At 38.3% G+C, this 72089-nt stretch overlaps 1 protein-coding gene across 1 annotated transcript; it reads left to right on the top strand.

Moving 5' to 3' along the window:
* Positions 1–54014: 54014 nt before the first annotated feature.
* LOC140515629 (E3 ubiquitin-protein ligase DTX3L-like) lies at positions 54015–71287 on the top strand. The gene is made up of 6 exons (XM_072626431.1): positions 54015–61354; positions 63379–64240; positions 64508–65167; positions 65772–65855; positions 66653–66732; positions 69279–71287. The coding sequence occupies exon 1, from the start codon at positions 56806–56808 to the stop codon at positions 59083–59085; it is 2280 nt and encodes a 759-aa protein (XP_072482532.1). The 5' UTR covers positions 54015–56805; the 3' UTR covers positions 59086–61354; positions 63379–64240; positions 64508–65167; positions 65772–65855; positions 66653–66732; positions 69279–71287.
* The last annotated feature ends 802 nt before the right edge of the window (positions 71288–72089 follow it).

Genomic DNA, 72089 nt, shown 5'->3' with positions numbered 1-72089 from the left:
GACTGATAGAGATCCAAGTGAGCAGAACCAACCAATCAATCAACAATAATTTTAATTAGGCATCTACCATAAGCCAGGAACAGAATCAAAAGCACAACTTACAAAATGATCACAATAATGCAAAGAAAATAATACAAAAAGACATGACCCACCAGACTTGGAGTCAGAAGGAAATGCTAATCCCTTCTCAGACATTTGCTAGTTGTATGACCCTGAAAAGTCACCTCATCTCCCTGGATTTTAGTTTCTTCCTCTGAAAAATGGAAAGGAGGTGATGATGATAGGGTCCCCCCAAAGTAAAAATTACAAGAAAGTATAAACATGGAAGCAAGCCTAGATAAGTAGGACAGCTTTGAAAGTTGCATGTTAAGTTTATTATGTGCCTGAAAAGAAAAACAAGTTCTACATAACAGAGATTCCTGGTTTCGTGGACAGTCCTCTCATTCTATTCCACAATGTATGGGGAAGTCCTCATTTGATTTGATGTGGATTATATCAGAAGAAAATAAAATTTAAAAAAGAGAAGAAGAGGCATTCAACTCAATAGTCTCTAGGGTGCCTTTCAGCTCTAAATCTCTAATCCTATGATTAATGCTGTATTCAGTCCTGATAAGGAAATATAACATATTAGGCACAGATTTAGGTACCCATTGGTGCACAACACGTGGCCAATATGTTGGTTTAGTTCACTTAACTATGCTTTTCGGCATAGTTCTTTTGGAGGGCCAACATTATTGTGAAGTGACAGCAATGTAAACAAATGCATCACTAAAATTTTTTTAATTATTGATTTCTTAGTTGCCAGTTTTCTACAATTACTTCTAGATTTTCTCCTCCTCCATCCCCGAGATGGCATGCAGTCTTATATGAGTTCTACACAAACACACTATTTTCTTCAGTGAGCTTTTGAATCTCCTTTTTCATTTGTCCAATACTGCTTTTTAAAGAATTCTTCTCCTCTGGGTCTTTGGAACTCTTTTGCCATTTGGGTTAGTCTATTTTTAAAGATGTTATTTTCTTTGGCATTTTTTTTATCTCCTTTAGCAAGCTGTTGACTTGCTTTTCATGATTTTCTTGCATCACTCTCTTTTCTCTTGCCAATTTTTCCTCTACCTCTCTTACTTGATTTTCAAAATCCTTTTTGAGCTCTTCCATGGCCTGAGACCATTGCATGTTTTTTTTGAGGCTTTGGATGCAGAAACCTTGACCTTGCTCTCTTTCTCTGATGTATGCTTTGTTCTTCCTCATCCAAAAGGATGGAAGAAAATACCTTTTCACCAAGAAAGTAACCTTCTATAGTGTTATTTTTCCCCTTTTGGGGGCATTTTTCCAGCCAGTTCTTGACTTTTGAGTCCTTTGTCAAGTGGATGGTATACTACCTTAGGCTTCAGTGGTTTTGTGCAGCTCTTTTCTGAGATATCTCTAGGGACCTGTAAGTTCTCATTTTCTCCAAGGTGGCACAATAAAGGGAGAGGAGTTTCCTCCTCTTCTGGCCTGTGCTGTGGTCTGTGAGCACCTTTTTTTGTACTCTTTTCTGCCCTGGAACTGTGAGTAGGATTCCCTCTCCACAGCCACCACCACCTCCACCAAGCCAACACTCCTCCTCAACCCAGGACCACCATTCAAGACTGAGTCTCAGACTGGCTGCTCGATTTCCCCCAGCATCTTTATGGCTCCAGAGGGTTCCAAAAGTTGATGCTGCTGTCTCAGTGCCTTCCACCACCCTGGGCCCAGGAATGGGGCCAGACATTGCTCCACTCTCATGCAGCTAAAAGAGCTTTCTTACTGACCTTTGAAGATGTCTTTGGCATTTGTGGGTTGAAAGATCTGGGAAGTGTAGCAGCTACCCATGATTCCACACCCTGAAGTCTGCTCCACTCCTGTTTGTATTTCACAGCCCACATTGGGCTGCACTCTGCTCCAAGTGCAGTGCAATAGACCCTTCCTGTTGGCTTTCCAGTCTATCTTGGCCTAGAAATCTGTTTTACTCTGTCATTTTGTGACTTCTGTTGTTCTAGAATTTCTTTAGAGTCATTTCTACAGGTATTTTATGGGCTATGGGGGAAGAGTTAGAGGACTTCTGTCTTTCTACTCCACCATTTGACTCCACTCTCAATGTTTGCCTTTTAATGGGAGAAGGTAGCACATAAAATTAATTTGAAAAGCTATAGATATTGAGGGGAGGGGTGACTCAAGGCCAAATTGTCATAGGGGAGAAGTTGGAGAGGATTGATCCGTGGCTGAGCTGAGTGCCTCCTTCAATGTAAGTTCTGGGAGGACCCATTCAATCTGAGGAAGAGGCCAAAGAGAGGAAGAGTACTTCCCAGGTAGGCATTCCAGGTCTGGACTGAAACTTAGGAATGTAGGGTTGAAATAAAGTAGAGGAAGTCCAGAGTTAAGAGAAGGCTGGGCAACTGATTACATATAGGGCCAGAGAGACAATGAGGTGCATTAAATATATAGATAGTCAACAATCCACAACATTCATCAAAGTACCAACTAAGTGCCATGCACTGGTTAAGTGCTTGGGATAGAAAGAAAAGTAAAAGTCCCTACTCTCAAGTACCTTACAGCCTAATTTCAGAGACAATACACAAAATACATACAAAAACTATATATGTACAAGAAAACTTGATGATAACTAAGAGAGTAAAAGGCAGTAACGTAGGTGGATCAGGAATGGTTCCTTGTAGAAGATGAGATTTTAACGGGGGCTTGAAGGAGGTCAGGAAAGCTAGGAGGTGGAGATGAGGAAGGATAGAGTTTCAGGCCTAAGGGACAGCAAGTGAAAATGCCTGGAGTTGAGAGATGGAGTGGCCTGTCCAAGGACATCAATGAAGCTGGTTTTAATGGGGCAAAGAGGAGACAGAAAGAGAACAGGAGAGGAGAGGAGAGAAGAAAGGAGAGGAGAGGAGAGGAGAGATTTATAAATTGCTTACTAAGTGTCAAGAGCTGCAAGCTAGCCAGACAGTTAAAGCTGGGAATATTAACCTGTGGAAACAGAATTTCTTCCTTGTTCCCCGCAGTTTTAGATCTGGTAGAACTAGGTCATCTGCCTTTGCATTTTTTTCATTAATTTCCTTGATATTCTTGAACTTTTGTTCTTCCATATGAAATTTGTTATTATTTTTCTAGCTTTATAAAATAATTTTGGGCAGTTTGATTTGCATGGCACTGAATAAGTAAACTAATTTTGGTAGAATAGTCATTTTTATTTTTTTACCTCAGCCTACCCATGAGCAAGTAATAATTTTCCAGTTTTTTTTATATGTACATATATTTTATTATGTATATGAATGTATACACACACAATGAATATAAGGCTTAGTGCAGTTTGGGACACTCTGTGTGTGTTTAAATAGTCTATCAACTGGTCTACTTGCCTCTCAGTTTCCCACCCTTTGACTCCAAATTTTGGAGCACCATAATCTTCCCAACACACTGCTTTCATTATGTCAGTGAGTCCCAGACACCTTCAAAGACTTTCCATTGCTTATAGAGTAACATCCAAGCACGTTCTGCCTATCTCTCCAGGCCCTTCCCTCCTTGACCCTACTCTGAGCTGTAGCTCATACTATTCCCTTCCATGAATCCTCTGAATCTTTGATCAGGCTGATCCGTTCAGTCTCCCCCAGACAAGTCTTGCATTTTCTCACCTCCATGGTCTTCTTCACTTCTCTCCACCCCTTTGCCTCCCCAGTGCTTTCCCTTCTTTCTACATCTGTCTAACATCATGTAACTGAGCTAATGGCTCTGTGGATGGCAAACCTCACTTAAAGTGATGCATGTCACAAACCAACCAGCATGACCCAGAGGATGGTCTTTTTTCTACTGTGACTATTACTATAGCTTCCTATGTGCCCATTTAGTTTAAGGGCAATTGGCTGAACTATTTTTTTTTCTTATTATTCATGGATCTTTACAGTCTCTTCCAGTGTAGCAAATTTCTTTGAAATTTTTTAAACTTCTAGAAGAGCTGTAAGCAGCCTGGTATAGGGGAGAAAGAACAGGCCTGAGTCAGGAAAACTAGGGTTTACTGGCATACTTGGCTGTATGACCTTGGACACATTAATTAAGCTCATCTAGGCAACTCTCTAAGCTAGGGGCTTAAACTTTTTTGTATCATGGACCTCTTGGACAATCTGATGAAGCCTATGGATTCTTTTACAGAATATTTTAAAAGGCATAAAATGAAATACATTGGATTACAAAATGTAGTTCAGTTGTGTTCAACTCATCATGACCCCATTTGGGGTTTTCTTGGCAAAGATACTGGAATAGTTTGCCATTTCCTTCTCCAGCTCATTTTACAGATGAAGAAACTGAGGCAAACAGGGTGACTTGCCCAGGGTTACATAGGTAGTAAGTGTCTGAGGCCAGATTTGAACTTAAGAAGAAGTCTTTCTGACCAGGCAGGTTCGGCAGTCTATCCACCGCATCACCTAGTTGTCGTGTTAAAATACAGTTATAAAAAACAACAACAAAGCAACCCTCCTATATTTAAAAATCCCTGATTCTTAATTCTATAAGTTACAAAAAAGGTGCTCTGAACTGGTAGGGGAAGAAGCGGGGAAAGATCCCCAAATCCCTATACCAACTAAATCACAGAATATATTTATGTGTACAACATAGGTATGTATGTACAATATACATATATGTATGTATGTACATATATTTTATTATGTATGTGTATGTACACATATGGGACCCTGTATGTATGTGTTTGTGTTTATTTCAAAACCTTAGTAACTTGCCTTTCCATAGTAGACTAAAAATACAAGTTCAATTTAAAATTTAGATAGATAGATAAGTAGATAGAGAGAGACAGATAGAAACAGACAGACAGGTAGACAGAGACAGACAGAGACAAATATATCAGTAGAGACAGAGACAGTAGACAAAGACAGGTAGACAGCTAGAGACAGACTGGTAGATAAAGACAGAGGCAGACAAATAGAAACAAACAGAGACAGATGGACAGACAGAGATACACAGAGACAGACAGATACGTAGAAACAGACAGACATATAGATAAATGGATACAGATGACAGACAGAAAAAGACAGACAACCAGATAGACAAATAGATAGAGACAGACAAAGACAGAAATAGACAGAGACAGATGGACAGATAGAGACACAGAAAGAGACAAGCAGATAGACAGACAGACAGGTAGATAGACAGACAGACAGATAGATAGATAGATAGATAGATAGATAGATAGATAGATAGATAGATAGATAGATAGATAGATAATTGATAGATAGATAGAAAGAAAGATTGTGTTTGTCCGTTTTCTTTTCTTTTTTTTAAATTAATTTATTTAACTTTTAACATTCATTTTCACAAAATTTTGGGTTCCAAATTTTCTCCCCATTTGTCCCCTCCCCCCACCCCAAAACACCGAGCATTCTAATTGCCCCATCACCAATCTGCCCTCTCTTCTATCATCCCTCCCTTCCCTTGTCCCCATCGTCTCTTTAGTCCTGTAGGGCCAGATAACTTTCTATACTCCTTTACCTGTATTTCTTATTTCCTAGTAGCAAGAACAGTACTCAACAGTTGTTCCTAAAACTCTGAGTTCCATCTTCTGTTCATCCCTCCCTCCCCATCCATTCCCTTTGGAAGGCAAGTAAATCAATATAGGCCATATCTGTGAAGTTTTGCAAAAGACTTCCATAATAGTCGTGTTGTGTAAGACTAACTATATTTCCCTCCTTCCTATCCTGCCCCCCATTGCTTCTATTCTCTTTTTTTGATTCTGTCCCTCCCCAAGAGTGTTGACTTCAAATTGCTCCCTCCTCCCATTGCCCTCCCTTGCATCCTCCCCCCCCCCACCCTGCTCATCCCCTTCTCCCCCACTTTCCTGTATTGTAAGATAGGTTTTCATACCAAAATGAATGTGCATTTTATTCCTTCCTTTAGTCGAATGTGATGAGAGTAAACTTCATGTTTTTCTCTCACCTCCCTTCTTTTCCCCCCACTGAAAAGGCTTTTGCTTGCCTCTTTTGTGAGAGATAATTTGCCCCATTCCATTTCTCCCTTTCTCCTCCCAATATATTTCTCTCTCACTGCTTGATTTCATTTTTTTAAGATATGATCCCATCCTATTCAATTCACTCTGTGCTCTGTCTGTGTGTGTGTGTGTGTGTGTGTGTGTGTGTGTGTGTGTGTAATCCCACCCAGAACCCAGATACTGAATAGTTTCAAGACTTACTAATATTGTCTTTCCATGTAGGAATGTAAACAGTTCAACTTTAGCAAGTCCCTTATGACTTCCCTTTGCTGTTTTCCTTTTCATGCTTCTCTTCATTCTTGTGTTTGAAAGTCAAATTTTCTTTTTAGCTCTGGTCTTTTCATCAAGAATGCTTGAAAGTCCTCTATTTCATTGAAAGACCAATTTTTCCCCTGAAGTATTATACTCAGTTTTGCTGGGTAGGTGATTCTTGGTTTTAGTCCTAGTTCCTTTGACTTCTGGAATATCCTATTCCATGCCCTTCGATCCCTTAATGTAGAAGCTGCTAGATCTTGTGTTATCCTGATTGTATTTCCACAATACTTGAATTGTTTCTTTCTAGCTGCTTGCAATATTTTCTCCTTGACCTGGGAACTTTGGAATTTGGCCACAATGTTCGTAGGAGTTTCTCTTTTTGGATCTCTTTCAGGCGGTGATCAGTGGATTCCTTGAATACTTATTTTGCCCTCTGGTTCTAGAATCTCAGGGCAGTTTTCCTTGATAATTTCATGAAAGATGATGTCTAGGCTCTTTTTTGATCATGGCTTTCAGGTAGGCCCATAATTTTTAAATTGTCTCTCCTGGATCTATTTTCCAGGTCAGTTGTTTTTCCAATGAGATGTTTCACATTATCTTCCATTTTTTCATTCTTTTGGTTTTGTTTTGTGATTTCTTGGTTTCTCATAAAGTCATTAGCCTCCATCTGTTCCATTCTAATTTTGAAAGAACTATTTTCTTCAGTGAGCTTTTGAACCTCCTTTTCCATTTGGTTAATCCTGCTTTTTAAAGCATTCTTCTCCTCATTGGCTTTTTGAACCTCTTTTGCCAGTTGAGTGAGTCTATTTTTCAAGGTGTTATTTTCTTCAGCATTTGCTTGGGTCTCCTTTAGCAAGGTGTTGACCTGCTTTTCATGCTTTTCTTTCGTCTCTCTCATTTTTCTTCCTAGTTTTTCCTCCACCTCTCTAACTTGATTTTCAAAATCCTTTTTGAGCTTTTCCATGGCCTGAGCCCATAGTATATTTATTTTGGATGCGTGGGATACAGAAGCCTTGACTTCTGTGTCTTTCCCTGATGGTAAGCATTGATCTTCCTCATCAGAAAGGAAGGGAGGAATTATCTGTTCACCAAGAAAGTAACCTTCTATAGTCTTATTTTTTTTCCCTTTTCTGGGCATTTTCCCAGCCAGTGACTTGACTTCTGAGTTTTCTTTCCACACCCACCATGCCTCCAGATCCGCCCAGCCAGCACTTGGGGTCTGAAATTTTGCTGCTTCCCACCCTCAGGGCTTTGGGCAGGGGCAGGACTGCTATTCAGTGTGAGATTGAGTTCAGCTGCTCAGGTAGGGGCAGGGAACCCACACAGGGCTCAGTTCCCTCACGGGGTTTATGCTGAGACCTTCAACAATGGATCCGGGCTCCTGCCTGCTTTGGGAGCCCCTGTCCACCACTTCCTCTGCTGCCTCCCCAGGGGGCCTGAGTTATGGGGACACCCCACTCCCCTCTCGACCAGCCAAAGAGATCCTCTCACCGGCTCTTGTCACCTGTGGGTGGAGGGACCTGTGTGGCTGCTGGAGATTCTGTCCCTGAAGCCTGCTCGGATCTGCTCCTTTCGGTGCTGGGAGGCCAAGGCTGGGCTGGGCTCTGCTCTGGGTCTGGTGTGTGACGGACCTTTCACATCAAGTTTTCAGGGCTCTCTGGAGTAGAAATCTCATCCGCTCCATTGTTCTGTGGCTTCTGCTGCTCCAGAATTTGTTGAGAGTTCTTCTTTACAGATATTTTATGGGCTGTGGGTTCGGAGTTGCATATGTGTGTCTTTCTACTCCACCATCTTGGCTCCTCCCCCCAGTTTTTTAGATCTGATTTTATTTGTGTGGAAAGTGTTTTGTAATTGCGTTCAAATTGTGTGGGTTTGTCTTAACAGTAAGATTCCCAAATATTTATATTGTCTGCAGTTATTTTAAATGGAATTTCTCTTTTTATCTCTTGCTGATAGGCTTTGTTGGTATTATATAGAAATGCTGATGATATATGTGGGTTTATTTTGTATCTTGAGAATTAACTGTTCACATGTCTTTTTTGTGTGTTCATCCTTTGTTGCCAGAGAAGACCATGCCATCAGAGAAATAATGACATGACTTGCACTTGACTTTGTTTTGAGTGAGGGAGGGCTGTGCAGGTCACCAGCCTCACTTCTCCTCCAGAGCCATCTAAATCCAGTGACCAGATATTCATCAGGATGACTGGAGATGACCCAGGATGAGGCAATTGGGGTTAAATGACTTGCCTAAGGTCACACAGCTAGAGAGTGTCAAGTGTCTGAGGTGACATTTGAACTCTTATACCCTTATATGTCTTAGCAATGCAGTGGTTTACAAAGAGAAATGGAGGCCTTTTTCAAATCCTCTACAATTAACCCATTAATGTTTTGAATAAAATAAATGCTGGGGAAAGGCAGCAAACTGTTTTGGAGGCACCTGGGGCTAAAGTTGCTGCTGGGCCTCAGGGAAGGGGTGATTGGGGCTGCAGAGGAGATCTAGGAGGAACCTGGTCTCTTGGGGAGTCTGCACATGCAGGCCTGCTTGTGGTGGTACATAAGTGACAGAAGAGGTGGCCAAGAATGTGTCAGTTGAAAAGGCTGCTGCTGTTAATGTGGATATTGGGGCATCTGTAAGTGTGTTTGGGGTTGCCAAGAATGCTGCTGGGGCTTCACATAGGGCTGCTGGGAGTGGTCAACTGACCACTTGGGCAGATTCAAGCCCCAGAGATGGGAGTTGAGGTGCCCAGAGCTTCTGGATTTATCAGAGCACCTATCAGGGCTCAGCTGGTCTCACTCCCTCTTGGGCAATAATGTACCTTCCACTTGACTTGTGTGTACCAGATTGTTACTTGGACGTGTGGCCCTTGGGCATCTTGAGCCTGTGGAAGGTGAGGATGGACTCCCCTCCTAGGACAGGGTCATGTCAGGGGCCAGCTTATGTAGATGCTTGGCACAGGCTAACGAGTGGGCCCTGGGGTGCCTCCTTCACTGGGAGTTGCTGCCTGCCCTGTTCCCCAGCACTGTGGCCAAGTTTGACTGTGCACCTGATAGAGACATGTTGACCCAACTTGTCAACCCCAACTAACAGCCCAGGACCTGCAAGCAGCCCAGGAGAAAGGGCAGGGAACATTGGACCCCAAGTCATAATGATGAGGTGATGGGACCTGAGCCCCTAAAAGTAAAAGACCAAGTATTTGAAAGCAACCCAGCCCTTGAACTTTGCCACGCTGGCCGTATTGCCTGAGGCATCTGGCCCATCCCAACCTACTTACTCAGATAATCCTTTTAACTGTCCTTTCCCTGTGACTCTCCAATCTACCCCAGATGATTTAGCTCCTTTCACTGTTTACCAATCCTCAGTCCCATCTATACCATTTCTCTGTTGCCCCTGGGCTACACAGGGCTATTTTTCACTCCTTAATCCCATCCAGATCTTCTCGTTGTCTCTTCTTGTATTATTACCCCCACCAAATTGCAGGTTTTCTAAGAATCAGGTCTGATTCTATTGGCATCGCAAATAAACCTCTCTACTTTAGCTGAAAAAAGGCTTGAATGGTCAAATTATTTTGAGGCAGACATCCTTGCACCCTTACATTTCAGGGTTCCCAACCCCACAAACCAGAAAAAGCAAGACTCAATAACTCATCACCAATTGTGAGCAGAAGTTACTTTGGCTTTTGTGTAGCTCCTCGTGGTGGGGGAGGAGACAGGGTAAAATTGTCCTCTAAAAGCTTTGTTTTCTTGACACTTCATAGTCCCAAAATTTCATAATTCTGAGAAGGTATACACATACCACACACACACACACACACACACACACACACACACACACATTTTTTTCCCATAAAGGTAGTGTAATGGAGTAGAGAGTTATAATTTCCCTTGCTCAGAATTAGGTAACATGACAAAGTTTCTTTCTACTTATATTTATGATACTGCTAAATATTCCATAATGTTCTATTTTTGGCTCTTACATATACATTATGCTAAAATTGTTACATCATCTCAGGACATGTGGTTTCTCTGGTGTTTATCTATTTTTGATAAATGTTCTGTTTATTGGATCCTTTGCATATGCACATCTTGTATTTGCCCCAAAGGTATTAGAAAGCAGCTGAATTCTATCTGCCAACTATAAGACACCTGAGTGACAGAAAATATAATGTTGTATACCCAGGACAGTTATTTTGAATGGCTCCTACACTGTAAAAAATACTTTTTGTTCATTATTTTGATGTTAAGAAAAAAATTCTGGGGGGGGGGAGCCAAGATGGCGGAGTAGTAACACACAAATACGCTAGCTCCGAACCCACAGCCCATGAAATATCTGTAGAAAAGAGCTGCCAATAAATTCAGGAGCAGGAGAAGACACATAACAGCGGAGTGGACAAGATTTCTGTTCCAGAGAGCCTGAAAACCTCTCGCAAAAGGTTCTTCACACCGTGGACTGGGAACCGAGCACAGCCCTGCCACGGCCTCCCGGTGCCGAAAGGAGCAGATCCGAGCAGGGAGCAGATCAGAGCAGGCTTCAGGGACAGAATCTCCAGCAGCCACGCGGGTCCCTCCACCCACAGGTGACAAGGGTCGGTGAGAGGGTCTCTTTGGTGGGTCGAGAGGGGAGTGAGGAGCCCCCATGACTCAGGCCCCCTTGGGAGGCACCAGCAGAGGTAGGAGTAGACCAGGGCTCCCCAAGCAGGCAGGAGCCTGGATCCATTGTTGAAGGTCTCTGCATAAACCCCCTGAGGGAACTGAGCCCGTGAGGTGGCCCTGCCCCCACCCGGGCAGCTGAACTTGATCTCACACTGAATAGCAGCCCTGCCCCCGCCCAAAGCCCTGAGGCTGGGAAGCAGCATTTGAGTCTCAGACCCCAAGCGCTGGCTGGGAGGATCCAGAGGTGAGGTGGGTGTGAGGAGAATATTCAGAGGTCAAGTCACTGGCTGGGAAAATGCCCAGAAAAGGGAAAAAAAATAAGACTATAGAAGGTTACTTTCTTGGTGAGCAGGTTTCTCCTCCCCTCCTTTCTGATGAGGAAGAGTGGTGCTCACCATCAGGGAAAGACACAGAAGTCAGGACTTCTGTATCCCAGCCCACTCAATAGGACCAGACCTGGGAAAAGCTCAAAAAGAGCACAGAAAATTTTGAAAATTATGTTAGAGAGGTGGAGGAAAAACTGGGAAGAGCAATAAAAGACTTGCAAGCAAAGCATGAATAGCAGATCAGCACCCTGCTAAAGAAGACCCAAAAAAATGCTGAAGAAAATAACACCCTGAAAAATAGGCTAACTCAATTGGCAAAGGAGGTTCAAGAAGCCAATGAGGAGAAGAATGCTTTCAAAAGCAGAATTAGCCAAATGGAAAAGGAGATTCAAAAGCTCACTGAAGAAAATAGTTCTTTCAAAATTAGAATGGAACAGATGGAGGCTAATGACTTTATGAGAAACCAAGAAATCACAAAACAAAACCAAAAGAATGAAAAAATGGAAGATAATGTGAAACATCTCATTGGAAAAACAACTGACCTGGAAAATAGATCCAGGAGAGACAATTTAAAAATTATGGGCCTACCTGAAAGCCATGATCAAAAAAGAGCCTAGACATCATCTTTCATGAAATTATCAAGGAAAACTGCCCTGAGATTCTAGAACCAGAGGGCAAAATAAGTATTCAAGGAATCCACAGATCACCACCTGAAAAAGATCCAAAAAGAGAAACTCCTAGGAATATTGTGGCCAAATTCCAGAATTCCCAGGTCAAGGAGAAAATATTGCAAGCAGCTAGAAAGAAACAATTCAAGTATTGTGGAAATACAATCAGGATAACACAAGATCTAGCAGCTTCTACATTAAGGGATCGAAGGGCATGGAATAGGATATTCCAGAAGTCAAAGGAACTAGGACTAAAACCAAGAATCACCTACCCAGCAAAACTGAGTATAATACTTCAGGGGAAAAATTGGTCTTTCAATGAAATAGAGGACTTTCAAGCATTCTTGATGAAAAGACCAGAGCTAAAAAGAAAATTTGACTTTCAAACACAAGAATGAAGAGAAGCATGAAAAGGTAAACAGCAAAAGGAAGTCATAAGGGACTTACTAAAGTTGAACTGTTTACATTCCTACATGGAAAGACAATATTAGTAAGTCTTGAAACTATTCAGTATCTGGGTACTTGGTGGGATTACACACACACACATGCACACGCACACACACATAGAGACAGAGTGCGTAGAGTGAATTGAAGAGGATGGGATCATATCTTTAAAAAAAATGAAATCAAGCAGTGAGAGAGAAATATATGGGAGGAGAAAGGAAGAAATGGAATGGGGCAAATTATCTCTCATAAAAGAGGCAAGCAAAAGACTTTTTTAGTTTGGGGGAAAAGAAGGGAGGTGAGAGAAAAACATGAAGTTTACTCTCATCACATTCCACTAAAGGAAGGAATAAAATGCACATTCATTTTGGTATGAAAACCTATCTTACAATACAGGAAAGTGGGGGATAAGGGGATAAACAGGGTGGGGGAAACGATGGAAGGGAGGGCATGGGGAGGAGGGTGCAATTTGAGGTCGACACTCACGGGGAGGGACAGGATCAAAAGAGAGAATAGAAGTAATGGGGGACAGGATAGGATGGAGGGAAATATAGTTAGTCTTATACAACACAACTATTATGGAAGTCATTTGCAAAACTATACAGATATGGCCTATATTGAATTGCTTGCCTTCCAAAGGGAGGGGGTGTGGAGGGAGGGAGGAAAAGAAGTTGGAACTCAAAGTTTTAGGAATAACTGTCGAGTACTGTTCTTGCTGCTAGGAAATAAGAAATACAGGTAAAGGGGTATAGAAAGTTATTTGGCCCAACAGGACAGAGGAGAGGGTGGAGACAAGGGCAGAGAGGAATGATGGAAGAGAGAGCGGAGTAGTGATGGGGGCAATTGGAATGCTCGGTGTTTTGGGGTGGGGGGAGGAGACAAGGGGGGAGAAAATTTGGAGCCCAAAAATTCTGTGAAAATGAATGTTAAAAGTTAAATAAATAAATAAAAAGGAAAAGAATTCTGTCAAAATTTCCCCCTGCTATGAAACTGAAACTAAATTTCAATGTTTGTCGTACAAAAAAAGTCTTGTTAGAAACATACTTGACAATGAAAGGTATCAAAGAACATTTATTAAAGTAGAGTTCAGAGGAATTGAACACTTTGGCCAAAGTGGATTCCACCCCTCTTCAAAAAGAAGGAGAGGAGGGTGGGGAAGGAGAGGAGAGAGGACAGAGAGGAGAAAGAAGAAGAGGGAGAGGGAGAGATACAGAAGTGAGGGTATTTTTATAAAGTTAATGCAGGACAGATCCTCTCATCAGAGGAAGAATTGATCCATTCTTTTTTGGGTCACAATCTTTTGACATGGCCACTGCATATCATTAAGCAAGAACATTTGGATTTTTAGGTTGCTCTGTCAGTGACCCCAGCTGGTTTAAGCTGGACTAGTTCTTATCTTCTTCCGTTTTTCTGAAAGCCCTTAATGATTTCCTGATTGGTCAGGGCCATCTGCAGTTTTTATTTCTATCACCTTAGGGGCTGACAACCTTTGTGGACACTTAACCCCTGCTCTCTCTTACAAGTTTCTGACCTTTTTTTTACCTGACCACATTAGGTCACAACTCTGATGAGCAGTGATCACTCAAAGCTGAAAGTTTCTACCCTGTGGAAACAGAACTCTTTCTTTTGTTTCCTAAAAACTGGAGAACATGTCCCAAAACATCAGTACTCTGGATTAAAATCTTTTTGTAAAAACGAGTCATTCACACAGTTACCTAAAGTTTTACAAAGTTCAAATTGTAATGTGCATCATCCATTGAAGTTATCTTATTATTCAGTGTATAAATCTGCTGAGATGAGACATTCTTCTGTGGGGGGGGTGGATAAAAATAAATATTTTCATTCTATTCAGCTAACGAAAATGGAGAGAGGGAAATGAGACCATCTCTCAGGACATAAAGGAATCAACAGCACTTCATGACCAGAACACAATGATTACTAAAGTATTGCAAGCTCTCTGTTCTGTTAAACCTTAAAGTTCCCTTACATAAAGGCCTCATCTTGACTTAGGAATTCTAGGACATTTCTAGTTTGAGTCCTCCCTTGAATAGGGGTGTAATAAGAAATTATCAGCAGGACATGCTCAATTCACACCCTTCTGGATTGGTTCTTAGGTATAGCTCCAGAAGCTCTAGAATGAGGGTTTCAGCTCTTTGTTTGTATAGAGCTGGGGCATGGGATCCAGTGGGAACTGAAGCTCAGGAGGGTTGGTTGTTTGTCTGGTTCCTAGGGGCCTAATTGTTGCTGTTGTTGAGTTGTATGGACTCTACTTGATGCTGTGGACTTTCCCCTTGGTGTTTTCTTTGCAAAGATACTGGAACTGTTTGGCTTTTCCTTTTCCAGTGTCTCCCCATAAACAGTGAAAGGAGTTAAGGCAAATAAGAGTTAAATGACTTTTCCAGACCAAGCTAGAAAAAGAAGAAATTAAAAATCCCCAATTAAATGGAACAGAATAATTCTGAAAGAATGAAAGTTGACCACAAATAAGATTTAATGTGAGACAATGTGTCTTCATGAGAAGAGCTTAGTGTGAGGCAGGAAGACTTGGATTCTAATGCTGCCTCTAACAGACTAGCTCTGTGTCTTTGGGGAAGTTTCTTAACCTCTCTGTGCCCAGGCAACTCTCAAAGAGTTTAAGTGGCAGAAAAGGTGCTGATTTACCTTTCTGAAATGGTACCCTTTGGTCTCTAAGATGAATTCACAGGTTTCAACTAGAAAGGATGAAGTTTTAAAAACTAGGCCATAGAGTTGATGGCAATTTTAAAAATGTATTTATTATTGTAATAGCAATTTATAATCTGTGTCTCTCCCTTCACATATCCCAATCCAATTCAGGAAATAAAAATTAAATTATTTTTAAAGAAAGTAATTATTTACTTAACAAATTCCCCAACTGGCTATATCTGAAAATCTGTGTCTTTCTCTACATTATAATTTGGCCACTTCTCTCATAGAAGGAGGAGTGTTCCATCTTCTTTCTTTTGGCCTGCTGGTTTCTCATGACATTAATCATAGTGTCAAATATTTTGAAATAGTTTTTTTTCCTCTAGAATACTATTGTCACTAAGTAAATTGTTCTCTTAGTTCTTCTGTTCACTTTGTTCCACATTAATTCATATAGCCCTTCTGAGATTCCTCAGAAATTGTTCATTTGATCATTTCTTATGGCAAATTAACACTCGATCATCTAAATCTCCCCCACTTTGTTTAGCCCTTCCCCAATAGGAGGGTATCCATGTAGCTTCCAATTTTTAGTTACCATGAAAAGAGCTGTCATTATTGATGCTGTACATAGAGATCCTTTCCCTCATTCTTTAGTCTCTTGGATATGGAAGCCCAGTATGGGGGGGGGGATGTCAAAGGGCAGCACAACTTAGTAATTTGGGCAGTATAAATCAAAATTGCTTTCTGGAAAGGTTGAACCAATTCACACTTTCACCCATAGGACACTAGTGTTCCTGTTTTCTCACAGTCCCTCCAGCATTTGTCATTTTCCCCTTGTGTCATCTTTGCCAGTCTGAGATGTGTGAGGTAGGCCCTCACCATTGCTTTCATCTTTTCAGATATGGTTGTTGATACCTTGGTTTATTTTTTCATTTAAAGCTGCCTGTTCATCTGTTTCACCACTTATCTACTAGGAAATGGCTGTTGGTTGTACAAACTGGAATCAGAAACTCGTTTATATTGAATGTGAGACCTTTATCAGAGAAATTTCCTGCAAAGTTGTTTTTTTTTTCCCCCTTGGGTTCCCTGCTAATTTTACCTGTATTCAGTAAAATGTACCAAATCTTTTTTTGAAGTTTATTTAACCATGATTATCCATTTTATGCTATTTGTTGTTTGATTAATCATGAACTCTTCTCTCCATAGATCTGAAAAGTAGTTTATTCTTAACTCCTAGTTTTCTGTTTGTTTTTGGTTATAATGTGACCTTTTATTTCAGGGTCCTTTATCCATTTGGAGCTAATGTCAGTATATTATGTGAGGTGTGCCTCTAAGTCTAATTTCAGGCAAATTTTTGTCTAGTTTTCTCAGCACTTTTTGGAAAATAGTCTTCCCCTTATAACTGTGGTCAATATTATGTTGCTGTGATTATTTTATGTGGCATATTGTACCTCTAATCTGTTTGACTGACTAACCTCTCAATTTCTTCACCAGCACTGTCAGTTTAATGATTACCACTTTGGAGTACAGTTTGAGATAGTACTGATAGACCCCCTCCCCTTCTTGGCTACTTTGCTTTCATTACACTTGAGATTCTTGACCTTTTGTCTTCAGTATGAAAGTGGTTACCATTTTTCGTAGCTCTGTAAAATAATTCTTTGGTAGTTTGGTACAGCCTTGCATAAGTAAATTAGTTAAGGCAATATTGTCATTTTTGTTTTATTCACTGAATCTACTCATAAACAATACTGTTTCTCCATTATGCAGCAATATTTTAAAATATATTTAAAATATTTTTTCAAATATTGCTATATGGGATATCTCCCATGGAGGGGGAAAGGAAGAGATATTGGGAGAAATATGGGTCATTAAGAAAAAGATATCCATGTAATTATATATATATTTTTAAATGTTAAGCCCTGTGTAGAGCCTGGATGATGCCCAGGTCTAGCTCACATCTAGTTCATGATTCTGGATTTCTTATTTAATTTACATGGATTCTTACCTGATGGAGAATGGGCTGTAGAGGGTAGGGATACTGATTAACAACAGACTTAATCCACACCCAGTGTTACACATAGAGGATGCTTTACCAGCTTTAAAGTTCTGACTGACATCATTGGTGTCTGAGAGCTGTAAGGATTGGGGACCACTTGTCTCAGACAGCCTTAGAAGGGAGGTAGTGAGCTTATCCTCAGCCCATTTTATAATTTAGAAGGTGGAGAACTGAAATGACTTCTGATAAGTGTTGGTAAATGTCTATCAACTGACTCTCTGGGGGAAAAAGCTAGCAAACATGATTAAGTTTAATCTTTTTTTGTTAACATTTCTACACCACTTTCTTAGGTCTAGACAATCAACAAAACAATGAAGGTAGCCCAGAGTTTAAGCATTTCCTCTGATTTCTTAGGCAACAGAGAAGTATGAAAGGATCTCAGGGGAAATGTCCTAAACTTTGTCTCATTTATTCCCAGGGAATATGGCAAGATCATGGCCTGATTATCTGCCAGGAAAGGAAGGGAAGTTTGGCTTGGCATGGGGCTAGCTAAATAGAGTGAGTTAGGTGACTTTGTGCTTATAAGTGAAGAACTTATTAGTTGTGTGACTTAATCCTATCCACATGTCCATCCCCAAGCCCACTCCCTTTCCAGGCAGGTCCTTCTCTGGGCCTCTTTCGCTTCATCTGAGCAATGTGCATTGTAAGACTTGTATTTTTCACTTTGGAATTAAGGTGAGAGCTCTTACAGGGGTCTTACGAAAATCAAAAAGGAGCATGTGAGAGGTTCTTTGTCATCCTTAAAATAATACATAATGATTTGTAGAGTATTCCTTAATCTTAGAGATTCTCCTACGAAATTCAATATTTCAAGCATATATTTGATCTAGAAGCAAACATATGAGCACCTGGCTAGATAGTGATCATTGAGTCCTTGAATAAAATGATGGATTCCACCTTTGTTCCCTCTCCTGATTCAATTCTTTTAGGTCCAGCTAGTTTGTATATCCTCTTTTACATACTATTCTGCAGTTAGCTTCTCTGTGTGTGTGTGTGTCTCTCTCTGTCTTTCTCTGTATGTACACACACATATATACGTATACATGTATATGTATATTATATATATATATAAACATATGGATGTATGAGATTTGTGATATGATTATCTCCCATTAGACTGTAGTACCTAGGAATTTAGGTCTGTGCCCAGTTAGCTGCTTAGAGCAAAGAAAGAAGACCTCTCCTTTTGGCTGAGCAACCATTATAATACCAGGCTAATAAGAAGGTAGCTTCAGGGCCAGCAACTCAGGATAAGATTTCCTTGGTAACAGACAAGTCACCATGACAACCAGAGATAGGACCTCACTGATACAGTTTCAACAACACAATTCTTCCTCAGCAGGGCCTCACTCCTGAAGGGTGGGGCTGCAGCCTAGAGCCCATATTGGGATCCTATCCTCCTCCAGAGATTTTCCAGCATTCCCCTGTGCCCCATGCCCACAGGACAAAGAAAAAATAATTAGGTTATGGTGAAATTGAGATGAATTGTCACAGAGGGAGTACATTAAGCATTCCTCCCCCGCCAGCCTCCAAGTTCCCAGGAGGGAGGGAAGTACCATCTGACCTGTGACTTCCTAAGACCTATGCTGGCTTTCCCCCTACTGTAGAGATGTTGTTACATCTCCCTTCAATTAGCAGCCGATGTGGCTTCTGGTGCAGTCACTTCAAAGGGGGGGGGGAGGTGGGCATTGAAAACAAGCTGTTTTCTTTCTAGGGTCAGTTGTAGGTTAGAGAGGCCCAGACTGCAGAGACTCTGCTCAGGTTATACTATAAACCTTCCCTACTCTGTGCCTTCAATAATCACAAAATATAGTCTATGTTAATTCAACTAAGACTTAGAGGGAAAATGGTGCTAAGGAAGGACCTGGGGAGGAGCCCATTCTTGTTGCCTCTCCATCCCAGTGCTTAGGACAATGCCTGATATATAGTAGGTGTTTAATAAATGTTTATTGATTGATTAATTGAAGTCCAAACCTAGAGGCTTTTCCTCCATATCACAGTAAATGAGTGAAATTTGCAGGTAGAGAGGAGGACAAGCATGGCTTGGTATAGGGCTGGCTAGATAGAGTTTTCTAAGGGAATTTGTCCTTACTCACCAAGGAGGAAAGCTAGAGGTGATGGGTGGGAGGAAGGGTTCCAAAACTGGAAGGATTAAGTCCCCAACAGCATGGTTTCTGGAGGTTCGGAAGGGTGAGTTCTGACACAGGTGTGGAATGAAGTGTTTATTAACTATGTGACCTAACCTTAGCCCCATGGTTATGCAGAAACCAAAATTCTTTCCAGGCAAAACATTTCCCTTCTCTGGGCCTCTATTCCTTCATCTTGGCATCGAGCATTGTAATACTTGTACCTGGATATTAGGGTGAAAGTCTTCCCAGGAGGCTTGTGAAAATTGAATGTGGCTTATAAAAGGAGAATTGTAATCCTGAAAGTTCTTATGATCTGCAGAACATTCCTTAACATTCAGAGATTCTCTTGGAAAATTCAAGCTTTTAGCAAGATTTCAGGACCATGGACAGATTTATGTACACCTGGTTAGAAGGTGATCACTGAGTCCTGGCATGGAACGATAGATGGCATGATTCTTCTTCTTCTTCTTCTTCTTCTTCTTCTTCTTCTTCTTCTTCTTCTTTTTCCTCCTACTGGTTCAATTCTTGTAGGAACCACTGGTTTACATATTTTCTTATACTTATTGTTTTGCACTTGCTTCTATATAAATCTATCTCTGATTCGAATTGTTTCCTACCCTCAATCTCTCTGCTCTCTGTGTATGTTTCTCTCTGTCTTTCTCTCTGTGTCTCTGTCTCTCCATTAATATCTATATATGTATGTATATATGAATGTAGGAATTTTGGGATACATTCATTATCTCCTGTTACATTCTACTCCCTAGGGATTTAAGACTCTGCCTATTTGGCTACTCAGAGCAAAGAGGGGAAGAACCCCCTTTGTCCTTTTGGCTGAGAAATCATCAGAACACAGACCTATTGGAAAGCTAACATGTGACCCAGCAACTCAAGATACCAGATTTCCTTGGTAACAGACGAGTCACCAGGGAAACCAGTGATGAGCTTCAGCTACTACTGCTTTTATGGATACTTAGTTTTTCCTCAGCAGGGCCTCACAGCCTGAAGGGTGGAGCTGCAGCCTAGAGCCCCTACTGGGATCCTATCCTCTTATAAAGTCTTTGCCAGCATCCCCTCTTCCGCTTTCTGACAAAGAAAAGAGAATTCAGATGTGGTCAAATTGGAATGATCTGATACAAAGAGAGGACAGTAATCCTTACAGCACTCCCTCCACCAGCCTCCATGTTTCCAGGAGGGAGGGATGTACCATCTTACCTGTGGCTTCCTGACTGAGGCCTATGTTGGCTTTCCCCCTACTCTAGAGGCTTTGTCACATCTCCCTTCAGTTAGCAGCAGATGTAGTTTCTGCACAGTCACTTCAGAAGGAAGAGGGAGGAAATAGACATTGAAAAAATGCTACCTTCTATCTGGAACAGCTCTAGGTGAGGGAGCCCCAGGATTGCAGAGACTGCTTAGATTACCCTTTAGAACCTCACTTCTCTGAGCTGACCATAAAATATGGTATGTGCTAATTCAGCCAAGACACAGAAGGAAAGGAGAATGAAGGGAAGAACTGGGCAGGAGGCCATGCTTGCTACCTCCCCATTTCAGTGCTCAGAACAATGTCTGGCCCATAGTAGGTGCTTAAATGTTTATTTATCAAAATCCAAAAGCAGAGATCTTTCCCCTGTCTCACAGTGAATGAGTAGAATTTGCAGGTAAAGAGATTTGGTGATGGGAGTAAGTGTAGTTTCTGTACCCCTCAAGTCACACTTCCCAGGCAGACACCTCTTGTGCCAACATCAACAGTCAGCCTTGTGAACCAGTTTTTCTGTTTCCTAAATTAGGACCCTTCTAGTGCCAAGGCATTTAGTTTCTCAGGAAGCTGATTCTGATTTCTACCAACATGTGAGAATTACTTATGGGAACATCCCAATACAGGAGAAAGCTTTGGGCTCTGCCTGAGCCTAGACTTGTGGGGATGGGCTGCACAGGGCCATCCTCACCTATGGTCCCAGCTTTCTGGCTTAGACCAGTGGAATCTATTTCTGTAATGGCTCCTCAGGGATGAATATCCCAGAAGCTCTTCATATCTACTGGATGTTGTGATGAGAGACTGTTTTATCCACTGTATTTATATCCCCAGAGCCTAGAGCAGTGCTTGAACCAAGTCAGGTGATACATAAATGCATGTTGACTGATGAGTTGTATCCAGTAGTTAGCGTCCTAACTACCCTAAGGAGGTTATGCCTTCTGATGACTGGATGACAGTGTAGCCTGACCCAATAGAAACTGCTTAAGTTCCCTGTGGAAACATGTCTAAATCCACTTTTGGGGGTAGAGTTCCATCCATGAATTGCTTTCTTTTCTTTTCTTTTTTTCTATAACCATGTTGATTTTTAAAAAAGCAAGAAAAATAGAGTGAAAAACATTTTTCCATCTGCAGTCAAAGTTTTGTAGTTCTCTCTGGATGCGGAGAGCATTTCTCATCATGGGTGCCAATTGTCTTGGCTAAGTGTCTTGATTAGCGTAACTAAATCACAGAATATCATCATTACAATATTGATCTTACTGTGTATGTTGTTCTCCTGGTTATGCTCATTTCACTTTGCATCAGTTCATGTAAGTCATTCTGGGTTTTTCTGAAACTGTCCCACATATTTCTTTTGTTTTCTTCTTAAAATTTATTTATTTTTAGTTTTCAACATTCACTTTTATAAGATTTTGAATTCTAAATTTTCTCCCCCTGCCCAAGACAGCATACGATCTGATATAGTCTATACATGTATACTCATATTAAATATAGTTCCACATCATTCATGTTGTAAAGAAGTATTGTAACTGAAGGGAAAAATCATGAAAAAAAGAGAGAGAAAATAGTGTGTTTAAATTTTCATTCAGACTCCATAATACTTTCTCTGGATGTGAATAGCATTTTCCATCATGAGTTATTGCATTGCTGAGAAGAGTTAAGTCTATCAAAATTACTCATTGCTCAATGTTGCTATTACTGTGTATAGCCACACATCATTTCTTAAAGTACGATAGTATTCCATCACAATTATATATCATAACTTGTTCAGTCATTCCTTAAAATTGATGGGTACCCCCTCAATTTCCAATTCTTTGCCACCATAAAAAGAACTGCTATAAATATTTTTTTACGTATAGGTCTTTTCCTTTTTCTTTGATCTCTTTGGGATATAGACTTACATGAACTGATGTAAAGTAAACAGAACTAGAAGAACACAGTACACAGTAATAGCAACATTGTACAATGATCAACTATGATGTACTTAACTCTTCTCAGCGATACAGTGATCCAAGACAATTTCAAAAGTCTCAGGATGAAAATTTTGTCTACCTCCAGAGAAATAATTGATGAAGGTTTAATGCAGATTAAAGCATAGTACTTTCACTTTTTTCTTGTTCTTTTTTTGTTGTTTCTTCTTTCATCGCATGACTAATATGGAAATATGTTTAACATAATTGCACATATATAACCTGTATCAAATTACTTTCTGTCTTAGGGAGGAGGAAGGGAAGAAAGAGAGGAAGAAAATTTGAAAATCAAAACGTTATAAAAAACTGTGAAAAAATGTCTTTACATGTAATTGAACAAATAAAACACTGTTAAAACAATATTTATATAAAATCAAGATAGACACAGTATCTCTTTATACAATTATGTATTTTTTGTTTTTGTTAATAATGTGGCTTTTTGTAGTTGTAATTTTTCTTAATTTTGAATCAGATCAGCATTCCTAGTATAAAAGCAATCTGGCCACAGTAAAAACTTTGTAATATACTCTGTCAGCTTCCTTGCCAATATTTTATTTAGCATTTTTGTACTGATATTCATCAGAGAGAATGGTCTCTCATATTCTTTCTTTGGTTTTTCTTACCCTGGCTTTTGGTATTTGAAGTCATTTTTTTCTCATGGGAGTTTCTCTATTTTAAGAGACAATTTAGGTAAAACTGAAGTTAGTCATTCTTTAAAAATTTCTAAAATTCACTTATAAATCCATTTGCTCCTTGGGTTCCTTCTGTACCTCCGTCAACATTTGCAAGGTCATTAATCATTTGTTCAATTTCTTTTTGTTCTAGTAATCTGGATACTTTATGTTTTGTAAATATTTATACGTTTATCAGTATTGTTGGCATCAAACTGAACAAAATAGTTTCTGTTTATACTTTCCTTTCTTTCATCTGCCTTAGGTCTCTCCCCACTCCAATCCATCCTCCATTCAGTCACCCAAGTAATTATCCAAAAGCACAGGTCTGACTATACCACCACAACCTCCCCTCCTCATCCATCCTCATATATACTCAGAAATTTTAATGACTCCCTATTGCCTCCAAGATCAAACACAAAATCCTCTTTGGTATTTAATGCCCTTCCTAACCTAGCCCCCTCCCACCTTTCCAGTCTCTATACACCTTACTCCCTTCCATGTATTCTTCAATCCAGTGACACTGGTCTCCTGGCTGTTACACCACCAAGAAACTCCATCTCTGACCTTGAGCATTTTCTTTGACTGTCCTCCCTACTTGTAATGCTCTCCCTCCCCATCTCTGCTTCTTGGCTTCCCAGGTTTCCTTCAAGTCCCAACTAAAATCCCATCTTTTACAGGAAGCTTTCCCCAAACCTTTTGAATTCTAATGCCTTCTCTCTGTTCATCATTTCCTATTTATCCTGTAGGCAGTTCATTGGTACGTATTTGTTTGCTTATTATCTCCTCCCTTAGATTGTGAGTACTGAAGTCAGGGACTGTCTTTTGCCTCTTTTTCTATCCAAAGTTCTTAACACAATAATGGACACATAGTAGGAACTTATTAAATGTTAATTGACTGACCGATCTTCATCCCTTTTATTCATTAAAAAAGAATTCCTGACAATTTGGTTGTCCTTTAAAAGAAATCAATTAGTTGTTTGTTTTACCCAATTTTTTTCATTTCTTCATTTATTTTCAGGATTTTTCTTTATATGCAGTTGTGTTTTTTCTCTATTTCTTTTCCAGTTTTTTTTTTCAGTTTTCTCTTTTATTCATGAATGTATTTGGAAAGATGAATTGTACATAAGGATTTCTTTGCCTGAATCCTGAGAGTTTGGGTATGCTGTGTCTTTTTATCAGTTTATTTGATGAGATGATCTCGTTTTGTTTTTTTCTGATTTATCCTTTGTCCTTTCTGATTTCCAGCTCTGGCGCAGTGCCTGACACGTAGTAGGAGCTCACCAAATATTGACTGACAGCCCGACTGATTTGTTCTGCGGAGGCGGCACCCCCGCCCAGTATCACGACCTGTTTTCCATTGGCTGAATCAAGCCCCGTCTCTAAACGTGACATCACAGGTCTCCTCCTTTCTGCGGTTTTCACTTGGGCTGGGGTCTGTGGAAAGGGGCTGCCTGAAGCATCAGCTCCTTCCCCTTCCCGTCCCCCCCTCCCCGGCCTGCTTGATCACCTTCGGGTGTCTCCAGTGTGTGGGAGGTAAGTAAGGCCCAGCTGCGCGTCCCTTTTACTCCCTTCCTTCCCTCCCCAGAACCCCTAGTGGAGTGTAGATGTGCACGTTGCCCCCCTCCCCCCATCCCCTCCCCCCTGTCCAGATTTCTGTCCAGGGCCTTTTGGACTTCACCCATTGATGAATCCGCAGCTGGATGTGCCCAGGCTTCTGTCTGTCTGTGGGGAGGGATGGAAGTCCCCCGGGAACGCATTTGGTAATTTCCCACCGCTGCTCCACCTTACCTGCCCCACCCCCCCACATCCCTCACATCCCTTCTGCGCAGCGCTACGCAAAAGATGGGACTGGGGGTGGAGGGGGGAGAAGAACCAGATGAAATACCTCTTATTTTGTGCCTTTTCATTTTCAGTCATTTTATTCATCCATTCATTATTATTCCGGACTCAACAAACGCCCGATCAAATAAACATTTCCATGTACATCATACAACAGAAAAAGGGGATTGTCCATGCACCTGTTGATTTCTGTCATTTATAGCTTAGTTTAAAATATATATACATATATATATATATATGTATATATATAAAAGAAATTCAATCTGCATTTTTCAAAGCTGTCAGTTCTTTCTGGCCTTCCTTCTGCTCTCATCTGTTCAGTATTTTTTTTTTAAATTTGCCTTAGATACTGTCTTTTGTTGTCGTTGTTATTGTTGTTTTTCCTTTCCCCCTACCTCTGTCTTCTCTACCTCTTGCATCCCCACCTTATTTAAAAAAAAAGAAAGAAAGAAAAAAAATAGCCTTTGTGACAAATGTATCTTCAAGCAAGACAAACGCCCATTTTGACTGTGTCTGAAAACGTGTCTTATTCTGCGTCTAGACTCTCTCACCTGTCAAGATGTGGGTCCAGTGTTTCATCATCAGTCTTCTAGGATCTTAACTGGTCATTGCATTGATCAGAATTCTGAAGCCTTTCACAAGGGTAAACCCCACCTTTTTTAGTCTCACTTAACTGGATGCAGAGCTAATATAGTTTTGTGAGGCCAGCCAGGTATGGACAACTCCCCACATCTTACCTACTTAAAAATGCACAAAAGGATAGGTCCTATATAGAATATCTAATCAATTTAATTGGACTGGGAAGAATAATCCTTTTTTAAAATTTTTTTAAATTTATTTTTACAATCATTTATTATAATTTCCTCCCAGTGGTGAGCCCTAGGGCCCCGCCCCCCAACAACAAGGACAATGATAACACCCTCACAATAAATATGTATATTCTATCAAAACCAATTCCCATCTTGACCATGTCCAAATAGGCAGGTGTCATTCTGGATTTTCAGCCCATCACCTCTCTGGCAGGAGGTGGTTAGCATGATTCATCTACAGTCCTCTGGACTGTGTTACTTAGGATTCTAAGGGCTTTTAAACTGTTTTTTCTGTCTCTAATGTTGCTGTTGTTATATAAGCTATTCTAGCCCTGCTCACTTCAAATCTCAGTCAGATCTTGAGTTCTCAGTTTCCTCTGATACTGTCCACTGTACAATAAAATCTGCTGCCATTACATTCATAGACCATAATGTATTTAGTTATTTCACCATAGGTGGATACCCCCTTAGTTTCCAGCTTTTGGCTACTTCAATGATCCCTCCCATAAATATTTTTATATGTGTGAGTCCTTTTCCTTTGTTCCTCATGTGGTCTAAGCCCAGTGGTGGTACAGCTGGGCCACAATTAGTAACTTTTAGGGCACAGTTATGACTTGCTTCCCAGTATGCCTGGACCAATTTGCATCTCTACTCGCAATGATTTCTGCATGCCTATTTTCCTGCAGCCTCTGCAGCATTTGTCATTTTGTTCATTAATAATCAGTAAATATTTATTAAGCACCTGCTATGTGCCCACCACTCTGGTAAGCGTTGAGGATACACATACCAAAAAGGACAGTTCCTTTCTCAAGGAATTTATAATTTAGGGAGGAAGATAACACACACACACACACACACACACACACACACACACGTGTGTGTGGGGGGGTGTGTGTGTGTGGTTTCAATACCACCTAGTCTGATGGCTGGGAGGTAAAACCTCAAAGATGCTTTAATTCACATTTCTCTAATTATTAGTAACTTAAAATATTTTATCATGTGGAGTACTAAGATTTCTTCCTTTGAAGCTTACATTTTCATAGCCTTTGACCATTTATCTATTAGTGAATAGTTTGAATTAGTTTGATAAATTTCAATTGATTCTATGTACATATATGTATTTATGTATACACATATTTACATATACACACATATATGCACATATACATACGTGCATATGTACTCACATATGTATATATACACACATACATATATATTATATTGTCTTTAATAGAGAAAATTGCTACAAATCATTCCACATTAACCTATGTCCCTTCCAATTTTAACTGTACAATATTTACCTGTGCAAAAGCTTTTTCAATTTTATACAACTGAAATTATTCATTTTATTTTCTGTGATCATCTGTATAATTTATTTGCTCATGATACGAAAGGTAATTTTTTCCCTTTCTTCTCCAATTTCTCCATAGCCTATAATGCTCTTAGCCATAGTGGATCAGACTCTCTTTTTAAAATGCTATACTTCCATAGAAATTATGCGTCTGACAGCTGTCCTGCTGCTGTAATAGCCTCATGTGGGAGAAGTTGTATGATATCACTAGAAAAGTCCAGCTGCTCTGTAGCTTCACAGGCATGAGTAGCCTCTCAATACATGACGTGCCCTGGCTACATATATTTACTATGTCTCTGCCTATTTAGGCAAGTGTCCTAGACACATGTGTTCTATATGTGTGCCTCTTCATGTATGCACAATGCATATGCCCACTCTTACCATGAAGCTGTGTATATATGTATAACATGCAAGTTCAAAATGTTTTATTGCTACTTTTCTAATTATGCCATTTTATTAAATGTCTTTTCTTTTAACTAAAATAGCTAACTAAATAAAAGTAGAGTACAATAAAATAAAATAAAATTCTACACAATGTGAACAATGTTGCCAGATGGACAGGGCTGTATTTTAATGAGACAAAATGCATGTAATTATTGATAGAAAAAAAAGGTGCACCCCATTCAGTTTCATGATTAAAAATCTCAAGATTCCTGTAATGATGGAGGACACTTATTTGGACCTCAGGATCCCTAGGGAGCTCTACACCATAAATTTATCCTATGATTCTATGCTCGTTATAGCAACAGATTTGTACCTAATGGACAGGGTGAATCTCCCACTCTGGTAGAAATTAGATGAAACGAATGCCTCTGTTATACTCAAGTGTCTCCTTTTGTTTTAAGAACGATGTAATCCCTAAGAATGCCCTCAACCTCTTGGATAGAATAGTTGAAAAGAATGGTAAAAGATAGTTGTACCATTCTCAAAAAGCCTGATGGATAATTGATAATATACAGAAATCCTAAATATTTGTCTGGGTTTATTTTATATTATGCTATGCTACTAAAGTTGTTCATTTTTTGTTAGTTTTTAGTTGATTTCTTAAGGTGTTATATCATCCAGATAAAGTGATTGTTTTTTTCTTTACCAATGTGTATTTCTTCAAAATATTTTTAATGCCTTATTTCTACGCCTTTAATTTGTAGAAAAATATTGGATAGCAATGGCAATAATGGACATCTTTGTCTCACCCTGACCTTATTGAAAAGGCTTCTAGCTAATCCCCATTAAAGATATTGCTGCTCTAAGGTTTAGATATATTTCTTATCATTTTAAGGAAATCGCCAATTATTCCTATGCTTTTCAATATTTTTAAAACAGGAACTGGTAATTTACTTTATCAAAATATTTTTCTGCATCTATTGAAATAATCATATGATCTTTGTGAGTTGTGTTAGTAATATGGTCAATTATGTTTCTACTTTTCCTAATATTGAGCTAGAACTGCATTCCTGGCATAAATGCAACCTGACCCTAATGCAATATTACTGTAACCTCCTTGTTAATAGTTTATTGAATATTTTCCTATCAATAATCAATATTGAAATTAGTCAATAATTTTCTTTCCCTTTTTGACTACCTGTATTTAATTACCAAGTTTTTGTCATAGAAGGGATTTCATAAGATCCTAACTTTGCCACACTTTTCAGTTTATGTAGTATTGAAATTAATTGTTTAAATGTTTGGGAAATTTTATTTTTGTTTCTTGTTTTTTGGTAAATTAAAAACAATTTTAACATTCATTTTTTTTATTTTGAGTTCTAAATACTCCCTTCCTCCATCCTCTTTCCTACTCTTTCCTAGAAGGCAAGCTGTATGATGATATCCATTATACATATTTCCATATTAGTCATGTTGCAAAATAAAAAGCCAGAAAAAAAAGAAAATTAAAAAAAAATATGGTTTAATCTGTACTCAGAGTTGATCAGTTCTCTCTCTGTAAATGATTAAAAATGATTTAGAGCACTTTATATAGTTATTGATGGCTTTAATTTTTGCTTCTGAATACAACTTGTTCCTATCAGTTGGGGAATGGTTTGTATTTTTATCAGTTTGGCTCAGTTTCCTTATCCATAGGTCTGACAGGTAAATTTTTCCATGCTACTCTAATTTTTCTAAATCCTTTACACATTTTGATCTTATCTTGGTATATAGTGTGAGTTGTTGGTCTCAGTTTAGTTTCTGCCAAATTGCTTTCCACTTTTCCCAGAAATTTTTGTCAGATACTGAGTTTTTGCCCCCAAAGTTTTGATCTTTGGGTTGCCCAAACACTAGACTACTATGGTCATTTACTATGTATTGCGTACCTGATCTAGTCTGCTGATCCCCGACTCCATTTCTTAACCATTCCCAGGTTGTTTTGATAATTACTGCTTTGTAGCACAGTTTGAAATCTGCTATTGCTAGACAGCCTTCCTTCCCATTTGTTTTATTGTTTTCTTTTATATCCTTAACCTCTTGTTGTTCCAGATTAATTTTACTATTACTTTTTCTACCCCTATAAAATAATTCTTTGGTAGTTTTATTGGTATGGCACTGAACAACTAAATTTACATAGAATTGTCATTTTTGTTACATTGGCTCAGTCTATCCATGAGCAATTAATTAATTAATTAATATTTCTCCAGTTGTTTAGATCTGTCTTTATTTATGTGAATAGTGCTTTGTAGTTGTGTTCATGTAGTTTCTGAATCTGTCTTACAGATAAACTCCCAAGTATTTTGTATTGAATTGCTGTATTAAATGGAAGTTCTCTTTCTAGCTCTTCCTGTTGTTCTGTGCATGGGAGCAGAAGGGGGGCTGTTAAATATTGAAATAGTGATGTTTTATTTGGGTTTATTTTATATTCTAAATCCTTGCCAAAGATGTTTATAGTTTCAACTGGTTTTTGACTTGATTCTTTAGGGTTCTCAAAATATACCACTATATCTTCTAAAAATAGTTTTGCTTTTTTATTGCCTACTCCTATTTACTATCTTTTCCCTGTCTTATTACTACTATAGCTAGCATTTCCAGGACAATATTTCATGACAATGGATACCCTTGTTTCACCCCTGATCTTGTTGGGAAGGGTTCTACTTTTTCTCTATTAGAGATAATGCTTACTCTAAGTTTTTGATAAATAATAAATTTTAAGAAAGGCTATACTTATTTTTTATAGTTTCTAGTGTTTTAAAATAAGTATAGGTGTTGTACATTGTCAAAAGTTTTTTCTATACCTGTTGATATAATCATATAATTTTTCTAATTGATATAGTCAATTTTGCTTATATTTTTCCCAGTATTAAATCAGTCCTATGTTCCTGGTATGAAAAAATGCCTCATCTTAGTGTATGAGCTTTGTGATAGATTACCATAATCTCCTTGCTAACATTTTGCTTGACTTTTTTTTGTGTGTGTCAGTATTCATTATGGAAATTAGTCTACAGTCTTCTTTCTCTGTTTTTGCTCTCCCTGGTTTAGGTATCAAAATCATATTTGTGGCATAAAAGGAATTTAGTAGGACTCCTTTATTTTGTCAAATATATAAATATTTGGTAGAATTCACTTGTAAATCCATGTGGTCCTGGAGATTTTTCTTAGGGAGTTAATTTATTGCTTGTTCAATTTATTTTTTTTAAGTTATGGTTATTCCAGGATTCTATTTCTTCTATAAATCTGAGCACCTTATATTTTTGGTAAAGTTTCATCTATTTCACTTAGGTGGTCAGTTTTCTTGGTATATAATTAGGAAAATAGCTCCTAATAATTGCTTTTATCTTCAATGGTGGTGCATTCACCTTTTTCATTTTTGATACTGGTAATTTTGTTTTCTTCTTTTATTTTTAATTAAATTAGCCAATTATTTATTAATTTTATAGGATTTTTTACATAAAACCATCTTCTAGTTTTATTTATTAGTTCAAAGGTTTTTTTTTTACTTTCAATATTATTAATCTCTCCTTTGATTTTTGGAATTTTTATTTTGATGTTTAACCAGAGATTATTCAATTTTTTTTAGCTGCATGCCCAATTCACTGATCTGTTCTTTTTCTTATTTGTTGATATGTTTGGAGATATAAAATTTCCTCTAAGCACTGCTTTGGCTGCATGCCACAAATTTTTGATGTGTTATCTGATTATTGTCATTATATCTTCCTTCCTCCACCACTTTGCAAGGTATTTACTGGGCCAGGGAAAAGCATGTTGTAATCTACAAACCTTTACCCTTTCCACCATTTGGCTGCCAACCCCTTATCTCTTTCTTCAACAATAGCGAGACTGATGCAAAGTAAAGGAAAAAAGAAGAATATAATAGGCAGAACTGGTCAATACATTGAAAAAAGTTTGGAAATATGTACAGTTTGTAGCACCTGTGGACCTCCCCCATCTGCTAAGGATTGGGTTATAAACAAATTCTAAATTCTAATACTTCTTCTTTCAACACATTTATTCTTTCATACACACACATATACACACACATGTGGTTGCTTTTTTCATTTACATTGTTGAAATCTTTGTGTGTATTGATTTCTTGACTCTCCTTATTTGACTCTACATCAGTTCATATAGATCTTTCCTTCGTCCTTTGTATTCATGTTCATCCTTTCTTATAGTGCAGCAATATTCCATTATATTCATGTGCCACAGTTTACTTAGCCATTATCTAGGTACCTAAAAATAACTAATGTGCATGGCAACTATTTTTCAGACCTTATTTCAATAAAATTTATTTCAAGACAACTAATTTTCTGAATTTTCATCCAGGTATTTTTAATTGGCATGCTTATTGTGACCTAGGTGCCTCAATAATGTTGGCATAACATTGACAGAATAATTGATTTAAGTCTGGTTCCATTATCTGCACCTGGTCTTGGCAGAAGGTAAGAAACTGTAAGACTACTCCCTAAAATTGTGCTATGTTAGAATTTACCCTCATTTATCCTTACACTCCCTCTTTTGATATTACTTTATATAGTATCACATATTCAGAGAATTTAGATCTTTTCAAGAACCACACTGACTTATGATCGTACTAATATGGGTTGAGCAGTACTATAATGAACAAAATAAAAAAATATGACAGGATGAATCAGAAACTTTAGAACAATATTTGCTTTCAGGAAATATCTCTTAAAAAACCTTTCACTAACAACCCAGTGTGTTTCAGATACTAGATAATATTAAAACTTTAGGCAAATACTTGTGTGCAACATTCCAGTTAATGCCCATTTAAAGCAGAGGTTTCTAATTCTGTGGTACTGTGTCTAGCTTTTTCCTTTACAAAAGCTAACATAATAATAGGTAACATTTATATAACACTATATGCCAAGTACTAGAGAAGGAGAGAAGGAAGAAGAGGGAAAGGAAGAGAAAAGGAAAGAAAGAAAAAGAGACAGATTAGGGAAAGACAGAAAGAAAGAGAAAGAGAAGGAAGAGAGAAATGCAGAAGGATGGAGAGGAAGGGGGTGTAGACAGAAATAGGGGGCAAGGAGGGGAAAGAGAGAAAGATGGAGCTGGAAAGAGAAATCTTGAGACCTCAGGATGGAGAGTGAAAAGGAGAGAGAAAGAGAAGACATAGAGAACAATGAAAAAAGAGGACAGAGAGGCAGAAAAGATGGGGGAAGGGGCTAGAGAAGTGTGGAGAGTAAAGTAGAGAGAGAAGGGAGGGAGGAGAGGGAGAGAGAGAAGAATGGAAGAAGAGGCAACGAGAAAGAGAGTGGGGAGAAAGATTGTTAAATGATGGAGAGAGGGGATGAAAATGGAGGGAAATAGAGAAAGAGAAGAGAAAAAGTATATAAAGGGAATAAGAGAGACAGAGACAGACAGACAGATAGACAGAGACAGAGGGACAGGGAAAAGGAGAGGGAAAGAAGGACAGGAAGAGGAAGAGGAGATAGCAGGGAAGATGGGAGCCAGAGAGACATAAAAGAAAACCAGAGATGCAGAATGAGAGAGAGCTAGAGACAGATTTTGAAAAGAATGGAGAGGCCATGATTAGATTCACCTAAGACCTAGCAGCGACAACACTAAAACACCTCAGGTTTTGGAACACTATATATCGAAGAGCAAAAGAATTGGGCTTCCAGCCAAATATAGCATAACCCAGCAAAGCTAAACATAATCTTGAATGAAAAAAAAAAGAATATTTAACAAACTGTCAGATTTTGAGGAATTTGTTTTAAAAAATGAACCTAATAGAAGATTTGACATAGAAGAGCCAAGAGAAAATTAAGGCACATACCAAAGACTAATTACAAGGGATTTAATAAGGAAAGACTGTTTACCATTTATGTATGTAAAATATAAAACACATGTCTAAGATTGTTATTAATTTAGTAGTTCGTAAGAAAGATTGGGGTAGACCTGAATATAATATGACTTTAAAAAGTGAAACCATTTAGGTACAGCTAAAATGATTAATCATTTTATACAAATGAGGTACAAGAAGAAGAACCGGCACAGGGGAATTAGATGGGGGAGGAAGGCTGATATTTCTGGAAATCTCCTTTCATTGGGAATGGATTCAAGAGGGAACAATACCCATATATCTAGAAGAGTATAAAAGTCTTCTAAATTCAGAAAGAAATAAAATGCTAAAGGGATAGGGAGGGTGGAGAGGATAAGGGAGGGATCTCTAGAGGGGAAGGTGAGGGAATAGGTTAAATGAGGGGTATAGAAGAGTTAAAATTAATGGGAATGGGAAGATTAGGGAGGGATTTTTGGAGGGCAGTTAGGTTAAGGAATAGGAGGGCAAGGAAGAGGGTGGAAGTAAAGGAGTTAGGAAGCATAGGAAATAAGATATATGCACAAACATTAAAACAAAGATAAGAAGTAGAATTTGTTAGGGAAAGTGTATGTCTATATATGTATGTATGAATGAGTATATAAGTACATGTGATTCTTTAAAGACAGGTATGGAGGGAGATAAAGAATGAGGATGAAAGAGAAAAAGAGAGGAAGGAGAGAGGGCAAGAGATGGAGGGGGCAGAGAGGGAGAATGATGGAGAGAGAGGAAGATGGAGAGACAGACTGAAAGACTGGGACAGAGTGAAAGTGATGGATAGACAGGGTAAGAAAGAGAACAGAAAGAGAGAAGGAGGGAAAAGAAGAGAAAGACAGTTGGGATGGAGAGAAAAGTAGGGAGAGAAAGATAAGACAAGAGAGAAAGAGGGAGAGAGAGTGACAAAAAGAAAAGGATGCAGGGAAAGAACTAGGGGGAAGAGAGATATGGAAAAAAAAATCAGTCTTCCAATTTTGAAAAGCTCACAGAAGAAGATACAATTCTTAAAAAAAAAAAAAATTATATGCCCTTGAGAGAGGGGGTGTTCCTCAGGATGGCAATCAAGTCTGATTGGTTAACAATTAATGAGAGAGAATGAATGTTACAATGAAATATGGATCTATTGAGGGGCTGGGGGAAATCCAACTTTGATCACATCATTCATTTCCAAATGCCCCCAACCCCAGGGAAATTTAGACAAAGAGTAGGTATTCCCCACCCAAACCTGAGGAGAACAGAATGGGCAAGGAATATCATCTTAGATTTAATTTCTTATAGGGTTGGGTGGGGTAGCAATACCTAGATTGAAGAGAATGACAATCCTATCTGCTATCATCAGTGCTGTACTTCAGAGGCTGAGCCTTGAAAAGAGGTGTTTAGAAAAGGGAGAGAACTCTATCTCTTCAAATCATTGGTTATTAATAATCTTTTCTTTCATCTCATATCATTCTCTCCTTCCATTTCTATCCTGGCCAGAATTAGTAACCCAAAAGGGAGATTTTATCTTTTGAAAACTTTGAAACTTTCAGCATAAAAGATCATATTCTTTTCCTACCTAGGAAAGGGCTTTAAATTTTCCTGCAAGTGTCTAGAAAAGATAGGATGTGAATCACAAAACCCTTGTGAATTCTTTGCCATACATAGTGAGATGCCCCATAAATAAAAGCAAAATAAGAATTTGATTCTTCAGCCAATAGCCTAGTCTTCTTGTTAGAACCCCTTCCTTCTTTGGGTCCTTGTGGAGTTTTCTACAAAGGGAGAGTTTTCTGCTAAAGAACTGTGTCTGTGAACTGACTCTTCACCTGAAAGCCCAAGATCTCCAGGCAAGGAGGTAAGAAACCCATTGGGAATAATATTGTATTAGAAGTTGCAACTTTGTGTGTACATGTGAAAATAATTGGCAATAACTGTTGAAGAGAGGGATATGGGAGAGCTGATTGAAAATGTATGGGATAAAAGACGCTTACTTAAAATTTTAAATAAACGAAGAGGCTTCTCAATAAGAACAGAAAATGATTTGTTACAATTCTTGCAAGAAAGAAGCATTCTCGCAAGAAAGGACAGGGCTAATCTGATGGAAGGAGGCCACTTACAAAGGATAAGAACACCATTCTCTAATGCCGAGAATCCCACCTCCCAACTATCCCACCTCTTCATTGGCTTGGAGGCAGGCTTACAATCTCAGTGCGAAAAACTAGACAAACCCTGGGAAACATTTTCCTATCCCAGCACAATTACCTAATTTAATACCTAATTTGTGGCTTTAGAAAGGAGGGGATAGGGGGAGAAGGGAGTATTGATGTGGAAACAGTATAACAAACAAAGGGGAGATCTGAACAACTTCCAGGTTTTGGCTACAGTTCACAGGACTATCACAAAGAAAGAAAGGAGGGGGGCCAAAAGAAATTTTATTCAGAAAATTCAATATTCCCCATATTCTTATTATGAAAAGTCTTCACAATATCCTTATTTCACTCAATCCCTCCTCTTCTCTGTCATCTGAAGACTTTTCACACCACTACTAATATAGATTATCTGTTAAGTGATCTCCTTCACTTTCTATATTCTCATATCACTCCTTTTTCTCCTTCATGATTTTAAAGGAGAAGACCAAGTTTGGACGAGAACATGGGCAATTTAAAATTAAATCCAATCCTCACATTCTTTCCCCTATACATTCTTCCTTTCATCTATCCCCTTTACATGAATATAGGAAGAGAGCAAAATTGACCACCACATTGACAAATTACAAGGGGACTGTCCCCTTCTTATAAGCACAGGTACAGAGATTTAAAATACAAAGGTAGATCAATGAATTATCCATTCAGAGGTTCCATCTCATCTGGGAAGGGACATCATCTAATGCAGTTTTCTGATCTGGATGCTCCTTCAGGCCATCTTCAGCACAGCATCTCTGCATCTTCTTCCCTTTATCTTCTTGTAGAAATTCAGATGTCCCTTCTCCTACAAAACTGACCTTAATACCATTTTAGATGACCATTCTTAAGTTTTATACACTTATCACTCTAATCCAGTATTTACATCTTACATTAATTCACTATTCATTTCCCCCATCAGGAGGATGTTTCAGATAATACTTCTTTTAAAGCATTTATAATATAGGCCACAAACCATTTTTCTTTTAACCAACTGAGACAAAATAATAATAACTATGTATGCTAACCTCACAAGCTTTATTAACCTGATGGTCTCCATACTTTGACTAGGAATTAAAAAAACCCTAATTTATTGTTGTTAAGTCTGAAGTCCTAAGCCTGATAGCTTAATTTTAGACTTAACCTCAGATGTTCCCCTACCAACAATCTGTAATTTAGTAAATCTGATATTAAGCTTACAAAACTTTTGACTATAGGAAATTGCCACTAAGAGGGGGGACATTGCAGGGAAACAATATCTCCCTGACTTCATGTCAATTCCAGGGAGGAGCAGATTGTCAACTGGCATTCAGCCAGGCTTAAAGTCTGCCAGTTGTCAGTGGGGAAATTGAGTCAGGAGAATCCTACCTCAGCCCAGGCTGACCAGCCACTCTCCTAACCTTACCATGAAATCACCTTTTGCAGTTCATGCCAGCATCTCACAGGCTTACTGACATCATGGATCAGAGGCTCAGACTATCTTTCTTGCTATTCGTACCTGGAGTTATACTCAGAAGAAGTCAGTTAATAGTCCCATAAAATCTTAAAATAGCATGCTCTAATAATCGGGTTTCAGATATGAGTATAATTTCACATTGGCTAAGGAACATCTTTTGAAGCAAGTCTTAAGTGGCTTACATTCCTTTCTATACATGTAATTGTTCCTTACAGATTTACATCTGCTTCCCAAGCTTCTCTACACCTTTATAACCCTGCTCAGTCTAAAAGAATGAGCTACACATATGACAAATTCAAACACTAATTTCAACTTATGTTCATGAAATGAATTCAAATCAGAACAGAAACATTTAACTTTTTCATAAATGTCAAATTTTACCAGAGCTTACCTGCCTCTAAGAAACTTAGACTAAAATTCTTTTCCCTAAACTAAAAACGTCTCTGACTTAGTCTCAGTAATTAATTCAGTCAATTGTTTTAATACTCTTTGCTTTTACATCACTTTGTAACATGTAAAATCCTTATCCCAAATTGAGACCTTTGTCCATACTCCCAAAGAGATTTAGTCCCATTTGTCTAAAAGAGCCCTGGAAAACGTCACCTTGTGCCACATGTACTAACTCTCTAGAGGCCCATAGAGGCATATTACTATGCCTTGTTAATTCATTTCTACTGACCACGCCTATCCAGACCATGGTGAGAACCCCTAGACCACCTGGGACCAACCTGGACTCCTTCCTCAGTCCCTCTGTAGATGAAGGAACACAATGGGGAAACTGAGCCAGAAGGATTCCATCCCAGGCTGAGGACACAAGTGTCCCCTGAGGGTTGTACATTAGATTTCACTAATCAAAAATTTTACCAAGACTCACATCTTAAATTTTAAATTTATCTTAAAAGCCAATCACTAGAGATTATCACCTAAACAAATTCCTTGTTATTACAACTTGAACAAAGTGAAGGGTCGCACCTTTTGGGTGATCATTTTAGACTCTTCAGATCTTAGAGGCCCCTAGATGATCCTGGGGTCACTCCTTTCACTCACAATAAGAAATAGTTAACATCTCTCCTCTGAGTATCTCCAGTTCAAATTAGATCTTAAGAAGTCCTTCTGTAATGACTAGACTTCCGAATGAAAGGGGGAATGGGACCAGGAAGCTTTCTTAAAATTTTCCACAGAGCTACCTGGAACCATAAAATTCCTGGTCTCCCTTCTTATAACAGATTAGCCTACAAATATAAATTTGATAAATGAACCTTTCAAAAATCATACAAAAGACTTTATAAAGCATTTCTCAATACAACAAATATCTTCCTCTTTTTAAGAACAGTTTACAATTCATCACAAAATCCTCATGAACCTAATTGTCAAAAATTACAAGACCTAAAACCCAAGGTCTTTTCACATTTAGCCATAAACTTCCTTTTAAATACTTTTGTAAATGCTTTATTCATAGCAAAAACCAATTTTTAATTAAAACTTCCTTCTTAACAACAGAAATGAATTTTTTAATCTACTTAATACATCCTTAGATGGAATAGGCTTGAGAATCCCAAACCAATTCATTATTAATTTAACAATGCAATTTTTAAAGCACAACCATAAATGCCAAATAACAGTATCTTTCTGCTTGATCCTGATAGGAAAAATATTCTCAGATGCTGTCTATTATTCCTTCAGGACAGATTTTAACTTGAAACCATATCAAACCTAGATTAATAAAAAACACTTTAACCCTCTTCTTTTTACTGTACTCCCTTAAAGAGCTAAAGAGCTCTCTTCCATCTCACCTCCCCCTCTCAGTCTCACTCCAACCTTTAAATCATATGGTATGTGGCGGGGGATAACTTTCCTTTTATCCATGTAGCCTAAGCACATGGACAGAGTTAATACTTCTAAAAGAAATTTCATTAAAATTCTAAAGTGCATTTGCAATTTTTACACACACAGTCTTTTGGCATCAGATATATTTATTCATAAAGTACAAATTTTAGCTTTTAGATCTCATTAAATCAAAACTTAACTTTTCACTTCAGACTGCCTGTCTTTTACTCTGCTAATTTCCATTAATGATTCTTCTTCAGGTAAGGTAGAGAATCACCTGCCAGTCCCATATAATTAAAAAAAACCTCCTTACTCAGGCAAAAGGGCCTTAATAATTACAAATCACAGCAAACAATTTTTAAATCCTATAACCTTCCATAACTTTTATCTGTTGGTTTCCTAATCAAGCTAAGCATTTTTTTAAGTGGGAATAAGGGAGGAGGGAGCACAAAGTCCAAACATCCCACTCATTCCTCCTTTCCTTTTGTATTTTAAAGGAACCAAATACTCACTACCTCTTCCTTAAAAAGAAGCTTAGAGGTTAAAAACCTAACCATTTAATTTAACTTCACAATTTAACTAATAGAGCCACTCTGCAAGTACTCTGCAAAGGATCATAAATCTTCCTTTTCACATTCAAAAACTGGCCAGGGGTTGATAACAAAATGTAATTTAATGTTCTGGGGTTTAGGGACACATTCCTAATTCCAGTTATAATTAACTCTCTCAAGTCTTGCATATGGATTCTATTATTATGGTTCCTGTAGGAGTCCTGAGTAGGGTATTTTTGGTCAGCTGGCACCACCCCAGCCACAGGTAGATGCTGGCGTTCCCATTCTACCATAGCAACCCTTCTTATCATGCCCCCCTTTTTTCTTGAGAGAATAGGATATCTAAGACATTCATTAATACACTCCAAGTATATATACATTAGGTCCCAAAAACTGATCTAGTTGTTCCGATAAGTCCTGTAGGTCTGCCATTAGGGCTTTCATTCTTAACATTTCTCACCTCAGCTGCACTAAGAGGTGCAGTAACATAAATCAAGCCTCCTTGAGCTGACGGAACCTCTCTTAAAGGAAATAACTAAATGAATGCTTTTAGTTTTATTTTCAAGGGTAAATTTTCCTGATCTTTTAAAAGTTGTCCCAATTCTCTAAACAGAGGACCATGAAGCTCACTAGAACTATGTACGTCCTCCCCTTTTTCTTTAGGTTGGGGGGGAAGTGAAGCCACCGAGCCCACTGCATAGGGAGGAGGGAGTGAGAGGAGCAGATCCTTTCTCCTCTCCCTTCCCTTTTTCCTTCCCCTTTTTCCTTTTTTTGCTGGGCTTCTGGCATCCAAAGTGCAGCATAAGTGCCTTCCTCTGAATTAAAGGGATTTTTAGCATTTACATACAGATTCAACTTTTAGCATAGCCATTCTTCTAAAGACCCATATTTGGGCCATAATATTCCTCCTAAACCTACTTCACTCCAGATAAAACAACAGTATCTTATCATTTTTCTTTTATCTTTTCCCTTATATTTTGGTTACTTCATTCCAATTCTAAAGTCTAATCCCCAAAGGGCTATTTACTGGTATATCAATATCATTCAATTTTTGCTCAGAAGTAATGGGTTTAGACTGCTATTTTCCCATTACAAATTTACGAAGTCCCTCACGAGGACTTCCAGGTTTTTCTTTCTCTGAAGAATAACAACCTTGCCAAATTTGTCCAGGAGAGGTCACCCTAACTCCCAACAGTTCCCGGGTAGCTGTTCTCAGCAGTCCTTGCTTTGAGGTTTTAAGTCCTGTAAATTTAGATGGAAGTTGTCACCGAAACTTCGCAAGTCAGAGACTCAGCAAAGACACCTCCAGACCCCTAAGTGCTTACCTGCACGCTTACAACTTTCAATGGTTGTCCCATCCACCTGCTGGCTAGAGTTTGCTTTCACTTATTCAGAGCTTTTACCTTTTTACCTTTTCTGTTCCTCTGAGTTCCTCTTTTTCTCCGGGATTTTTGCCCCCTCAGGGCAGGAATTCTTCCCACTAAGCTCAGGAACTATCAGAGAAAATTCCCTGACAGGTGCCTACCCCTGATCCAAAAGGGAAGGAGTTGCCACTAGAGGGCATTCCTGGCCAGTGCACCAAACTGTATGGGATAAAATTTTAAATAAATGAAGAGGTTTCTCGATAAGAACAGAAAATGATATATTACAATTCTCGAGAAAGGGTTGTCCCTCCACCAGGACACAGCTGATGGAAGAAGGCCACTTACAAAGGATAAGAACACCATTATATACTCTAATGCTGAGAATCCCACCTCCCCACTATCCCACCTCTCCATTGTCTGGGAGGTGGGCTTACAATCTAAGCATGAAAAACTAGACAAACCCCAGGAAATCTTCACCTATCCCAACACAATTACCTCATTTAATACCTAACTTAACTGCTGAGGTGACTATAGAAAGGAGGGGAGGGGGAGAAGCAAGAAATGGTAGTGTTGATATGGCAACAGTACAACAAACAAAGGGAAGATAGGAGTAACTTCCAAGTTTTGGGTACAGCCCAGACCACTTTCACAAAGAAAGTTGGTAGCTTGTGGGGGAGTGGGGGGCAACTGACCATCCGTAGTCCCTGGATACCTGAAACTTAGGTATCCAGGGAGAGAGACTTTATGGAAAAGAAATTTTATTTAGAAAATTCAATATTCCCCATATTTTTATTATGAAAAGTCTTCACAATCAACCCATCTCACTCATTAGCAAAAGAAATGAACTTTTTAATCTACTTAATACATCCTTGAATGGAATAGACTTAAAAATCACAAACCAATTCATCATTAATTTAACAATGCAATTTCTAGTATCACTATCATAATGCCAAATAACAATGTCTTTCTGCTTGATCTTGATAGGAAGAATATTCTCAGAAGATTCCTTCAGGAAAGATTTTAACTTGAAATCACGTCAAACCTAGATTTATAAACCCTCCTCTTCTTTTTATTCTACTACCTTAAAGAGCTAAAGAGCCCTCTTCCATCCCCCCTCCTCCTCCCAGGCCCAGCAGACCAGCTCTCTCAGTCTCACTTTAAATCATATGCACGGGGGAGGGGGGGGGGGGGGGGGCGGGTAACTTTCCCTTCATCCACGTAGTCTAAGCACATGGACAGAGTTAATACTTCTAAACGAAATCTCTGCAATATTTTACACACTTTAAACATAAAGTAAAAAATTTAGCTTTTAGGTCTCATTAATTTCCATTATTGATAAGATAGAGAATGACCTGCCACTCCCATATCTGAGGAGGAAAGACTTTCCCATATTAAAAAAAAAAAAACTTTTGAATTAGATTAATTAAAGAACCTCCCTGTCCAAACACAAGACAAAGAGTGACTTCCAAGCATAAAACTTGGGGGCTTAATAGCCAATAATAATAATTACAAATCACAACAAACAATTTTTAAGTGCAATAACCTTCCATAACTTTTGTTTATTGGTCTCTTAATCAAATCAAGCATTGGTAACAAAATGTAATTTAAGCATGGATTCTGTATCTGAATCATTCTTATCTAACCCCAAATATTTACTCATGTTCTATTTTAATCTTTCTAAAAACTCAGATGGAGTTTCTCCTTTCTTCTGCACTATCTCAAAAGACTTTTTAATGTTCTAGGGTTTACAGACAGCATTCCTAATGCCAGTTATAATTAACTCTCTCAAGTCCTACATATGAATTCTATGGGCTTCATTATTATGGTCCCACCGGGGGTTCTGAGTAGGGTATTTTTGGTTAGCTGGCACCACCCCGGCCATGAGTGGGTGCCTGCATTCCCATTCTACCATAACAACCCTTCTTATCATGCCCCTTTCTTCTTGAGAGAATAGAATATTTAAGACACTCTAAGTACATATATATATACATGTACATACATACATACATATATATACATATATATGTATATGTATAATACATATTAGATCCCAAGAACTGATCTAATTGCTCTGATAAGCCCTGTGGGTCTGCCATTAGGGTTTTCATTTCTTTCTGCACTAAGCTCAAACCCCCTTCAGCTGACAGGACCTCTCTTAAAGGAAATAACTTTTGAGAAAATAACAAGATCAGAAAATCCTGTATGTCAAAAGTAAGTAATATCATGGGGCTCTTGGTTTCTTTCTTTGCTTTTCCTCTTTTCTGACATCACATTTAATGCTCCTTCTACTTGGGGTCTGCATATTGAACTTGTTTGTCAAATTTGTGTCTCCTAGACTATTCTGTTCACCTGCAGATCATCATGCAACAAGGATATCTGTTCTACACTCTCCTCATCCCCACCCCCACCCCGCCCCTCTAAACAGAGGACCATGTAGCTCACTAGAATGAGCAGTCTAAACCCACTACTTCTGAGCAAAAATTGATTGATACTGATATGCTGGTAAATAGCCCCTTGAGGAATAGACTTAAAAACTGAAATGAATTACCAAAATATAAGGGAAAAGATAAGAGAAAAATAATAAGATATTGTTGTTTTATCTGGGATAGAGCAAATTTAGGAGGAGTAATATGGCCCAAATATGGGTCTTCAGAAGATTGGGTATGCCAAAAATTGAATCTGTATGTAAATGCTAAAAATCCCTTTAATTAAGAGGAAGGCACTTATGCTACCCTTTGGATGCCAGAAGCCCAGCAGATGGTATTAAAAGGGGGAGGAAGAGGAGAAAGAATGCAAGACACATCCTTGGGATCCACTCCTCCCACTCTCTCCTCCCTATGCACCTCAGTTTGTAGTGGGCTTGGTGGCTTCACTTTCCTCCCCTCTGAATCGAAAGAAAAAGGGGAGGAGGACTAGTGAGCTACATGGTCCTCTGTTTAGAGAATTGAGACAACTTTTAAAAGATCAGGAAAATTTATCCTTGAAAATGAAACCAAAAACATCCACTGAGTTATTTCCTTTAAGAGAGGTCCTGTCAGCTGAAGGGGGTTTGAGCTTAGTGCAGCTGAGGCCACAATTTTCAAAGGAATGCAATAGGGAAACTGAGACAAGAGGATCCCATCCTAGGCAGAGGCTAGAATTGTCCTTTCAGCTGTTCCAGAGGAAAATCTCCACCTATAACGATCTCTGAGTAGCTTGTGGCATTTCTCTCAGATGGTGGATTACTATTGATTATTGATGGATTTTTATGATCCATCAGATAACTCAAAATATAGTTCATTAAAGTCCCAAAAGCTTTTACCTAAGATGGCAATTTCCACTAATCAAAAATTTACCAGGACTCACATCTCAAATTTTAAATTAGTCCTGGTGCAAACGCCAATTACTAGAGATTTGCATATATTTTCAAATTCTCACCAAAATAAGTTCCTTCTTTAGGAACTCCATGAATCAAACAAGTTCCTTAGAGCTGCTGAGGCTGTACTTTTTCCTTTCCACACATATGCACACAGTGTACCAGCTTTAAGTTTTAGCATTAAAACTATAACTGGCAAACTTAAAATTTTCACAAGTGAGAACCAAATTGTTCTAGCTGTAAACACAAACAATAAACTTCAAATGACATCAGTTGCATTTCCAGATCATATAAAAATTATAAGGATGGGCTATCTTATCAAGTGCAGACAATGACTGGCTGGTTTCTTCTTCTTGACCCATCCTCCCTCATTCACCCTCTCGACTCAAGGGAAGGGAGTAGGGTAAGAGAGTGACTAGGGTTGAAAGGAGGTGTTTCAAAACTCCTTAATGAGTTTCAAAATTCCTTCATGATCAATGACAAAACCTCAAGAATCTGCTAAGATTCTAACTTTTCACTTTTATGTTCACCTCTTAAAAATTTAGAGTGGGGCATTGAACCTTTCAGCCCAACAAGAGTGCCCTTTCTTAGGATACTTGAAGCATGAACCAATGACTGTTTCTCTGGAAGCATCTATTTAAGGACATGGCAAACCTAGGAGTGAAATTTAGAGAACTTACAATCAGTTTGGATATAATTGCTATCAATATCAAGTAATCAAAACAAATTAGCTTGTAAATGGAATTTAGTAGGCCTTTAGAATCACACAAAGAGATTTTGCAAAGCATTTCTTTGTAAAAAGTATTTCCCTTTCCAAAGCAGCTCACAATTCATCCCGATACTAAAGAGGATAAAGACTAAACTTTCATAGAGTAAATTAGTTGGAAGCCTTAAAGATTGGAATTTATGGAAACCAAGTTGGTGCAAAATATCTTTTAAGTATCACAAATCCCCAAAATGCCATAAGACCAAAACTCTCAATAATCACAAATTCCTAAGTACCAAAAGGTGTTTTACATTGGGGAGGAAGTTCAGTTTTTTTCCCAAGACAAGAACATACCCAATCAAACTGGCCTTATCACTATAAGTGTACCAGGCCTTTAAAATTTTTCTCAGTAGGAACTCTACTACACAGAAGACTACACAGGATTGATTAGATTTTATGACTAGATGCTTCCAAAATTCTGGTAGTTAAGAACTTCATAATATGATAATTATCTAACATCTAATAAGAGAAATTGCTTTTCTAACATAGGTAATGCAAAATTACACAATAAGAAAATACAGAAATATAACCATACCACAAGTATGTATTTAAAACTTGAAACAGAACCAGTTAATTACCAATCAGGTGACCGTAGCTTCAAAGGATTGTCCACAGGAAATATACCCAGGTTGGTATTGATGTGGATAGAAACTTTCTTCAAACACTTTTTCACAGTTATGATTGCTAACTGTATTTCTCTCTGTCCTATTTCACAAAATTATTCTATTCTCTCTCTCCTTTCACCCTGTCTCTCCTCAAAACTATTTTGCTTACTACTCCCTCCCCTAATCCATCCTCCCTTCTTTGAGTGCCCCACCGCCTCTTATCCCCTTCCCCTCCTACTTTCCTGTAGAGCAAGATAGTTTTCTATAACCAATTGAGTTTGTATGTTATTTCCTCTTTGAGCAATTCCAATGAGAGTAAGGTTCAAGTATTCCCTGTCTCTCCACTGTAAAAACTCTTTCTTGCCTCTTTTATGTCAGATAATTTACCCCATTCTACCTCTCCCTTTCCCTTTCTCTCAGTGCATTCCTTTTTCTAACACTTCTATTTTTTAGATATCATCCCATCATACTCAACTCACACCTCTGCACCCCCCCTCTAAATATATGTATGTATGTATGTATGTATGTATGTATGTATGTATGTATGTATATACACTCCGTCTAACTGCCCTAATAATGAGAAAGTTATAAGTTATAAGTATCATCTTCCTATGTAGGAATATAAACAGTTTAACATTAAGTTCCTTATGATTTCCCTTTCCTGTTTATCTTTTTATGCTTCTCTTGAATCTTGTATTTGGAAGTAAAACTTTCTATTCAGCTCTGGTCTTTTCATGAGGAAAGTTTGAAAGTTCCCTACTTCATTGAATGTACAGTTTTTCCCTGGAGGATTATATTTAATTTTGCTGAGTAGGTGATTTTTGGTTATTATCCTAACTCTTTTGCCCTCTGGAATATCATATTGCAACCCCTACTATCATTTGATGTACAAACTGCTAACTCTTGTGTTATCATGACTGTGACTCCACAATATTTGAACTGTTTCTTTCTGGCTGCCTGCAATATTTTCTCCTTGACTTGGGGGCTGTGGAATTTGGCTATAATATTCCTGGGAATTTTCATTTTGTGATCTCTTTCAGGAGATAATCAGTGGATTCCTTCCATTTCTATTTTGCCCTCTGGTTCTAGAATATTAAGGCAGTTTTTCCTTGATAATTTCTTGAAAGATCATCATCTTTTAGGCTCTTTTTTTGATCATGCTGTTCAGGAAGTCCAATAGTTTTTAAATGATCTCTCCTGGATCTATTTTGTAGGTCACTTGTTTTTCTAATGAGATAGTTTGCTTTGGCTTCTATTTCTTCATTCTTTTGTTTCTGTTTTATTATTTCTTGATGTCTCATAGACTCATTAGCTTCCACTTGGTCAGTTCTAATTTTTAAGGAATTATTTTCTTCAGTGAGGTTTAGTACCTCCTTTTGTATTTGGCTAACTCTACCTTTTAAGGAGTATTTTCTTCAGTGAATTTTTGTGCCTCTTACTATTTGGCCTAGTCTGCTTCTTTAAGATGTTATTTTCTTCACTACTTTTTTGTGCCTCCTTTCCCAAGCTGTTGACTTGTTTTTCTTGATTTTCTTTGCACCACTCTCATTTCTCTTCCCAATTTTTTCTCTATCTCTCTTGATTGATTTTAAAAATCCTTTTTTTAGCTTTTCCGTGGTTTGAGACCAATTCATATTTGTTTTGTGGCTAAGGACATAGGAATTTTGACTTTGCTATATTCTTCTGGGTGTGTTTTGATCTTATCATCATAATAATTTTCTCTAGTTGGAACTTTTTCTGTTATTTGCTCATTTTTCCAGCCTCTTGACTTTTGACTCTTTGCTAAAGAGGGTCTCTGCTTCCAGGGTGTGCACTGTCCCAAGCTTCAGGGGTTTTGTACAACTATTTTTCAGAGATATTTCTAGGGACTTGTAGTTTTCAGTGCTTCCAAAGTGGTATGATCAAGGGAGAGGTGTGTTTGCCACTCTCCTGGCTTGTACTCTGATCTGTGAGCTACCACAAGTTCTCTTTTCTGCCCTGGAACCATGAGGAGGGTTCCTGCTCCACTGTGGCCACAAGCTCTGTTGTGTTAGTGTTCCTCCTTGCCCTGGGACTGCCACTCAGGACTGATACCCCCAGATCTGAGTATGGGCAGAGCAACAGAGGTCTGTCCCCAGTGCCAGCAAAGAGATCCCTGTAATCTCCTTCTGACCAGATGTTTAACCCCATTACCATCTGTGGACTGAGAATTCTGGAATAAGCAGGTGCTGCTGCTGATTCAGTCACCCCCAAAGCCTGCTCCTGGTTTGCTGGAACCTGGTCTGCACTGGTGTGGCCTGCATTGGATTGTACTCCTCTCTCACTTCAGGTCAAGACCTTTTCTATCAACCTTCTAAGTTTTCTTGAGCTATAAAATTGTTTCATCTGAGCCTTTTATGAGTTCTACTTCCCCAGGATTTGTTTTAGGGAATTTTTTTAAAGATCTTTGGAGGTGTTTTGGGGAGAACTCCGGCAAGTCCCTGCCTATTCTCTGCCATCTTGGCTCCACCCATAGCCAGGACATTTTTGAAGACTATCTCCACAAATAACACCCTCAGATTACAAATTGGTCAATAAAGAATAATTTAACTTCTCCAGTCAAAAAAGGTACTTTACCCAAGAAGGAGAAGTAAAATCCAGATACTGCTATTGAAACCTCAAGCTAAGAGGTAGTGGGAAGATTTCACATTCAATGTCTTTGTGTATGTGTCAGTGTGTGTACGTGTATCTCACAGATTTTCCTTCATTATAAGAATTTTATATATTTACATACATATACATTTACAGAGAGAGAGGAGAGAGAGGAGAGATAGAATAAGTAAAAATAATGTTCTAAAGGAAACTCCTTTGAGGGGAAGCTCCTTGAAACATAGGATAATGGAGAACTCCCAACTGAGGCAGGAGTACCAAAAAGAAACACTGAAGTTTTGTAGGATCTGGTTGAAAACAGAGAAAAATTTAGCTGATGAATTAGAAAAATAAAGATAGCAAAAAACCAATATGCTTTGATCTGCATTTAGTTTCCATCAGTTCTTTTCTTGGAGATGCATAGCATAGGTCTTTCAGGATTGTATTGGATTTTTCTATTGCTGAGAATAGCTAAATCATTCACAACTGATTGCTGTACAGTATTGCTCTTACTGTTCACACCCTTCTGATTCTGCTTACTTCACTTTGCATCAGTTCATCTAAGTCTTTCCAGGTTTTTCTAAAAGCATCAGTCTCATCATTTCATACAGCAAAATAGAATTCTATTACAATCATACACTGCATCGTTCAGCCATTCCCCAACTGATGGACACTTTCAATTTCCAATTCTTTGCCACCACAGAAAGAGCTGTTATAAATCGTTTTGTACATGTAGGTCCTTTTCTTTTCTTTTTTTATCTCTTTGGAATACAGACCTAGTAGTGGTATTGCTCGGTCAAAAGATATGTACCTTTTTATAGCCCTTTAGGCATGGTTTCAGATAGTTCTCCCATAGGTTTGGATTAGTTCACAATTCTATGAAAAGTTCACTCAATTGTCTCAATTTTTCCATATCCCTTCTAACATTGATCATTTTACTTTTCTGTCACATTAGCCAAAATTATAGGTGTGAGGTGGTACCTCAGGGTTGTTTTATGTGCATTTCTTTAGTTAGCAATAATTTAGAGCATTTTTTCATATAACTAGAGATAACTTTGATTTCTTCATCTAAAAACTGCCTGCTAAAAATTGTACATTAATCAACTGGGAAATGGCTTATTTTATTATTAATTTGACTCAGCTTCTTCTATATTTGAGAGATAAGGTCTTTATTGGAGAAATTTGATGTAAAAAGCTTTGATAAGTTTTCTGCTTTGCTTCTAATCTTGGTAGCATTGGTTTGGTTTGTGCCAAAACTTTTTAATTTAATGGAATCAAATCATCCATTTTACCGTCCCCTAATGCTTTCTATCTCTTATTTGATAATAAATTCTTCTCTCATCTATAGGTCTGAGAGGTAAACTATTCCATGCTCCCCTAAATTGCTTATGATATCACCCTTTATGTCTAAATGCCCTAATACATGGCCACTTTTTTATAGGTGCTATTTATTGCCGAGAGAAGAGGTATATTCCTTTCTATTCCCATTCAGTTTTCTCCAGAGATTTATCATATTTAACTTTCCTAAAACCCTATTCATCTTATTTACTTCTTTCTTGTTTAGTTTTTTGTTAGATTTAGCTAGTTCTGAGATGGGAAAGAAAGTGGAGGGTGAGTCCTGGTATTTTTGGTTAACTGACTGAAAAATAATAATAAATAGAATATATAGGTATGAATTGAGAATGTGAAATTTTAGATTTTGTTGTTGTTATTGTTTTTGCTTCTGAGTTTGTGTGTGTGTATCTGTGTGTGTCTATCTGTCTATCTGTGTTCCCCTTGAGTAATAAAGTGTCCAAAGATGTCCTTATCCTCCTCCGAAGGAGACTTCTGTGTGCCAAATATTATAGCTATATGATCCTGAAACCTGCAGATATTTGTTAGGAAGGTTAAAATATCTGCAATTCTACTCAGATGTTCATTTTAAACAAAACTTGAGAACTTTCAGCACTATTAAGAGACACCTCGGAATAGCAATTGCCTTCTGTATCACAGGATAAAGAACAGAGAAATTTTCTTTCTCTTTCTCCCCCTCCCTCCCTTTCTGACTGCATGCATCAGGTAGACAGTAGAGAGGCAGAAGAGGAAAAACTCGGTGAAACAAAGATTATTTGGGATATGGTTGATGGAAGTGTCAGGTCAGAATATGCAAGAAGTAAGAGAGATGTAATAATTTCTTAAGCTTTATGTGTTTACGTGTGATAGAAAACATGGCCCCTCTGGAGATACATAGAAAGGCAGACAAGAAGTAACATTTTGTATGAGTATATTTGTGTTTTCCCATGTCTGTGTTCATGTATCTCTCTGAATCTGTAATTGTGCTCAAGGAGCTTAGAAGGAAAAACTCTGCCAGCAAACCTATCTCTGTATCTTTTCAGCTATGCCCCCAACCCCTTCTGCCAATGGTTGGTTTATTATTTTACAGCTAGAGAAGTGATTTCACTGATTTAAGAGACAGGTTTGTGGGCAGTGTCATTGAAAGTTTCAAGGCTTGCACTTTGGAATAGGACTGGCATTTAATCCTTTCCTGGCTTATGAAAAAGAAAAAAAGTTTTGTGTATACCAGGAAACAACCAAAAGGTTGTTGAGTCTGACTAAAATATCTAGTTCAATTTTTAGGGAATCATACAAGCTAAAGTTAAGTTCTAATCAATTTAAAAGTCAGTTTTTATATTGATTTGTTACCTTGAATTTGGAAATGTTGCTATATGAGATTCCTATTCAGGTAGGAATATAACAGATTATGTGTTTGAATCTTAAAAATTGTCTTGCTTCTTACCCATACAAGAGGAGCATTTTTAAGAAAGCAACTTGAAAATGCTTCGTGTTACTTTTGTGAATTATATACCAGAACCTAATTGTTACTGGCATAGACCAACCTGTAAGTTTCTATAATTGTTAAGAACATTTTAATTTGTGCCTCCATCTTTTAAGTAATACCTGAATTATGACAAATCAAGAGAAGGAATTAAGACAAGGTAAATTAATGAAAAAAGTCACTAGAGCTAAATTATATAGCTTGGAAAGTAAGACGTTAATGAGTCATCGGGTTTGTTTAACAACAATAATATTATAAAAGGAAATATTCAGTGGAGTGAATATAGTCTAGAATAGGGCTGAAAAGTAGGGTCTAAATAAAAAGTTATGTAGACTGTAATTGGTTTAGAAGATTTGGAAAGAGAAATCTTCTAGGAGGGAAAATATGGAAGGTAGATATGAAGGTTTGGGGACACATCCTTTCCCTGAAGAGTTGCTCTGGGTGCCCTTTTGCCTGTGTCAGAAGGTTTAAGCAAGTTGACAAGGTTTGAATATGTTGACAGAAAAGGGCTGAAAAAGTTTTGGCTTTAAGTAGGAAGGTTGTATGAACCTTCATTTGTTTGTCTTATTGGGAACTATTGTAATAAAAGTTGCTGTTTGATTGGGAAGTATATACAGAAACAGTTATAGAGGGCCAACAGTAAATTGATAAGCAGTGTCTTCTTTCTGAGATTGTATAACCCAGATCTGGATTAAATTAAAATGTACTCTTAAATGAGATAATTGGGTGGGTTAAAACCTAATATTAGATTGCCACTTTTAGAATCCTTGGCACTGGATTGGCTGGGAATAGTGCATTTCATAATATGAAATGCTTGAAATAGATAGCCCTTGTGAAAATATAATATTACATAATTAAAATTAAGAATTGAGATTCATTACCATTTGGAAAATAAATCTAAGTGTAATTGAATTTATTCTGGTCTTACTTTAAGTGAAATGTATCTCTCATAACATGATGTTTATGAAGCATCAGAATGTATTATGCCATTTGACATTAAGATAAATTGAGAAAAAGGAATAGATCTGAAATTTTGTTAACTTGGGTGACCTTTGGCAAGTTACCTCACATCTATTTTCCTCAGTTTACTAATCTGTAAGGGGATAATGATAGCAACCACCTCCCAGGGTTGTTGTGAGGACCACATGATTGTAAAGCTCTTACCACAATGGCTGGAATAGGACAAGCACTATATAAATGTTAACTGAGGTTATTATTTCTTTAATTAGATGTAATTGTATCATACATGATGAAGTTATACATATTTCAGATGTGATCAGTGTACAATGCCAACAGTGACAAAATTATTTTCTGTGTAAGGTAATTTGAAAATGCATTCAACTGAATCGAAGTCACCTGATTGTTGATGGGTTTGTTTCAAGTCTTAAATACATACTATTGTTTATGGCATTATGTTTCCAAATTTTCTTACATTATGAAATTGGTAACATATCAATTATGTTGTTAGAAGAACAACTTTTCCTAACTTGGATGTTATTAGAGTGTGAACTGAACAACTAAAAGAAGGCTGAAAATATTGTTTGAAGACTGTTATGTTATTTTATCAGCCCTGCTAACCCTGTTTTATGATGCTTTATAACTGCAATTTAGAAAACTGGAAATTTCCATCTTTCCCTTTAGTTAAGAGAAAATTATCACTAAAAGTATTTGGTTATCACATCTGAAAGCTGTAAGATTGTTAACTAAGTTATTTGGGATTATTGTCACAATGTTAAAACCCATTAAGTATTTACACAGGAATTTTAAAAGAAAAAATTGGTAATTGATTACTGGTGTGAGAAATGGTACAAAGCAAAAACCTTGTAGACTTCCTTTATTTTGTAAACTTGCCAGGTTGCTGAAAACCATCTGTGTGGGTAAGGTCATTGGCCCTGGGAAAAGAGCTTTGTTATGGGTTATGGAGTTCCTAAACAATAAAATTGGTTTACTAAGAATTTACACTAAGAATGATTGATTCTTACACCAGGACAAGTCTAATCTCAAGGAGAAGAAAAGAAAAACAAGTGACAAATGTTAACTGAAATTTCTTATGTATATGTGAGTCCTGGCTATCTTTTATTGCTTATTGTAACTCTATAAGAGCAAAAATAACTATATCTAGCCCTAAGCTGTGCTTAATGAGACTTGCCATCTGAGGTAAAAAGCTCTTGGAACTATAACTAATACTGTTTGGAGCTGTGAATTCAGTTATATTGGCTGATGGATCCTTAAGTCAGTAATCAAAGCAACCATTCTAAAGAAATGCCACAAGCTACTCAGAGGGAATGAGATCCTGAACTGTTACAGGTGGATGCCTGTATCTGGGGAAAAGTGGGAGAGTATGAGCTTGGCATAGCCTCAGATAGGATCCTTCTGGCTCAGTTTCCCCACTGTGTTCCTTTTTTTAACAGAAATGTTTTCCACCTGGCCATTCCTGAGTCTGGCTATGAGGTAGCATTGTTATTGCATGATTGGTTATCAACTCTGACTCTTACCTGAAGTCAAACAGAGCTAAGGATGCTTTTTCCTGCCATATATATGTTGAGTCAATAAGAACCAGATTTGATGCTGTTAGAATCATACTGCTTTTTCCTTTTATAGCAAATTCATATTATCAAAGCAAGTGGTCAGTAGAAGCACAATGCAAGTATGTAAGATCTTATTTTTTTTTCTGTCTAAATGTGTAGTCATTCCATATCCCAAGCAACGAAATAACATCATACTTGGGCTTGCCCTCTGCCTGCTAATACTTACATAGTTATGTGTAAGATTAAGTCCCTAAAATAACTCATTCCTTCTGAACGCTATGGAAATAATTAGACAAAGGTAAAAGAATCTTGTGAAGCAAAGATACAAACACAATGTTAAATTATCTCATAGACTAAGGCTAGAACACATCTGAGCTACTATAATAAACTCCATGTGTATAAGATCTGAGCCATTCAGCCTTGAATTATAGTCCTTTCTATGTGCTAAACAACTCAGTAAATGAAGATTTGGCCTAGTCATCTACTTGTTGTTATATATATATATATATATATATATATATATATATATATATATATATATATATATATATATATATATATATATATATGTATATGTATATATATATATATATTCTGTATAAAATAAGATCCTTAAATGTTTCAAAATGATATAAGAATAATTTGATGTTAATGGAGCAGTTTATGGGACCAAGCTGTTATTTTATTAATAATTAAAATGGACTCGGAAACATATTTGGTTTGTTTTGAAGAAATTGCAATATTGCAATCAGTTCTCTTAAAAGAGAGTAACTTATGGAATAATTTGTGTTACACCATTGGAAAAGTCAGTTTTATTTAAGATTCTTATTTAATGTGGAAATAACATTTGCTGTTTCCTATGGTAAAAACATGTTTTATTATCAACAACTTCTTTGATATGTACTGTTTTGAAATTTATTACTGAAATGATCTATACATCCCATCCCAAGTCTTTTGCTACAATTGAAGTTAACTTGTTAACCTTTATGTAAATTCATTTGTGTATTATAGGTCATAGTCTTATAAAAAGTGTACTGTAATATATGTTTTTAAAATGTGAGGAATAGATCCTTATCTGTAAGGGGGAATTGAATAATTGAATTAAATTGAAATGGAATTAAATTAAATTAAGTGGTATTTAAATTTGGAGGTTTAAAATATTTAGCAATTAAAATTTTAAAATTGTAAAGTAAAAAATTGAGAAAAATGTTGAGAAAACAAGATCAAATCAATATACATGTAATTTGGAAGGTTTTAAAAGTTCTGCCTTCTGTGGTACTTAAAATGTTTACTTTGTATTTGAATGTGTTAAGGTATATCAATATAACAGTAACTCTTTAGCTTGTTAACAATATTTATGTTATGTAAATGTTTTAGATAAAAATAGAAACATCATGGGATATTTATAGCCTAAATTCTTTGAAGTTTCAGGTGAACTGTGGGTTCCTAGTTTGATGTTCCCCTTATAGTTCTGTTATAGATTAGATCAGAACCATGAGGGTCCAGCTGTTTTCCACCACATGTAGTAGTTGTTAGAGAAGTCATGTTTGTGACTAGTATGGAAATTTTGTATTGAGATCTGTTTTGTGGAAGATTTTAGCAGAAATATCTAAGGAGTCTTTACAAGTAACTTGGAACCAGAGAGGAAGTCCACTGATGTGGTGCCCTTGAGGCCATGATATTTTCCAGACTGCTCCAAGAAGAGATGTGCCAGGGATTATGCAACTACATGGGATGTCTGAGATCCATGATGAAATGAGTTGATTGAATGGATAGTGGAAAGGGTTATTGCAGCAAGACTTAATGTTTGTTTATATTGATATCTATTCTTGTACCCATTTGGCTTTTATTTTCTGTATCTGTACACTAAGTTCTCTTGGTTTTCTTGATGCTGTATGATTTCCACTTTGGACGAATCCATGATCCTGAACATTCTTACTATGGCTTCTACTGTGCTTCATTTATGGTTCTGCTTTTGATTTCATTTTGTAATTAGAACCATCCTCTTTCAACTGTAAGATGTGGAAGTGCCCAAGGTCTCTTGTTAGCTTTCTGTTTATTGACCCTTATCCTTGTGAAGTGTTGTTTTTCCTCCCTTCAGCAATCCTTCCTAGGCAGTATACACAGGAATGTTTTACCAAGTACACTTTCTGTGGTCCTTTGACCAATGGTGGGGTGAGGGAGAGAATGTTAAGGGATCTCCTGAACTTGTCTTTCTGAGTTGCCATATTTTCCAAAAACACTGGACCTGGAGTATGCAAGAAACCCCAGACATGTCAAGGATGAAGCCCCCCTGAACTGACATAATTTGTTGTTTACACCCCAAGCTTGACTCCTTGTGTGTCCTTGGGAGTCAAGACAGGTGCCAATCAGTCTGCAATAGACTGAGAAACTTTCTGCAGCTGTGACCCTTGTCAATAAGCAGACCATCATATGCTACACCACGGTCTAGGAGCTTTGAAGGGAAAAGAATGCTGCTTTTGTCATTTTACTTATTCATGATTTCTCCTCCCTTTTGGGAGGAAATTGGTCCTTTTCTCATGCCCTATGGCTTCTGCTTTTCTCTGTAACTTAAATACCAAGGCTTGTCCTGCACTGCTACACTCCTTGGTATAGGGAGTCCCCACATGCACATCCCTTTCTCTTGTAATTACTACAATTACAACACACTTCATGGACTTCTCATATTGTGTACAGTTAACACTGTACACAATATGCTGTTTATTTTTTTCTTCTGATTCTGTTGATATTTCACTTTGCTCATTTGCCATTTTCTTTATTTCATTTTTCTCCTCTCTTCTTTTTAATGAGATTAGCTAAAGGTTTATCAAGTTCATTATTCTTTTCAAAGAATCAGCCTTTAGTTTTAGATATCATTTCTTTGGAGTATTTTTGTTTTCAGTTTATCTGTTTCCCCTCAATTTTTAATGTCTTTGTGATTATTTTAAGCTTGTTTATTTGTTGGCTTTTCAATTTTTTCAATGAATATTCAGTTCATTATTCCTCTTATCTTCTATGTTGTTAATGTGTGTTTGTAAAGATATATGTATTTTTTCCTCCTTAGGACTGCTTTATCTGCATTCTGGAAATTTTGTATATTGTTTCATTATCATCATCTTCCTCATATTTCCCCTTGCCATTTGTTCAAATAATTATTTGATTTTTAAAAAATTGTTCTTTGAACTCATTATTTAGAATTTCCTTTTTAAGTTGCCATTTGGTTCTCTGTCTTTTGTGTGTGCTGAAACAATTACTATTTTTTAAGTTATTGTCTGGGCAGAGAGGTGAGGGTAGTGAGCTGACAGCACCCTTTTGTCTCCCCTCTCTGCTCCCCAGTTTCCCCCTCCAGAGCCCACTGAACAAACATCGCAGCGCCGGATCTTCAACTCACGACTCCCTACTCTGCCGTGATGGCTACTAGCAGCCTTGCCCACAGCCCACTGTACCGAGTCCTGGTCCGGGTGTCTGAGAGTTACCCTAGAATGGAGAGGAAGTTACAAAAGTATTTCCAGAACCCTTGGAGGTCCGGGGGAGGCAAGTGCAAGGTCAAAGTCGGTCCCCGAGAAGGCACTTTCTGGGTAGAGTTCTATAAAAGACAAGCCAAGGAAGGTGTGATAGCAAAGAGAGATCATTCTGTGGCAGTTAACGATACATCATATGTGGATGTCTTCATAGAAACAAATGAAGAACCAGGAGAGAACAACACTTTGGAGATAAACCAGCTTTCCTCTCAAAATCAGTCACTCCCAGAGAAATCTCCAGATGAGAAGAAGCCAGATGAAGGAGGTGGTGCTTGCTCCTCTAATTCCCTCATTCAAAAGGTATTCCTCTATGTGGAGGCCCAGCTGAACTTCAAGCTTTCCAGAGAGCAAAGAGAGGCAATTATGAACCTCTGCCCAAAGCTCAGAATAGAGGGAGACCATGATGGACCTGAGAAAGTAATTGGTGACTATGAAGATATTGAAAAAATTCATCGATTCTTAAATGACAACATCCTGAGAAATGAGCAGAAAGCGAATTTTTCCCACTCAGCCTCAGCAAGAGAAACTGAGCAAGTTGTGCCAAAAAACCTTGATAATCCTAGTCTTCACTCCAATCCAAATGACATAAAAGAAGAAGAGTCTGATTTGATCTCAGTTCCTTCACATTTGTTTGAATATTTCAAATACTTCTTTCCTGAAACTATGGACAAAATAGAAAGTGAGCATCGAGTACGTATCAAGAGTACTGTATCATATCCTATGGGCAATGTGTGTTTAGACTTCGAGACAAATAAGTCAAGGGACAGAAAAGCAGCTCAAGAAGCTTTTATCAGAGCATTTCAGAGGGAAATCCAGAATGTGACCCGTCAGGATGTTCATTTCACAGATAATAAGCTGGCCCATGATGTCCAGAAAACACTGGCTGACATGTTTAAAGGCCTCCGTATTAAAGCTGAAGGAAAAGTCTTAATCCTCTGGGGAAACCCACAGGATATCTTAGGAGCTCAACATTTCATTGAAGCAAACTTCTCCCGCAAACAACCTCTGGATATGATGGCTTCCCAAAACATGATGAAGAATGGAATTGAGGTTGATACTGCTCACTTGCGTCTTCTGTGTCAAGAATTCAGAGAAATAGAGATGAAATATGACACTGTAATGGAACTGGTGAACAATCCCCAAACTCGGAAAACCCTCATTGTCTTTAAACCAAAAGACAAAGGCTTAGACCTCTCTGCACAGGCTTATGAAGATTTCATTGACATCTTTCAGATGCTGTTGCCTCAGATTGTCAAAGAAGTAGTTCTTCTGAAACCATTCAACCAAGAAAGAAAGTGTTGGCCTGAAAGGGCATTCTTTGAAGACTTTGAAAGAAGGCACCCCTATGTAAACTTGGAGTGGAATGAACAAGAACTGATACTGACTGGTTTGGCCAAGTATCTTGCAGAAGCAATGAGATATGTTAAGAGATATTTTGGTATTGAAGGTCCTCCTCCCCAGCACAGACAAGGGCCACCACTCCCCCTTGGTGTGAATTGGAATAGAGACTCCAGGTCCCCCTTGGACAAACTTGGTGCTGATTTCAGCATGGCTTTACCTCCCATCAAGGGATTGCCTAGCTGGTGGGACTTAGGAAAAGAGGACAAAGAGGAAGAGAAGGAGGAGTGTGTCATCTGTATGGAAACTATTCAACACAAAGAAGTCCTCCCAAAGTGCAAGCATGTGTTCTGTGCCCCTTGTATCAGAGAGGCCATGAAACATAAGCCAGTGTGCCCTGTGTGCCAGACTTCCTATGGCATCTTGAGAGGAAATCAGCCAGATGGAACAATGACAACCTCTTACAGAACATCTTCACTTCCAGGTTATAATTCATGTGGCACTATTGTGATTCATTATGACATGCGGGGAGGCATACAGACCGAAGATCATCCCAACCCAGGGAAACGTTACGAAGGAACAAGACGGGTGGCATACTTGCCAAATAATGAAGAAGGACGGCAGGTTTTGCTTCTCCTCAGAAGAGCTTTTGACCAAAGGCTGATTTTCACAGTAGGACAGTCTCGGACATCAGGAGTCAAGGATGTGATCACTTGGAATGATATTCATCACAAAACTCTGCAATTCGGTGGGCCAGAAAATTTTGGCTACCCTGATCCCGGCTATCTGCAGCGTGTCAAGCAGGAACTGAAGGCAAAAGGAATTGAGTAAGAGTGCTGACATCAAGGATTCCTTGGGAGCTGGGCTTGCAAAAGCTGTAGGTGTGCAAAGGAATCAAAACAGTAGGCACCATTTAGCGAAAAATAAAGGAACTTGAGAAGAAAATCATTGTTTAGGAGTGAGTGGGATGAACTGATATCTGCTAACCTGTCTTAATTTCGTGACTTTTTTCTCATTGGATAAACTGAGAGCCTTGTAGGAATGTAAAAGTTGCTCTAGTGAGAACCCAAAGTGTATCTCTAAGTGCTTTCCTGCCTATTTCCATTCTGCTGTCACCAGGGATGCTGGACTTATGGAATCTTCCATTGTACCATTTGCACAAGGTGATGATGGACCCTCAGATCCATTCACATTATTTGTCATAAACTGTTGGTAGCCTCATCATTGTTTTCTCCCTTCTAACTGAAATGGTAACCAGGACCATTAAAAAAGTTTGGAAGACATCTTGAAGATTATAGTCCTCAAGTACTGACATGAGTCCTTCACTTCAGAAAGAAACTATCCATCCTGGGGTTTGGGCAAATTTAATGTAAATTAAGCAGTGGGGAAAAGACATGTCTGTCTTCAGCAAAGTCCATTGAAGTCCAGTCACTTTCAGGAACAAATAGAAAAGCCTGTTTGACATTCAAAGCCCTTCATAACCTTGCCACTCCCTTTATTTCCCCAACATGTACTCTGTGATTCAGTGATAATGGCGTCCTTGGCATTCCTTGTGCAAGAAACCATTTCTCCAGATTTGCATTTTCACTGGATATCCACCATGCCTGGAATTCTTTTCCTCTGCTTCACCACTGACCAGCTTCCCTGACTTCTTTCAAGTCCTGCCTAAAATCCCACCTTCTACATGAAGCCTTGCCCAAACCCCCTTTAATGCTAGTGCTTTTCCTGTGTGGATTATCTCCAATTTGTCCTGTATGTAGCTTATTTGTACATAGTCGTTTGCATATTGTCTTTCCCATTAGACTATGAGCTACTTGAGAGCAGAGACTGCCTTTTGCCTTCTTTTGTATCCCCAGGATTTAGCATATAGTAGGCAGGGTCATTGACCTGAGAATCAGAATTTCCACATTATCAGGCAACTGGCATTGGTTTGTGTGCTAAGCTGGTTCTCTGCATTCTTAGCTCACTTTTTGGGGTGTACCTTGTGGTAATTGCTCTGTCTAGTCTTAGTGAGACCACATTCATATCCAAATATTTTCTGACTTTTAACCTTCACAAAATTGCCTTCTCAACATGCCATTGATCTAGGTGTCCCCTCAAAAGTGTAGTTCTAGGGCAACAGATGAAAGGCCCATTCATCTCTGAATGAGTCTACCTTTGCTATTTGCTATAAAAACTAAGCAGAAATATTCATTTGGAGCTGTAATACTGGATCCTGCAGCATTGCTTGGAGAATGAAAAAAAACCTGTGATAGGTAACTGTGAAAGGTTCCTTTCCCAGTTACAAACAGATTATTGGTGATAATAAAATATCCTATTCCCCTAGTGCAGAAAGTTAAAGTGTTGTAGCACAAATGATGTCTAGTTGGTTCTTCTTTAAATAGTTAAATCATCTGGACCTGGCTCTATGCTTATGTTAAGGGAGACATCACTTAATGGCTATGTCAGATGCTTCTAATAAAGTGAAAACTGTGTAATGATCAGAAAAAAGTTATTGTTTGTCAAAAATTTATTAACTATTTCTGTGTTTTGACATTTGTTTGCAATATCTCTGTGCCCTAAATTGACATGGTCAATTTTTGTAAAAGTTCCATGTGGTGCTGTGAAATGTGTATATTCTATTGTAGTCCCATTTAGAGGATGCCAGAAGTCTTTGTGACCTAGTTTCTCCAGCAATTTGTTCAGTTCCTTATTGTCTTCATGTTTATATCTCTATTAAAGTCATTTCAAACTGAGAGAGAGATTTATGATTTAGTATGTAAACAAATTCATCTATACTCTTGTCTTTTTATGAGGCACAAATCAGCAATTTCCTCATGTGAGCCAGGAGGATGCTTGAGTCTCAAATGTGGAGAATTCAGGAGCCAAAATTATTCGGCACCGAAGCACAAGCTGAAGGCTGGGAGGTATAATGAATTAAAGTGGACCCACTGGTGGAATAAACAACTTTAAATTTTCCTGCTAATATCTAGGAAAGATAGTAGGTGAATCACAGGAATGTTTAAATTTAGTTAAACCTGATACACAGGTTAACTTTATCTAATTTTCCTTCTTCTCTTACCAGTAAAATCGGGTACTGCTTGGGCACTGCCTCTTTTTGGTAAGTCTTCATTTCTCTAAATATTCAATGATTGACTATATTCCTTCAATTTGAACTTTAGATGGAGGGTATTGCTTAATGCATGGCCATGGTTTATCCTTGAAATAACTGATTGTAAGGGGTTCAGTTCCTTTTATTAAGCCAGAATCACTCCTAGACCAGACCCACAATACAAGCAAAGTTTCCTTTATATAGTATTGGTTTTTGAGCATAAGGTGAAACTACCCCTTTCCCTCATCCTCTTCCTGAACCTGAAGCCACATAGTACCTAAATCAGCCTTTTTCTGCTGGAGTTCCAAAAAACAAAACAAAACAAAAAGCCTCAATGGTGCAGAATATGCATATCATGTTTTAGACAGATGGTCTCTTACTGCTAGATCAACAGGCAAATCAAATGATTGCAAAAAAGCATGATTTTCAATTAAAGGTCCTATCTGAACAGAGGGTTTGAAGAGAGTGAGAAAGTTTTTACTTCTCTTACCACTTCTTCCATTTATTTCCACTTCTTCTTTCTGACTATCCAAATCCTTCTTAAATTTGTTGGAGGTATAATACCCACTTCAAAGATACCAGTAATCCAATTGCTTTGGATACAGTGTTTCTCAAAATCCCATTGAGTATGCTAACTTACCTATTTCAAATGAACCTTCTTCAAGGCACTACAAATCTTACTTTTCATAAATACAAATATTCCACACTTGACAGAAAGATATTAAGCTCTTGAGATAGAGACCTGCTATCAATGAACTAAGCTTCCCATATTTCTCTACCATTTTAGTTAGTGGAGATCCAGACAGGATCTTTGCACAGCGTGCTCTACCATTTTCTAGTTTACAATACTTAGTCTCCAATTTCTTCAAAATTCTTTACTTACTAAGGCATTGGTTGGTGGAGTCTTGGAAAAAGACTTATTAGAATGGCAGGGTCAGTTACATGCTAGAACAAGTCCATAAATGCTAACAAAGAGTTTACTCACCACTCCTTCAGTGCCTGAGAATCCTGCCCTGTCAGCCAAATTTTCAGGTTGGAATCAACTTGTATGGAGACAATTCTTGAAATAAAATAAAATGTTTGAAAAGAGGAAAACAGTATCATCCAGAGTATATACACATATAGGCAATCTGCTATCAGTAAATCAATACTATGCACCTACCGTGTACGAAGCACTTCACTAATCACTGGGGATATAATAAGAGGCAAAAGACAATCCTTGCCCTCAAGGAGCTTACAATCTAATGGAGGAAATATCATTCAAACTACATAATAAATTGTATCTAATTAAGACTGAAGGCACTAGAAAATTTTCCTGTAAAAAATGAGAGTTTAGTTGATCCCTAAAGGAAGGCAAGGAACTCAGTAGGTAGAGTTGAAGAAGTCCAGATAAGTTCCAGGCATGAGGACCAACCAGAGCAAATGCCCCAAAATGGAGTGTCTTATTTGTGGAACATTTAGGTGACCAGATGAATGAGAAAAGGTGCAGCAAGTACTAGAAAGGCTGAACAGTTAGGGTATTATCTAGGGGCAGCCAGGTTTCAGTAATACTTGCATATGGAAAGAGTAGGAGAAGAAATGATTTAGCATTAAGGACAATTTTTTTGTGTATGGAACAGGTCTTCCACAAGACACAGGGAAGGGTTGGGTGGTGTGAGAGTTACTTAAAGGTGAGAAGACTGAGGGTAAGAGGAAAAATAATGTCTGGTAGAGGGTGTGGAATGTGGTTTGGATGATGATCTTCAGGAGTTCAGAATCACTGAGATGAGAAGGGTATGATCAGGTATGAGAATATTCCTCATTGAATGGGGGGCACCACTCCTCTTCCCAGTGGAGGCTGGAGGAAGTGCAGGATGAGATGGGAAGCATACATTCAGATGGTCAGATGGGAAACCCTGCTTCCCTAGTCCTCTTCCCTCTGAAGGGTGGGGATTAGGCAGGAAAAATGTACAGCAAGAAGTGAAAATCTCACCTGTGCAACAAGAAACCAAGTCAAAAGTCCCATTCCCCACCAACTTTCCTCTTCCCTCAAGGAACAGGGTACAGCAGGACATGAAAGGCCTGACATGAAAAGGTAGGTTACTCTTCCTTGCCCCAGAGATTCTCCACATCTTAGTTGTGAGATCAGGCTGGCAGTAGGAGGTAGATATTCCTTGAGCTTGTACAGATGGAAGTTGTTGGTTTGGGGCAGATGGAAGGCTCCTGACCTGGCCTCTTGCCACTTTCCTGCAGAGGACCTGCTGTGCCCAGCAGCGGATGGAAGGCACAAGGCATGGGGATAGAGGAACATTGTGCTCCTCTTCTCAACTGAAGAAGCTGGTGAAAGGTGGGTAGCAGGAAGTGGTAGATTCCTGTGGAGGGGAAAGTCCTCTGGTGCAGATGAAGATGCCACCTTCCTCTGCCACCTTCCCTCAAAGGACATAACGACTACTGTATTTAATTTTCCTACAACTTGTTTTCCTTGTTCTTTGTGCCTTTTCATTTCCCTCATTCCTGCATGTGTTGAATGTAAGGAGGAAAAATAGACATTGCAAGTAGCAAAGGATGGCCTAGGTCCAGGTTGGAGTCAAGGGTCAACGATGGATCAGTTTTCTATCTTTATTTTTTTGTGAGTCCCTTATGGTTAACATTATGTCTGCATTTCTTCATCCTCAGGAGTACTCCCAGAAAGAGCTTAACTGTCTACTTCCTGTGCACAAATGTCCTATCACAACTGGCACTGTTACATTTGAGATGTGAGTTTCCTTCAGGTTCTCTATCTTTTTGCCTGTGAGTCCCTTAAAGTTAACATTATTTCTCTATTTATGGGTCCTAGGATTATTCCAGTTAAGAGCTGAGCAATCTCCCTTTTCTGGACAAATTTCAATTTGAAAAGTTCACTGTTGTTTCAGAAAGGTAAGTTTCCGGAATTGAATTTGCTGAAGAAATTTATAGAGGTGGGGGGGGGGGGCATCAGTCAAGGCAGTTCCAGGCTGGTGTCTCCTGATGAGCCAATGAAATGGTTCCACTGCACTCCTGAATCATCTTTCTTTGCAAGTGCTCCTATGCATCTGTATCAGTAAAAAGAATAACTTGTTTCTATAAGGAAAGTTCTACATTTTGAGTCACTTTTGAGACTCTGAGCAAACTGAGATTCGTAATTTTTTTATCCCAATGTTACAGGAGAGACACCAGAGAATAATAAAGGTTAAGTAACTTGATTACCTTGAGAGGTCTGGTAAGTGGATGAGTTGGGAGGTAAAGTCCAGGCTCAGGCTTTTGGGTCCTGCAGGTCAGGTCTTGACCACCAACTGATTTCAAATGCATCCTGTCATTTGTTGTTATTCCTCCCCTGCCACATATGTATTCATTCTTGCCATCATACATTACCCTAACAATTGAGGGTCCATAGAACTAGAACTACAGGTCTTTTCAGTAGCTGTTTCCTTGAAAGTCCCTTATCAGACAAATGAGACCCACACGGTTTTCAAACGCCTAATTGGTAGAATGTGTCTGACTTATGCACTAGGTTTCTTGTTGGCTGACTCCAGATGCAGCCTCCTGGACATTAGCTTGAGTGTGACTCTACCTTGGTCATTTGATTCTTTTTTGGCATTTCCCTTCTCTTGACTCCATCAATGGAGGTAACAGGAAAATAAATTTCAAATAGTTCGGACAATGTATAGGGCTACCTACACAATTACTCTTGCCTTCCATTTTCCTCTAAGCCCGGAGGCTTCACTTCATTTCTGAACTTCCCATTCCTAGGACTGTGTTAACCTGGAAGATTTCAGAAGTCATCCTCACATTCTTATTGCAGCTATCCCACTTCTTTTTAAAAAGGTGAGTCTCTTTAATTCTTTTCTGGGGGAAAATGGATGATGATTCCCTTTGGGGGTAGAAGTCAGCCCAGCCTACAGGTACTGCCTTAACGTGATGGCCAATTGCTATTCTTGCACTCCAGGAGTACCAGGTATTTTCTTTTCTCTTCATGATTAATCACAATAGCAAATGCAACAGAAACAACAATAATAATACCTCTAAATACAAAAAAAGAAATAATAACCATGAATGTATTTTATGGAATACAGTGTATGTTTGTGATTTCCTTTGAGCCAACAACAGGCCTCTTATTCCCCTTTTCTTAACAGTGAGGCTAAGTGAGTTATTAAAGGTCGAATTACTATAACGTGTCTGCCATATTTGTCAGGTCCCCTGTTTGGCTCACTCCAGATTCCAGCCACTGGACACTGCCCTGAGTGTGCCTCTACCTCCACCATATTTTATTCTTTTGGGGCATTCCTATTCTTCTGGCTCCATCAAATGATGTCAGCAGGACAAATATTTGCAGGGACCATGTGTAAGGCCTCCCATGCATTTACTCTTGCCATCTCTTTTCTTCTAAGTCCCTTTGGCTTCACATAATTTCTATCCATTTCCTTCCTAGGAGGGAGATACCCTGGAAGATTTGAGAAGTGGCTTCCCTCACCCACAAATGTCCTCAGGCAAACATCCCCCTTCCCTTCTAAATGTAAGTCTCTTCAGTTCTTTCTTTTGAGAAAAATGGATGATGGTTGCCCTTGGGCATGGCATTTGGCCTATCCCAAAGGGTCTGCCATAATGTTCTGGACAGATTCCTTTCTTCTACTACAGCCCTGCCAGATCTTTTCTTTCCTGTTCAAGATTAATCACAATAAGAACAGCAACAAAAAAGCTGTAATAATAGTTTCAGCTAGCAAATCTGCAACAAGCACAGCAAATATCATTGAAGGAGTACCATATGTGTATGTTATCTCCTTTGATCCAACAGCAGACCTCTGATTCTGATGTTCTTTTTAGTCCAATTAAGAGAGGAATTAACTGAAGCTAAGACATGGAAAGTTAACCAACCCAGGAGGACACACCTCCTATGTGGCTGAGGTGGGATTGCTAGTCGGGCCTTCCTGGCTCCAAGTTCAAGGCTCTAAGAGGTTTGGCTGTATGCCATTGTTTTTGTTCCTGTGTTTCATTTCCTTTTACCATGCCATCATCCTTGGCTTGATTAGGTGTTTCACCTTCCCCAAGAACTCGAGTCTTTATCTGTTGACACCAAAGTGATGGACAAGGGCATATTTTTTTTTCCTCTTGCTTTTTTATTTCCCTGATGCCATTTCATTTTTCTTCATCCTATGTATGTTAAAGGGTGGCAAATTTAGTGGATACTTCCAAGGGCAAAAGTTCTTGCAGGCTGAGATCAGATTCTGGGGGCTCCCCACAAATTCAGTTTGTCCTTCTTTTGGTCTCTCAGTGCCTTGAGACTAATCTCATTTCTCTGTTGATTGGTTCTAGGATTACTTCCAGGAAGAGCTGGGCAATCTTCCCCTTCTGTACAAATATCATTTCGACAAAGTCATTGTTTCTTTTCAAAGGTGAGTTTCCAGATTTGCATTTGTTTCAGAAATTTGAATAGATTAGGTCTGGGTGATGAGTCAGTTTAACCTCTGATGAAATTCCCCTGCACTCCTAACACATTTCCTTGGAAGTGCTAATGCACATTGGTAATAAGAAAAAGAAAGACTCTCTTGTATGCAGCAAGCTCTATGTGTTGTGTACCTGTTGGGCCTCAGAGAGAACTGTGAGAATGGTGATTTTCTTGCTCTGATTTTGCAGAGAAAGCTGATGAGGAGGTAGGTCATGTGACTTGGTCTATGTGACATGTCTTGTAAGTAGATGGGTTGAGATGCAAAGCCCAGGTTTCCTGACCATGCAGGTCAGGATGTGGCCTCTTAGCCACTTAGGCCCTTTCTGGTCAGCCATTCATTTTCTCTCTCTACTGCATATATATTTATTCTTGCCATCGTTGGCATCCCTAAAAATTCAAGTCCACATGGGTAAAACTACAAGATTTTTGGGGGACCATTTGCTTGAAAGCCTTTAATAAACAAGTGAGGAGAGATTATCTGGTTTGCCAAGAGCTGATTGAAAGAATGTGAGTGATATGTGCATTAGACCTTCTGCTTGGCAGAGCCCAGATGGAAGCCTCTGGACAGAGCCATTCCTTCACATTAGTAAAAATTTCTTCTTCCTTGTAACTTCTGTTCTCCTGGCTCTATCAAATGGAGTCAACAGGACAAGAAATTGCAAATATTTGAGATGCCAGACAGTTGGGAGATGTGCAGGGCCACCCACACAGCTCATCTTTCCAACTCTTTTCCTCTTAGTCTCAGTCAGTCTTGCCATATCTTTTCCTCTACCCCCCCAGTGGCATCACATCCTTCTGCACTTCTTATTCCTAGGATTGCATTGTCCTGGAAGACCTGAAGAGTCACCCTCTTGTTTACAAATTTCCTCATGTAACCATCACTCTTCCTTTTCAAAGTCAGTCCCTTCAATTCCTTTTGCTTTGGGGAGAAATGGAGGAAGGTCACCTTTGGGGGTGGTGTTTGGCTTGGTATACATGCTCCTCCATAATGTAATGGATAGATTCCATTGTTGCGTTCCTGGAGGTGCCAAGACTTTTCCTTTCTGTTCAGGATTAATCACAGGAACATCAGTAATGAAAACCACAATTGTATCTTCAGCTACAAAAACAGAAACAACTACAAGAGATATTATTTATGGAGTATAGTGTATGCATGCTATCTCCTTTGACTCAGCAGCAGATTTCTGATTTTGATGTTCTTTGTAGTCCAAATGGCAGAAGAATTAAGTGATGCTGAGACATGAAATGAACTTTGCCAGGATGACACATCTCATAAGTGGCTTAGGTGGGATACCTGATGGGCTTTCCTATTTCTATGTCCAAGTCTCTAAAACATTTTGCTGTCACCATCATGTTTCCTCCTGTACTTCATTCCTTCTTGTTTTCCTTTTTTTAAAAGAAAATATTATTTATTTAATTTAGACTTCTAAAAAAAGTTCATTCTGAATTCTCTCTTCCTACCTTTCCCCTTTCATTGAAATGAAAAGAAACATGATGCCAATTATACATTGAAATCATGCAAAATACATTTCCATATTAATCATTTTGCAAAAATACAACAAGAAAAACAAAGAAAGTCAAAATATTATGCTTTGATTTGCATTCAGATTCTATCAGTTCTTTCTTTGAGAGTGAATAGTGTTTTTCTTCATAAGTCCTTCAGAATTTTATTGGATCATTGTATTGATATTAACTAATTCATTCACAGTTAATCATTGAAGACTATTGTTGTTACTGTGTAAAATATTCTACTGGTCCTACCCACTTTACTTTGTATCAGTTCAAAGAAGTCTTTGCAGGTTTTCTGGAACTATTCTGCTCATCATTTTCTTCTTTTAAAAAAAAGTAATATTTTTTCCTAATTGCAAGTAAAAACAATATTATTAATTTTTTTTAAAAATGTGAATTCCTAGTCCTCTTTCTTACTCTCTCCCCTACTTCCCTTTGGGTAGCAGGCAATTTGGCATAGGTTATACATGTGCAGTCATGTAGTAGTAGGGACAAATGTTCAAGCCAGCTTATAATACAGAATGAGTTTCATCTAAGTTTATTTGCTAATCACTTGTGAAGATTGTGGAATGTAATCTCACCAAACTCAATCTTTAATATCTATTCTTGCTTTAAGGGGTGAATATAGAATACCTGTTAGCCTGGAGGTTGGCAGAAAGTGACCAGTGTTTTTCTGGGCTTGTCAGTAAACTATATCATATATTCACTGTATCCATGGAATTTCAGAGAGTAATTATTTTCTTGTTTACTATGATTGATTTTTACACCAGGATAAGTTTAAACTGAAGGAGAATAAGAAAAAGAAAAGGAAGGAAAGGTTGTTGAGTAAATTTTTAAAGACCTGGTAAATGTTTTATTACTGCAATACCATGAGAGAAATAACAGCAACTGCATCTTGATGAAATTAAATGTAATTAATGAAACTTGCGATTTGAGGTAAAATCTTGTGGGATTGTAACCTCATATCCTAAATTTGGATTTCAGATATGATTGTCTACATTATTGTGAGGCCAACAGTTCACCATTCAAGGAGGACACCGTGCACTGACCAAAGGGAATGTAATCTGGAAACTACTACAGGTGGATATTGAGACCTGGGAAAGATAGAGAGAATGACTTTGGTATAGTCTAAGGGAGGATTCTCTTGACTCAGTTTCACCATTGTGCTATTCATTTATAAATATGTATGTTTTCAATCTGGTTGATCCTGACCCTATTATACCCTGTGAATGAGGTGGAACATTGTTGTATGATTGGCTGGTCTTTAAACTTAATTATGACTTACCTGAAATCAAACAGAGCTAAGGATGCTTTATCCTTGTATCCCTTTTTTGAGTCATGTTGTGCCCTTAGGCTTAGGCCCAGTTCTGATGCTATTATACTTATGTCCCTCTTTCTTCCTCTCATAGCAAATCTCTCTTATCAGGGTAGGTGAACAGTGAAAGTTTGTCATTTCAATACTAAATAAGTATCTTTTAAGTAAATTCATTTGAGTAACTGTTGCCTCGGGATGAAAAGTATCTACTTATAATGAGTGCTAGTAGCTATGTATTCATGTATAGGATATGATCCTTAAAGTATCTCCTTTTGCTACAGGGGATTTATTAGACATGGAAAATTTTGAGAAATCAACACAGATAAGACAATTTTGTACATATATGTGCCCTGAACATGTTATAATAAGTTCTAAAAATTGGGTGCAGGATTTTACATATAAAATTGCACTGATAATTTAATTTTAAAGAAGAAGGCTAGAAACAGCAAGTAGTATGTGGTAACAGAAAGTTTCTGAAGTTTCAGGTGAATTATGGATTCCTAGTTTGATGTTCTCATAGCTCTATTGTTAACATGACCAGAATCCTAAGACTTGAGCAGGATTTTGACCACATGAATTTGTTATTGGAAAAAGCACATTTAATAGGTTATACTAAATTGTATTGAGCCTGGTAACTAACAGATTTGAGTAGAATTACCTAGGAATCTCTGCAAGTGCCTTGGAACCAGAGAAGCAAACCCACTGGAAAGAGGCCACTTCAGAGCTACCCTGGGAATGAAACCTATTCCCACACGTCCCAAGGAAAGATGTTGCCAGAAACCAGACAACTACATGTGACATCTGGAGCTCAAGATGAAATTGATTAACTGAACATTGGGAGTGGGTTACAAGGAGAATTGATGCTATTTAACATTTATGATTATTCTTGTATTACTTTGGTCTTTTGTTTCATGGTATTTACATTTACTGAGTTTTCTTGGTGACCTTGCTAATGTGCAAATCTCCCTTCTAAATTAGTACATGGTGAGCCCTCTCAATGGTTTAATCTGCCTTAGTTGACATGCAGAGCTTATTTAACAAGCTTTGTCTCCTTAGGGGATACACGAGATTATGATTCTCTACCTAAGATTATGCAACTTTATGATATTGATGAAAATATGAGATTGTTATTTGCGATGCTCATAATCACAGTGCATTTGTTTCCTGTTGTAAGTTTAAATCCCCTATCTTATAGCCACAAATACTTACCCAAATGATGCAGCATGAGCAGCAGAGAACAGGATTATATAGTTAAAAAAAAAAAGGGGGAGTGAGATGAAACCAGTTGTGGTACTGCACCATATGTATGGTTAGCACCAAATGGGGGAATTATAGAAAATTATGCTTACTCAGTAATCCATCGTTCCCAGTCCTGCTTGTCAATCACTGTTGGGGGAGGAATCACCCAGACTGCAGCTTTTGTATTGTTACCTGCTATCTTCACCTATCAGGTCATCTACTACCTGTTACCCTGCATGTACTGGAAGTTGGAGAGAAGCTAAGATGCAATGTCCCATCCCTTTTTGCTAGCGTAGACCTATTTGAAATGTCTTTATCTTGTTATGAAAGTTATCAATAAAAGTTGTCTCCATCTTGAATCCCTGACTGATATCTTACTGATCAGCTAGTCAACATGTTACTACCTCATTGCACTTTTAATAAACTTCTTTTAATTCTCTTTTTCCTGAGTTTTGTCTCTTTGCACAGGGTGAAAGCCCAAAGAATTTTCCTTTGAATAGGACACTGTCTTCTCTGTCACCTACAAGAATTGATGTTGTTCTAAGAGTGAAGTAAATTGGAAAAGGAGAATCCCCAGGGAAAACTCTACAAGGCAGTGCAGAAACTGCATTGGGTGGAAAGCCCAGATTGGACAGCTCAAAAACTTGCATTCCATGAGGAATACAGAGAATAGAGACTAGATAATTATAGGGTTCATGAACCAGAGAATGGAGGATTAGACTAAAGAGAGAGAATGGATAAGAGAGCTTACTCTTAAGAGAAATCCTCTCTGGAAAGGGGTGTAAAGTAATGAATTAAAAAAAAAACTACTGAACATGACTAGTTGAAGGGGGATTGAGGAAAGGGAAATTGACTTGAGTAATAGGAAAAAAAGAGAGAAAGGAATAATTAGATAAAGACAAAAAAGAAATTTGAATTTATAATTTTCAAAAAAGAGAAAGAAGTAACAAATGGAATATGGGGTCAGAGGCTGATTCCCAGAGGGAATAGAGCCATCTTAAAACAAAATTAAGCTAAAGTACCTGAAGAGACAAGACTGTGTTTATAGCAGAAAAGGAGGGGTGGGCATCTTAACTTGAAAAAAAAATCAAAGGCAAATGGAAAAAATCATACACCTAACTTTCATAACTTTAAATGTGAATGGATTAAATAATTCAATAAAGCAAAAAGAGGGAGGGGAGAGAGGTAGAGATTTGACAAGAAAACAAAAACCTATAATCAGTGGCTTACAAGAAACAAAT

The sequence above is a fragment of the Notamacropus eugenii genome, chromosome X (assembly GCF_028372415.1).
Source record: "Notamacropus eugenii isolate mMacEug1 chromosome X, mMacEug1.pri_v2, whole genome shotgun sequence".
NCBI lineage: Eukaryota > Metazoa > Chordata > Mammalia > Diprotodontia > Macropodidae > Notamacropus > Notamacropus eugenii.
The sequence above is the reverse complement of the archived record's forward strand: the minus strand, read 5'-3'. Positions and strand labels throughout refer to the sequence as shown.

Bases quoted from the DNA above. Each gene is read 5' to 3' on its own strand.
- LOC140515629 (XM_072626431.1), top strand. From the start codon at position 56,806: ATGGCTACTAGCAGCCTTGCCCACAGCCCACTGTACCGAGTCCTGGTC.